At 41.3% G+C, this 72,089-nt stretch overlaps 2 protein-coding genes across 3 annotated transcripts; both read left to right on the top strand.

The window, feature by feature from the left end:
• The first annotated feature begins 17,586 nt into the window (after positions 1-17,586).
• Positions 17,587-43,454, top strand: LOC308673537 (aldehyde dehydrogenase family 3 member B1-like). The gene is made up of 11 exons (XM_081337282.1): positions 17,587-17,700; positions 22,491-23,121; positions 26,646-26,808; positions 27,177-27,287; positions 27,431-27,551; positions 27,680-27,765; positions 28,860-28,941; positions 36,276-36,662; positions 37,662-37,828; positions 41,466-41,565; positions 43,107-43,454. Exons 1-11 carry the CDS (start codon positions 17,691-17,693, stop codon positions 43,298-43,300), a joined length of 2,052 nt encoding a protein of 683 aa, XP_081193408.1. The 5' UTR covers positions 17,587-17,690; the 3' UTR covers positions 43,301-43,454.
• A 7,495-nt stretch (positions 43,455-50,949) lies between these two features.
• NDUFS8 (NADH:ubiquinone oxidoreductase core subunit S8) lies at positions 50,950-66,468 on the top strand. Of its 2 annotated transcripts, none has more exons than XM_081312510.1 (7): positions 50,950-51,140; positions 51,824-51,887; positions 53,761-53,823; positions 57,492-57,581; positions 59,956-60,128; positions 64,055-64,183; positions 64,272-66,468. In XM_081312510.1, exons 2-7 carry the CDS (start codon positions 51,848-51,850, stop codon positions 64,401-64,403), a joined length of 627 nt encoding a protein of 208 aa, XP_081168636.1. In that variant the 5' UTR covers positions 50,950-51,140; positions 51,824-51,847; the 3' UTR covers positions 64,404-66,468. The 2 variants fall into 2 exon arrangements, with proteins under 2 accessions (XP_081168636.1, XP_081168635.1); XM_081312509.1 differs by having other exon boundaries at positions 50,952-51,232.
• Positions 66,469-72,089: the final 5,621 nt, after the last annotated feature.

The following is a 72,089-nucleotide window of genomic DNA, read 5'->3' as shown; positions in this document are numbered from 1 at the left end:
CAGGACAAGTTTAACAACAACAACAACAACAACAACAACAACAACAACAACAACAACAACAACAACAACAACAATAATAATAATAATAATAATAATAATAATAATAATAATAATAATAATAATAATAAGTTGGAAGGGACCTTGGAGGTCATCTAGTCCAACCCCCTGCTAAGGCAGGAAACCCTATACCATTTCAGACAAAAGGCTGTCCAGTCTCTTCTTAAAAACTTCCAGTTTTGGAGCATTCACCACTTCTGGAGGCAGGTTGTTCCACTGGTTAATTGTTCTAACAATCAGGAAGTTTCTCCTTAGTTCTAGGTTGCTTCTCTCCTTGACTAGTTTCCATCCATTGCTTCTTGTCCTGCTTTCAGGCGCTTTGGAGAATAGCTTGACTTCCTCTTCTTTACAAAACAAAATGGTTCTTGTTTAGATTTCTTAGATTTTCAGTGTCTCCACTTTCAGAATTCTCTGGTTTTCTCTTTTCTTTCTAAACATGGGAAAGGTCTTGTAACTTCAGCAGCTGGTTGCCCAGTTGTGATGGTTAAAGCTATAACACCTTTGTTCTCTTTTTCGTATCCTTGTTTTGTAATAGTGTGCTCAGACATCTCTGTACATGTTCTGCTTTCTTTGTCGCACATTTTACTTTCTTCACATCAGTTGCTAAGGATTTTTCTTCTTTGGCCTCACCTGAAGCTTGTATTAATGCCAACTGAGACTTTAAGCTTTTCTGCTTCCACCTGCTTCAAACCTTTTTCTTTTTATTATGTTGCATCATCTGCAGCCAATTTTAAAGTCTCTTCCCCAGCTGCTTCTGCCACAGCTTTTTATTAGTTTTGTTCCCTTAAGAATCCTGTCTAGAGCAGGGCTTTTCAACCAGTGGTACGGGTACAACCTGTGGTACATTGGCACCTGGCAGGTGGTACATGACTATCCTAGTAAAGTGGTAGCGGGAGAGGGGAATGAGCTGAACCGGTGGCAGCACTGCACAAGTCTGAGCGAGAGATGGCTGGAGCTGTAGGACTGTCAGGGCTCAGCGGAAGCGCCAGGATCAGTGCCGCTTTCCAGCTGATCAGTGCTTCTTCAGGGCTGTCAGGGCTCAGTGGAAGCACCAGGATCAGCGCCAGGTTCCAGCTGGAGCTTGGCGCTGATCCTGGTGCTTCTGCTGAGCCCTGAAGAAGCACCAATCAGCTGGAAAGCAGCACTGATCCTGGTGCTTCTGCTGAGCCCTGAAGAAGCACCAATCAGCTGGAAAGCAGCACTGATCCTGGTGCTTCTGCTGAGCCCAGAAGAAGCGCTGATCAACTGGAATGTTGCAGCATCTCCAGGGTCTTGTGATTTACATTCAGTTGCTTGACAACTGATTCATATTTATGATGGTCACAGTTTCCCAGGATCATGTGAAGTGACCAAAACCTGCTACAACCACCCAGCAGACGGGAGGAATAAAAACCAAACATCCCCGCACCCCATCCCTGCTGCCAATCCTCAACAGAAATGCTCACAACAATGAAAATCTTGAACAGGAGGAAGAGCACTGCTGGGGGCAGGTGTTTTGCTCGGCTGTGGCTGGGGGGGGGCTCTTTTTTCAGTGCATTTGTAACTTTGAACAGTCACTAAGTGAACTTTTGTAAGTCGAGGACTACCTGTACTTTATCACTTTTTCCCTTTTTTTTGGGTCATCAAGTTTTTGACACCTTGCTAGGTGACTGGTGGTACTCGGATGTTGCCATATCCTAAAAGTGGTATGATGGGTGAAAAGGTTGAAAAGCCCTGGTCTAGAGCTTCAGCTATGCCCAACTCAAGCTTACCCTACCTCTCTCCATAATATAGCTTTATTCCAGCTATAGTCGTTGTCTTCAAATGAGCAACAGTTCCTTTTACCAGATCTATTAGTTGTTGAATTAGTTCTGTATTAACAAGAAAAAGTCTATATATCAGGACCTATGATATCCCTTCCTATCATAAATAGTATAAACTGATGTTCCAATAGGTTTGTTTCAGACCACATTCTCTTTCCTCTCTTCTCCACTAATTTTGAAAGATTTTTTGCCTCATAATTTTTCTACAGTTAAGTTGAGGAAATTGAGTTATTCTTAATAAACACAGGGGTTTCAAAGACTGTCGCAAAATTTTTATTTATAGCTTTAGTTTTTAGAAAATGTTTGGCCCCTTCAATGAGTAATGGAAATCATATCATCAAATCTAATGATATGCTATATTTTAAATTGTGTGACTTATTCTTGGAGCATAAATAAACAGAGAATATTATTACATATAATTTATGGACATCCTATTTCCCCCTACCGGTTTTAAATTTATAGCACCCAAGGAGTTGTCTGTGTCTACCATTATCAGAGGTTTTTTGTACCTATAACCCCAAGTTCTCTTAATTTATTATTTAATGCTTCACTGTTGTGATAAAATGATTACATCAAGCTATTATATCTTTGGTTTATTTGGTGGGAGTGTTTTTTTTAAACTAGCCACTAGTTTCCTAAAATTATAGCCTTCACATTATTCCTTGTTGTTATTGTTGTAGTAATTAGAACATTTGTTTGCTGCAGACACACACACACACGCACACACACACACACACACACTTCTTTACCTTAATTTTGCCAAATCTGAAATATAGCTTCTCAGTTCAATAGAATTGATTAACCATCTCCACTGTTCTGATTACTATATATGGTTCTCTATCTTTCATCTCTACTTTTTGTTCATGGGATAATTAAAAATAAAATCAGTCCAAATTTATGAATTCTATCTTGTTATGCACATTGTTTAATCTAATCTAATCTAATTTAAATAATTTATGATTCAATGATTTTTTTAACTGCGTACTCAATTTTAGGTAAAACGTTTCTGCTAGTAGATGCAAAGATCTGAAGCAATGTTTAAGGACATCATATGAAGTGTTTTGTTTTTTATAAAAACCATTATAGCTCTCAGCCAGATACGTTTAAATTACATTGGGGAAAGTTTCATCTTTTGTAGCCCTCAAAAGGGTGTGGAAAGTTTCCTAAGGCATATGTAAGATAAAGACATCAATTGTTTTAATTGAATCATGAAATACAACACAGCCTTTTAATTCTTTTTTAATCACTTAAATCCATCTGAAACTGCACCTTTTTGAAAAAGTAATAATATCCTCAACCTGTTTCATTCTCTTAAAATTTGTACTAAGCTCTTTGTAGGTTTCTTATTGTTTTGTGGTTCCTTTTTTAACAGTTTTTTTAAAGTTAATAACAGTCTGATGTTTTTCACACAGCTCCGTCCTATTGAATATTCTGTCACTCACACATATTTATTAAGGCTGTTTATTCATCCTCCAAAATATAGCAGCTGTTTCTCTTTGAGGCCCTATTCTTGTTTGCATCCAAACACAAGACAAACATGTCGTGTCGTTTTTGTACCATGTCTCCACGATGTTGCTTTCATCTCATCTTCCATTTACAGCTGAGGCAGCCTTAAGTTGTCTTTAACTTTTGTAGTGTTAAAGGCATGTTTTCTCCTGAAGCCTACCAACACTGGAAACTTCAAAGCATGATGTGCTACCCATGCTATTGGCAGTGCAATTCCAAATGATCAAACTTCTGCAGGGAACACGGTGTAACTCTCTCTCCAAGTTAGTCTACACAGATTGATAGAGCAATTTTGACAGATAGTTAAACTCTGTCATGAGAAAGGGACTTAATCACTTCTCTTTGGAAGAAAGTAAAGAAGATGCCTTGTCAAAAATATACAAGAACTGCTGTGTAGGCAATAGGCATTTTAGCCTTCCTAAGGAGTTGATTATTATTTCACCTTCAACCATGAAAACTAAGTTTCAGCTGCAATCTAGGAACACAGAGGAAAAATGTTAAGCAGAGAAAGACTAAAATATAAACCATTTCTTTCCCAGCATCCTTTCCTGAGATTGTGTTATTGCACAAAACCATGGTTTTAAACATGTATTGCAGTGCCACTGGGCAAGGGTGGAGGTTTTGTCCTGTGTTGCAAAACCAGCCTGAGAGGATGATGCAGATCTTTCCACATATACTAGCCATCCTCACTTCGGTGCTCCATAATGCTTGAAAAGGAAAAGAGAGCGAGGAATTAAGAGGTGGAAAACAAACTGTGGAGAGCAGCAGAGAGCATGGGCAAAGAAAGAAACACCATACTCTTGGAAATCAAATGGCTTTTTAACCATATACCTGTGCTTGTCTCCACTTTCCCATGCTTCATAGTAGGCCAAGGTCTAATTCCCCACCAAAGTTCTGTGTTGTGGACACAAAATATGGGAACACGTGAACATCACTATTCAACGTACAATCTAGTTTATGTTGGTAAATAAGCAACAGCAGGACAAAAGGAAATGCACACAACTCTGACAGACTGCGTTTGACTATCATCATAGAAAGATAATCCTCCATTCCTGCTAGCTTTCAAGCACATCAGAAGTACAAACGTAATTCCACATGTCTACTTTTGTTTTATTTATTTATTTTATTACATTTATATACCGCCCTTTCCCGAAGGACTCAGGGCGGTTTACAGGGTGATTAAAAACAAAAATACAAAAGTTAAAAACAGATTTAAAAAATTATATTCGTCCCTGCATAAGTAAAACCCCAGTTAGAATTAAAATTAAAACTAAAATTAAAATTCTCAGCCTGGGCCAGAGAGCTCGAAGAGCCAGGTCTTCAGGTCCTGGCGGAATGAACGGAGGTCGGGGGCAGTCCTAAGCTCCACTGGCAGCTGGTTCCAAAGGGCAGGTGCACCCACTGAGAAGGCCCTATCCCTGGGTGTCGTCCACCGGCAATCTCTTACCGGTGGCACCCTGAGAAGACCCTCCCTGTGGGAGCGCACTGGACGAAGGGAGCTTGATGCCGGCAGCAGGTGTTCCCTCAGATATCCCGGACCCAAGCCATTTAGGGCTTTATAGGTCATCACCAGCACCTTGAATCTCACCCGGAGGGCAACCGGGAGCCAATGCAGCTCGCGGAGTAGAGGTGTTACATGGGAGTATTGGGAAACCCCCATCACAACTCGCGCGGCTGCATTCTGCACCAGCTGAAGCCTCTGAGTGGTCCTCAAGGGCAGCCTCATGTAGAGAGCGTTGCAGTAGTCCAAACGGGAGGTCACGAGCGCATGAGTGACTGTGCGTAGGGCATCTCGGTCCAGATAGGGTCGCAACTGGCGCACCAGGCGAACCTGGGCAAAAGCCCCCCTGGTCACGGCTCCTATATGGTCTTCAAAATTGAGTCATGAATCCAGGAGGACGCCCAAGTTGCGAGCCCTATCAACGGGGGGGTAACACCTCACCCCCCATCGTTAGAGATAGAATAGTCTGGTTAACCCGAGATGCCGATATGCACAGCCACTCAGTCTTGGCGGGATTGAGACGAAGCCTGTTTCTCCCCATCCAGACCTGGACCGCCTCCAGGCAACGGGACATCACGGTGAGGGCATCGCTGGGTTGGTTCGGGGTGGAAAGAAAAAGTTGGGTATCATCAGCGTACTGATGATACCCCACCCCGAAACCACGAATGATCTCACCCAGCGGCTTCATATAGATGTTGAACAGGAGGGGCGAGAGAACCGACCCCTGAGGAACTCCACAAATGAGAGGCCTCGGGGCGGATCTCTGCCCTCCCGTCAACACCGACTGCGAACGGCCCAGGAGATAGGAGGAGAACCACCGTAAAACGGTGCCTCCCACTCCCAACCCCCTGAGACGCCGCAGTAGGATACCATGGTCGATGGTATCAAAAGCCGCTGAGAGATCTAATAGGACCAGGACAGAGGAACAACCCCTGTCCCGAGCCCGCCAGAGATCATTCACCAGCGCGACCAATGCCGTCTCCATGCTGTATCCGGGCCTGAAACCCGATTGGTACGGGTCCAGATAATCAGTTTCCTCCAGGAACAGAGGAAGCTGATGCGCCACCACACTCTCAACAACCTTCGCCAAAAAGCGAAGGTTGGAGACTGGACGATAGTTATTTAAAACAGCCGGGTCCAGGGCAGGCTTTTTGAGGAGGGGTCTCACCACCACCCCCTTCAAGGCGGCAGGGAAGATACCCTCTTTCAAAGAAGCAGTTATTACTGCCTGGAACCAGCCTCATGTCTCCTCCCGGGCCGCATAAACTACCCAGGAGGGGCACGGATCCAACAAACAGGTGGTGATGCTCAGCCTCCCCATGATCCTGTCCACATCATCAGGGGAAACAGGATCAAACTCAGTCCAGATAACATGCTCAAGACCGTCCGATTCCTCCACGTCAGACTCTGCCCAGTCAGAGTCCAGACCGGTCCGGATCTGAGCGATTTTGTCCGCCAGATGATGACTAAACTCCTCAGCTCATCCCCATAAGGGATCCTCCCTCACCTCCTGATTAAGGAGGGAGCGAGTTACCCTAAACAGGGCAGCCGAGCGATTATCTGCGGACACGATGAGGGCAGCGAAGTAGTTAGACTTCGCCATCCTTATCGCCGCAAGATAAGACCTTATAAAGGTTCTTAACTGCAATTGGTCAGATTTGGATCGGCTGGACCTCCAACCGCTCTCTAGGCCCCGTCTCCGACGCTTCATCTCCCAGAGCTCCGCAGAGAACCACGGAGCCCAACGGGATCTGCGCCGGGTCAGAGGTCGCAAGGGTACAACACAGTCAAGTGCCCCGGCGGCCGCCCTTTCCCAGGCATCCACCAGGGCATCAACTGGGCTGTGGGTAAGGGTGATGGGTATAGACCCAAGCGCCACCTGGAACCGTTCCGGGTCCATTAGGCGCCTGGGGCGGAACCACCTGGTCGGTTTTGGAGAGGCAGAGTTTGTCTTAATACACCTTACCAGTCTCTTACCATACTGAGATGTGTGCTTGAATTCTCCCTTAAACGCCAGCATTCTCACCTGATCTCCCCTTTATGGTGTTTCCAGTTTCGGATCCACTTTTACATATATTCCTATCCTTTTTCTGTAGTTTATATGCTGCTCCAGAGCTTGCCATATTGTCGGTGTCATCCAGATTGGCCTTCCTGTGGACAATGAAAAGGAGAGTACCATGCATAGCATGCCTGGTTAAGGAAGCAGAATCAGTTGGACAGTCTGTGTAATCTGGCTGCTAAGCAAGGCTGGGCTGCAGTATTCATCAGGATCTGAGAGTTGATGGCACTAGACCATCTACAAGCATGCTAGAGATATCTGAGATGCGCTAAGTTACCATAAACCCTTACGTGGTTTGGGCCAAGTGCTAAAGACTTGGAAGACTTGTGCACTGCACCTTCCCTGGTTGTAGAATCACAGTTCAGTCAGAAACTGCCAGCTGTTGTGAGTGTAGGTCTGCTGTGTTGCCCGACTTTATATTTAGACTTTTCAAGAAATAACATCCAGAAAAACGATTCTTTAGCAATCATAGATGAGATTCATTCATGAGTTAAATCAGAACTACTTGTCAAACATGCAATCCATCATACATCATAGGAAAAGCAAAAAAAAAGTCAGGAGGCCATTGATAATGAGATGAGTGAATATAACCTGTAGCATCTAAATGGATCACTACCTGGGTATAGTATATCTGTGTAAACCCCAGTTAGGGTCTTCATTCCTGAGATATTTTTCAGGGTCAGGCTACTTAGACCACATGCAATATGACCCAGTGCTTCCTGAAAGGGGTAGGGCATCCCACACCAAACAGGAGAAGGAACCCAAGCAGAAACATGGTCTGCACCTATTAATTCTCCCATGTGGGAAGCATGAGTGCCTTCCCTTGAATTATCATGCAAAAATATATATGGTACCTGGAAGCTTGCAGCATTCTGATCCCACAACCTTTCAAAATGTGTCTCTCTGTGTGTACATGTATCATTCCACCTGTTATCCTTGGAGATAATGTACACTCTCTTCAGAGATGGCTAATATATATTTTGCACAGCTCAGTTCCAGAGAAGGAGCCTGTAACCGTGTCTTCAATGCAGGAATGTGGCAGAGATTGCTTTTAATTACCTAAACCCCAAAAGTGCTGTGTCAGTGGAATATTGTCAAAGGCTGAGAAGGCCATTGTGTAATAGTTTGGGTGTTGCGTGCCTACTCACCAGTTCTGGCTGGTGGTTTTGCTTGATCATCTGTTCCTTCAGGTGAGGATGAAGGGAGTAGCCTTGCTCACTTGGCACTATATGGATTCATATTAGTGGTCCATGAGGCATTATACCTTAGCATAATAGTATACATGATGTGACAGAATACTCTACACAGGAGGTGGCCAGAGAAATGGACATTTGTCATTTGGGGCAGTGAACATGCCTGTGCAAACCATTGCCATGCTTTAGGGCACTGTGTGCTAAAAGACTAATAACTAGAGGAAATGCTCGCACGTTGCAAAAGAAAAAAAGTTTGCTGTGTCTGCAGCAGCGTCATGACAGTGTGATTCCTGCCTTTGCCCATAACAAAAACCTAGTCAGGCCTCGATGCGCAGACTCCTGTCTGACCTTTGAGTTGGGAACTGCATGAACTCACAACAGTGACAATCCTAGTTCTGTGAAAACTGATGTATTGAATATCTACTTTCCCAATGGACCATGTAAGAGAAACCAGGAATGAATTGTAATCTGCCATTAGGCTATCACATCTGCATAGTAGCAATGCACTTGTGTATTGGTTTTTATGAGGGTGTAATGAGCAACCTGAAATAGTATCAAGCTCTAGTAGCCTTCTACAGCCAAAAAGGCTAGATTTCCAAACTCATTTGTCAGATTTACTTACTGATTTATTTACTTCTGGAACATATATAGCCACTTAATATGCAATAATCTAGGTAGTTCACAAAGAAAAAAGTTATCTTAGAAAATAGGCCTGGTGCTTATTCAGCCAATACATTATGACAGAGCTTTTTTGATTATTTTTTTCACTGCCTGTTGATGCAGAGGAAATGTTGTCTCCTGCTTATCACATCTGAAAGAAATATGCATCTATTCTGCTTCTACATTGCAAAGCGCTGTTCTTGTTCCTATTATAGTCTGGATACTGGTGATGGAAACTTTGGGGTTGTTTTCCCAAAACTGTGTCCCACATCTGCAGGTAGCTCAAGTATAAGACTGACTGTACCATGTGCTGAATAGCTGTTTTCAACTGGCTGAGTGGCTCAGCTGGCTAAGATGCAATCCTGCCCATGTGATTCACTAACTTCCATGTTGCACATCCTACCACTATCACCGCTCTCTGTCCCATAGACTGCGTGATTTGCATTGTCCACTTCTATGCCTTATTGAATATATTGATAGCAAAAGCATATATATAATATACCTACACATTGAGGCTGGAGTTGCTAGCCAAAAACCACAGTAGGAAAAAAATCTTAAATTAATTTTTTACAACTAGGCAAATCTATTTATGTCATCGGCATAACTCTGCTACTCCTCCAAAGACTACTGTAGTCAGAGTACTGTACTGTATTTACTAACCGAATAATATTCAAGCCTAAGAGGCAGTCCAAAAGATATCTTGTTTTCTTTCCCAGAAGAATGGTCCATGCACTAGAAGATTTCATGATAGAGAAATTTTCCCATAGGTAATCTGATGTATGTTGCCTTTTCAATTGACATTTTACCAAATTGGGGAAAGCCAGATTTTACTTTAAAATTTCAAAGTCATCAGCATTAGTTTTCCTTCAGGGCCCTCTACTTCTGTTTTGCCATGATTAGGCCAGCCATTATGTCTCAGCTAAGCTTACTTGGTTGGGTTATTGTGAGGATAAGAGGAAGAAGAGGGAAAAAAGACTATTATTTAGTTGGAGAAAAGGCAGAATATAAATAGAATGATATAAATGACTATAGTGCATTAATTAGGGTCCAGAAATCTGGAAAGGAAGATTTTTCTTTATAGTATCCTGCTATCTGGGACCAGATATGTAGCAGAAAAGGTCATAGCTACAGGGAAGTGGATATTCCTAAAAGAGTATGACTGAAGACAGGATGTTGTTTATGGTTCTGATATTAAGTTCCTGGACTCATTCCTTACCATACATATCATAAGTCATACCTCATTATTTTGCACACTTCTTGTTCATACTGTATACCTATGTGGGAGAGTCACCAGATAAACCCTACTAATAAATGATGGGTACACATATCAGAGATAGTAAGAAGTAATGTTACTTTTTATGAAATTTCTACTAGCATCCCCAAATACTAACTGTGGACTCATATAAGGGGAAGGCACTCCTGACTAGCTCAATTTAATATCTCATGAAAGGCTGATTCTTCACCTACGAGAGCAAGATGTGATCCCACTGTTCCAATGTTATCAAAACAGAGGAAAGCCAGTGTTTACGTCACAGGAGAGCTTCCAATTATGCAAATGGAAGTCAGTGCTTTATTTGTGCTAGTATGGCTTGTAGACAATCTTGAGTGTTCCCAAGGGAAAGGCTCTTTCCATATAAACTGTGTGAAGATATGCAGTTAATTTTCTTAGGATCTGGGATACTCTGCTCTCCTCCCCCACTTTACTGTGTCCTGTCCACACCTGATGGTGTGATGGAGAAGAAAACCAAGGTAGCTTGGTTTCCCCCATACCCACAGAGTTCCATCTGCCCTGTTACTTTTATCTTCATCTCTCACCTTGGGATGTGTCCTCTCCTGCAAACGTGACCCTACCAGGAGCCTCCACTTTCATTAATATCATTCTCAGGGTCACTAGAGATCTTCTACCACATTTAGCCCTATCCCACAACCATGTAAAATACAAATATACAAATGCACATGCTTCAAAGAAAGAAAAGAAGTAATAGAAAACTACATTGAATGGATGCAAAGCATCCTTTTGTTAAAAGATTGTCAGTTTGTAATTTCTTTCCCACAAATTTTGCTATTTCTCTAATATCAAAAGAAGATTCAGATTTGACACAGTCCATTCTGGGCCTGGGCAGCAAACTGGCTGAATCCCACCACTGGCTCACTATCCCCACTACTATTCATACTAATGTTGGAAGTTCTCAATAGAAACATTAGACAAGATCCAGAAACTAAAGGAATGGAGATAAAAGATGAAAGTTACAAATTACAAGCATTTGCAGACGACTTGGTATTTATTCTAGAAGAACCATTGGATACAATATCCAAATTACTGAAAAAATAGAAGAATTTGGACAAATAGCAAGACTGAAAATAAACAGAAAAAACCAGTTATAGTTAAAAACTTGACCGATAAGCAAAAAACACAATTGTCAGAAAAAATAGACTTACAAAGAGTTAAGAAAGTGAAATATCTAGGAAAATACCTAACAGCAAGATGTACAATTATAAAAGAATATAATTATATAAAATTATTAAATTAAATAAAAACTGACTTGGAAAAATGGAAAAATCTACAATTATCAGTGCTAGGAAGAATAGTGATTATGAAAATGAATATTCTACCAAAACTTCTTTTTTTATTTCAAACAATACCTGTGTAGCGGGGCTGGCTGAAAGGCTTTGCAGGAGCCTGGCCAGGGAGAGGAAAGCTCTTGGACAGCTGCTGGTGGTTTTGGGTCAGAAGGAAAGAAAAAGGAGGAAAGAAAGGGGTTGGGGGTGGTTGTTGTTACTGGTTGTGGAGAGAGACCAGGTGAAGCTGAAGAGGGATTGGAGGTTTTAAACTGATCCCTTTCTATGAAGGAGGGGGGGAAGGAAAGAGTGAGAGTGAAAGGTGGAATTTTACTGCTTTCTTTCACAGGGGGGGGACATCCCAAGTGGAGGCAAGAGAGAGAGTGAGGAGAGAGAAAGTTGCTGGGGTTGCTAAATTCAGATTTTAACAATAAAGGACAGGGGTGAGGGGTTTGACACCGAGACCTGAGACTGTGAGCAACAACAGAAGAGGAGAGGCTGGTTGTTGCTGTTTTGGAGAGTAGTGGCCATCCAAACTTTGATTATTGCTACTTGTGCAAGTTTTAGACATTATGGGGAGTTGCCCTGAGGGATGAGCTGTTACTGCAGAATATTGATTACCTTTGTTTGTGTTCCTTTCGTTGCCTGGAGCTGGGGTTTTCCCCACCCTACTTGTTTCCAAACGGTCGCTGGGAAATCATTGACTATTGCTGCCATGCAATGCTTTTTTTGTAAAAGAAAAAGGTGCCAGAATTCACACATGTCATACAACCCACCTTGCCTACCCTACAAGGTTCCATCCAAAAAAGGTGCCGGAACTCCGTTCTGAGCGTTCTATGAGAAAAAAAAGCCCTGCTGCCATGACTGCCTAGGGCTGTTAAACACCACCACGTATTGACTATTGGGGCTAGGGGCTAGTCATCTTTGTTCCTGTAAGCCCCCTTTTGATGACAAGAGTCTGCCACCTCTTCACTTTGTGTGAGCTTCTGCTGGAAGAGACACTTTACTAACACCTTGTGCAGCTGCAGAGTGCAATGGAGGGGAGTGGGGCTAGGAGGGCCTGGGCTTTGGCGGCCTCTGAGGGGGTAATGCTACACCTGTAAAAATAGATTTTTTTGATGATTTGAATAGATCCATCTTGAAATTTATTTGGCAAGGAAAGAAAGCCAGATGTGTTGAAGGAAAAGTCTTCATCATGGTTCAGTCCAAGCTGGAAATAAACAAAATGGTGACTGCTTTAGAAAGAAGGTTGCAGTTTATTGGAGAGCCAGACAGAAAGATGGCTCTGGAAGAAAAGAGAGTGAGCACATGTAGGGAGTGGGTTTTTATACCTTCTTGAGCCTTTTGTTTGGAGTTGTTCCTGTGGCATGAACTTTGACCTGAGTGTGCCTTTCTGGTATTCTGATGGTGGTGGGCTAATCCTACTATGTCCCAAAAGTCATATCCTGCTTCCTTGGGGCTGTGAATGATGACTCTTAGATTTTTGGTGTGAAGGGTTATTGATTCTAGGGATCTTTCTTCCTAATCCCAGTTTCCTGACTCCAGTCTTTCTGACAAGATTAGCACATCTGCATTCTGCAGACTTTCTTTCTGTTTGTGACAGAGAGACTTGGGGCAGGGTTGGTTTCTGCTTTTAAAATCCTTTAGGAAAATATATTCTGCCTTTTAAATATTTCCAAAAATATTTCTTTCTCTGGGGGTAGGGGGGCTGACTTCCCAAACATGGCTAAAAGAATGGATAACTCTCAGAAATAAAAGGTTGTTATATTTAGAAGGACATGACTTACAACTTGGGTGGCACACATTTTTATGGTATCAAAAGAATAAAACTCATAGATATTTCCAAAATCACTACATAAGAAATGCATTATTATCTGTATGCGAAAAGATAAAACCTAAAATTTACATGAAAATCCCAGAATGGTTATCAACGATAGAAGCGTTTGCACATCCAAATTTAGTTAAATTTGAAAAAAAAACCATATAAGGATATTCTGAATACAGATGGGAAATTAAAATCTAAACAAGAGTTAGAAGACCAGGGCATTGATTTATCATGGTGGCCCTGACTGCAAATACAATCGAGGTACGACAAAGATGCTAAAGCATATGGTTTTTTATAAAGATCAGGTGTTGTTGACTTCTGATGAAAAAATGATTAAAAAATTGTATAATTTTCTATTGAATTTTAAAATGGAAGACGAATAAGTGAAAGAAACAATGATTATATGGGCAAAAAACTTGGATTCGTAGCTGGCTGACAGGCTGTACTCAGCATGTGGTCCTCAATGGAACTGCATCTACATGGAAGGAAGTGTGTAGTGGGGTGCCCCAGGGCTCTGTTCTGGGCCCAGTGCTCTTCAACATCTTCATCAACGATTTGGATGAGGGGATAGATGGGGAACTCATCAAATTTGCAGACGACACCAAGCTGGCAGGAATAGCCAATACTCCAGAAGATAGGCTTAAAATACAGGAGGATCTGGACAGACTCAAACACTGGGCGCTCTCTAACAAAATGAAATTCAATGGTGAAAAAAGTAAGGTTCTAAATTTAGGCAGGAAAAATCAAATGCACAGGTATAGTATAGGTGGTACCTTGCTCAATAGTAGTAACTGTGAGAGGGATCTCAGAGTCCTAGTAGACAATCACTTCAATATGAGCCAGCAGTGTGCTGCAGCTGCCAAAAAAGCCAACACAGTGCTAGGCTGCATTAAGAGAGGGATAGAATAAAGATCACGTGAAGTGTTAATACCACTTTACAATGCCTTGGTAAGGCCACATTTGGAATACTGCATCCAGTTTTGGTCACCATGATGTAAAAAAGATGTTGAGACTCTAGAAAGGGTGCAGAGAAGAGCAAAAAAGATGATTGGGGGACTGGAGGCTAAAACATATGGGGAATGGTTGCTGGAATTGGGTATGTGTAGTTTAACGAAGAGAAGGGTGAGGGGTGACATGATAGCAGTGTTCCAATATCTCAGGGGCCACCACAAAGAAGAGGGAGCCAAGCTTTTCTCCAAGGCACCTGAAAGCAGGACAAGAAGCAATGGATGGAAACTAGTCAAGGAGAGAAGCAACCTAGAACTAAGGTGAAACTTCCTGACAGTTAGAACAATTAACCAGTGGAACAACCTGCCTCCAGAAGTGGTGAATGCTCCAACACTGGAAGTTTTTAAGAAGAGACTTGACAGCCATTTGCCTGAAATGGTATAGGGTTTCCTGCCTGAGCAGGGGGTTGGACTAGATGACCTCCAAGGTCCCTTCCAACAACAACTTCTTCTTCTTCTTCTTCTTCTTCTTCTTCTTCTTCTTCTTCTTCTTCTTCTTCTTCTTCTTCTTCTTCTTCTTCTTCTTCTTATTATTATTATTATTATTATTATTATTATTATTATTATTATTATTATTATAGAAAATGTAGACTTTCAAACTTTTTTCATCAAAGATAAGTCCTTGGGACACTGAGCTGTAATTTTTAATTTCTTTCAAGCATGAGATTGGAATTTATATCCTGTATTCTATAGAAAAACTACCCGGGAATCTTATTTAAATAGGAAAAAAATGGTTCAGATCTATTAGGTAGAAAGAGTTGGGGTGGGACTTATGTCTGGCGGTCTGAGCATAATTTATTGTATGTGTGCAACACATATGTAGCTAATCACACACCAGGAATCATTTTCCTGTTTGCTATCTTTAAGAATCATTCACAGATGTTAGTTGATTATAGAGAAAAATAATGTGGTTCAGTCCTACAGTATATAATTAGTAGGTTTCACTTTGATATGCTTTTGTTGTGATGAACACACCATATGCAGTGGGAATCTGTGATCTTAACCATGTACTTCATATACACAGTGTAAATATTTATTACAATCAGTTATTTGTTTTTATGAGACTGAGCGTATTGATGACAAACCACTGCGAACCAACTCGTGTCTCCCAAAGAGGATAAAAATTATTTTAGTTAGATTACAGACTATTCCATAAGTTATTCTATCTAACTTATTTTAGTTAGATATAATTAGACCTTTTATCTAACCAAAAAGGTATATTGTAACAAATCAGACAAGCCCTAATGTTTTAAAAAATTATGTTGAACTTCTCCTAAGTTCAAACCTTGGACGTTGTCCAAATTGATGTGCAGAAGAATAATCCACAAACTCATTCTATGTTAACTTAAATTCTGTATCCTATTGAATTATTTTTGATAACGATGCATAGTCCCAGGGCTTAGTCTGTCATTCTTCTAAAGAAAAGATTATATATAAACTATGCTGCTTATTTAAAGATATTAAAACCAATGAGGTGAAGGTCTTGAAAGATTTAATTCTGTTTTATTAAGATCCAAGTCTTGCAGTCTACATGAACATATATCATCTTTCCACTGATCAGGTTTTTACAGTCCATTTACTATAAGAATAAAAATTTAATGGAAAAGACATATAAATTTAACCAATAAATAAATAATAATTCTGCATGTAGCCTATAGCAGAACAATGCCATTTGAATTGCCTAATTATCTGTTCTGTGGCAGAAACTCATGATGCTGCAATTTACGGCTGGTCTGCTTTGGTAATGTCATGGGCAGTCTAACAGCTTGTTGCTGAATGACTCATAAGGCAGACTCTTCTGGCTGCTCATGTAGCTGTCCCATAGTAAATGTGCCAAAGATTTTCCAGTGTAACCTGTTCCCTCCAGCACAGGATGCTCAATTAAGAGCTCTAGTCAAGGATAGGCACTCTAAAACGCTCTCATTATAGCCTGAAAGATGACATCTTCGTTTGATGTGATTATTTTCAGAGGTGCAAAGACATGTGGTTGGTTCCTGTGTTGTGTGCAGGATTATGATAAGAGCATGGTGTTTCAAGATTATGGCTCACTCGTTTCTGAAAAACAAAAAAACAAACCAAGGACTCCACATAAAGTAGTGGCCAAAATTGTGGAGACCTTTTGGGAAAAGTGTATTTTTGAGGTTTGATGGCTAATAACAGCACATTTTTGGAGTAGTACTATAAAATTATACATCAGTGGAAAGATAATTTAATCAAGAATGTAATGCAACAAAGTTTGTTCAATTATCTGTACTGCACTTTATGAAAGGTTATAGCCAAATAATCAGAAAAAGGAAGCACAACTTGCTTAGGTTGATATCAGGTAGCTTTCCTTCATCTGATTGTAGCCAATGAGCTTGAGTGTTTAGAGAGCCAATCAGGTGTCATCTTGTTTTGGCAATGAGCCAATCAGATCACAGTAGGATTCAGTTATTGATGTCATGTATGGAAGCTGAGAGGAGGACATTTGTCAGTGTGTTATGTGATCGCTATCAAGTTGGTTGGGTTTTTTCCCCCCTTTCCTTTAGTGAGCTTGTAAAATGTAATAAAATTAAAGTAATGATGCAAAGAGTTGACTGGTTGCCCAGAAAGTGATGTAAAATAGTATTACTAAGTGAACAAACCTACAGTTATAAAGAAATTAGAAGAAAAATTGGTGGAAACTTAACCAAAGGTGACATTTCTACTGTAGACCTCTCCCAAAAGGTTTCCACAATTTTGGCCACTGCTGTATGAAGAGGGAGTGTCTTCTCCAGAAGACCAGCCTTCCTGTGGCTGATGAAGGAGAAAAGTGGAATTTTGAGCATCCAAGTAAGCGCAAGGGAGGACGATTCCTGTGGCACTTTTGCACTGTTAGGGAGGTTACCTAGCCAACAGTGCAAAATATTTCATTTCTCAATGTTTTAAATAGGAAAAGTTTGCAATATTTTAAAATCATATATGGTAGGGGGTGGATGCTGTTTAGAATTCTACTTGCATTCATCAAGTAAGCTTGGCACAGAGAATCATTTGTTTCAGATCCTGGATGATGATGATGATGATGATATACTAAATTTATATGCTACCTGATTCCTAGCAACTCTTATACATTTAATTTTTTTTCTGTACTATTAGAATCTATTCCTACTGTATATTTCACCCCTCTCCCTCTCTCAGGTTCCCTGTTTCTCTTGTCTCTGCCCACATAGTTCCAAAAGACCAGCTCAGCCTTCACATGCTCCATATGGATTATCTCCACCCTTCCAGTCATATCCTTTGTACTGAATATATTCCCTTCCCATTCTTGTGGCTTTGCAGAGCCACACCCACAGCACCTTCAGCACCCAATGAATTACAAGAGGGCTTTGGTTAACAGCCAATCAGATGGAGTGCCAAGAAAACAAACCAACATAAGCATGCCAAGTAAAAACAGTTCTCCAGAAATAAACAGGGTGAAGAGGAAACTTCCACTCACCAGTTGCACCCAGAACCAGCCAGACAGAAAGAAGCAGAAGTAGAGGCTGAGGAATACAACTGCAACAATGGAAAGAGGTACTAAAGAAGCTTAGAGGCTGGAAGCAAATCCCATTTTTTCCTTCTAAGGCTGACTTGGCAATCTGATGCCTTACAGAAGTTTTGAATTTTCCTTTGAATTTTCTTTCCTGCACAGGCAACATGACCAGTTTCAAGAGAGAGGCATTTCAGCCTCAAATATCTGGAGGACACCAAGTTTTCCCACTCTGGTATAGGGGAGCCTATTCCCAGCTCAGTTATGGGGGCAGGGAGTTAAGGCAACATTGGTTGGATTCTCTTCTGAGATTTTATCATTCTGATCTCGGAGAACAAGCTGTGATGGTCCTCCATCTGTTGCTGAATCGTATTTCACAGAAGCCTCAGCTGGTATAGCAAACTGTGAGGGATGCTGGTCAGCAACTTCTGGAGTGTCAGAGATTCTCTGTCTTGTGATAAGCGGTTTAGATAAAAAGGAACTAGATACAATCAGAGCTTTGGGAGTCTGGTGTAGAAATCAGTCAGAGAAACTCATTGGCTAGGCCATTTGGATTCTGGTACTGGATTTGATCATTGACTATGCTAAACCCTTTATAAAAAAAACCTTTATATAAAAAAATGTGTGGATCATAATGAACTGTGGCAAGTTCTTAAAGAGGTGGGCGTACCAGACCATCTTATTTGTCTCTTGAGAAACCTATATGTGGGCCAAGAAGCAACAGTGAGAACTGGACACGGAACCACTGATTGGTTCAAAATTGGGAAAGGAGTCCAGCAAGGCTGTATACTGTCGCCCTGCCTATTTAACTTATATGCAGAGCACATCATGAGAAAGGCAGGATTAGAGGAATCAAAAGTTGGAATTAAGATTGCCGGGAGAAATATCAACAACCTAAGATATGCAGATGATACCACTCTAATGGCAGAAAGTGAAGAAGAACTAAAGAGCCTCTTGTTGTGAGTGAAGAAGGAGAGTGCAAAACTTGGGTTGAAACTTAACATTAAGAAAACCAAAATCATGGCATCCAGCCCTCTCAATTCCTGGCAAATAGATGGGGAAGAAATGGAGGTAGTGACAGCTTTTATTTTCCTGGGCTCCAAGATCACTGCAGATGGGGACTGTAGCCAAGAAATTAAAAGACGCTTGCTCCTGGGGAAGAAAGCCATGGCAAATCTAGACAGCACACTAAAAAGCAGAGACATCACCCTGTCAACAAAAGTGCGCATAGTCAAGGGTATGGTCTTCCCAGTTGCAATGTATGGCAGTGAAAGCTGGACCATAAGAAAGGCTGAGTGCCAAAGAATTGAGGCCTTTGAACTATGGTGCTGGAGAAGACTCCTGCGAGTCCCTTGGACTGCAAGGTGATCAAACCAGTCAGTCCTAGAGGAGATCAACCCTGACTGCACTTTAGAAGGCCAGATCCTGAAGCTAAAACTCAAATACTTTGGCCACCTAATGAGAAGGAAGGACTCACTGGAGAAGAGCCTCATGCTGGGAAAGATTGAGGGCAAAAGAAGAAGGGGACGACAGAGAATGAGGTGGCTGGATGGAGTCATTGAAGCAGTAGGCGTGAGCTTAAATGGACTCCAGAAGATGGTAGAGGACAGGAAGGCCTGGAGGAACGTTGTCTGTAGGGTCGTGATGAGTTGAACATGACTTCGCAGCTAACAACAACTGGATTTGAAAGATACGGGTTCCTGTCATGGGAACTTGTTGCTGTGCCTTCAGTCTTCCTATAACTCAGTTTCAGGTTTCTATCCATAAAATGCAAATAAGGGACATGTTATAAAGTACCTGTAAAAATGAATACTGTATGAATTCTGGTGCTAGGTTTGAAAAGCACGGGTCCCTGTAATGGGAACTGGTTGCTGTGCTTTCAGTCTTACTATATGTCACTTTCAGGTTACTATCTATAAAATGGAAATAACAGACGTTATAAAATAATTGTAAAAACGAATATTGCATGAAATATTTTGGGCTACATAAGAATATGTTATGACATCCAGTTATTGCTGCCAGGAATACTATGTAAAGCAGTGGCCTCCAAACATTTGGGTGCCAGCAGGGACCAGTTTTGTGGATGGCAATTTTTCCACGAACCAGAGGTGTGTGGTTTTATGCGCTGCCTGGATCCCGCATGTGTGCAGAAGGGGCTTTGCTTGCTTGCGTGGCCTGGTTCTTTGCAGGCTGCAGACAGGTGCTGGTCCATGGCTGGGGACCTCTGATGTAGAGGAAATATATTGACTCAAAAAGGAACTGTTCAAAGAAAAATCTTCATCAGCGTCCAGTCCAAGCCAGGAATAAACAAAGTGGAGACTGCTTTAGAAAGAAGGTTGTAGTTTATTGAAGAGCAGAGCCAGACAGAAATGTGGCTCTGGGAAAGCTGACCACATTTATTTATTTATTTATTTATTTATTTATTTATTTATTTATTTATTTATTTATTTATTTATTTATTTATTTATTTATTATTGGGACTTATATGCCGCCCTGTCTCCCGAAGGACTCAGGGCGGCTAACAACAATAAAATGCAACAATACAAAAGTTAAAAAGAATTAAATTAACAGCCCCAATAAAATTAAAATTAAAGTTAAAAAATTAAAAAACATTTTAAAATCCCTGTCGTCAGTCCAGGTCAGCCTGATGGAAAAGAAGTGTAGCTGGGAGTGGTGGGTTTTTATACCTTCTTGGGCTTTTGCGTTATAAAAAGCTGGAATATGTGGTGGTTGATATTTATTTGTTAACACAAAGCATGTTAAACATTTATCTTCATCATCTATCAGTTGATGCAAAGTCAATATCTCCACTTCCATCCAATTTTACTGTATCACTGTCTTTCTCTCAATTTTTAAAGTTGAGTTTCTCCATAAGGTCAATTTGGCATGGGAAAATATCTTTTTTTATTAGACATTTTATTCCATAACTTTCTAACTTACATAATTATTTCCAAAAATACCAGTTTTAGTATATTTAGATTCCAAAATTGGACTACATATGTATATTCCAAAGTTGCCCAAATCAGAAAATTAACACCACTTTACTTCCACTATTTAATATTTGACCATAGGTAAGCATGGTGATTTTATATACATAATAAAGAGGGGCTGAAATGATATGAAGGAATTTATTTTCAGAGGCTGCTCTGTATCTGTCTGATATGTGACTATCCAGATATAATTGCATTATTACATTGCTCAGACCCTACAATCATGAATCATGAATCATGAATCATGAATCTCTACATGGGGTTGCCCTTGAGGACTACTCGGAGGCTCCAGCTGGTGCAGAATGCAGCCGCGCGAGTGGTGGTGGGGGCTTCCCGATACTCCCATGTAACACCTCTACTCCGTGAGCTGCATTGGCTTCCGGTTGCCCTCCGGGTAAGATTCAAGGTGCTGGTTACGACCTATAAAGCCCTAAATGGCATGGGTCCAGGTTACTTACGGGAGCATCTGCTGCCGGCATCAACTTCCCTTCGTCCGGTGCGCTCCCACAGAGAGGGCCTCCTTAGGGTGCCGTTGGTCAAAGAGTGTCGACTGGCGGCCCCCAGGGGGAGGGCGTTCTCTGTGGGCGCGCCAGACCTTTGGAACCGTTTACCGGTGGAGCTCCGGACGGCTCCCGACCTTCGCTCCTTCCGATGTCACCTAAAAACATATTTATTTGAACAAGCCAGCCTGGTCTGATGGGCTTAGGGGTATTTTAACGTTTTGCATTAATTTATTGAATTGGGCTGTTGTATTTAATATTTTTTAATTTTTATATATTGTATTTTATTGTATTGCCCTGTACACCGCCCTGAGTCCTTCGGGAGAAGGGCGGTATAAAAATTAAATTAAATTAAATTAAATTAAATTTTAACTAATGATGATGAGAGTTGGTGATAAACCAATATTAGAGGGCCATAGATTCTTAATTCTTCTGACTGACACTATAATGGTATCTTCTGCAGGTCTGGCCTATCCATCTATTGGTTCAATGAGGATGAGCTTTTAGGTGCTTTACTGGTCTCACTGATGTTTCTTCCCAGTCATTTTCCCTTCTGACAATTAATATTACTTCTGATCTTGAATTTAACTGAGGAAAAATTAGCCCTAGAGAAATTTTCTAGGAGAATGTATTCACCAGAGAAGTTATTTATACAACCTATTATGAATACTTTGCACAATTTGCTATTTGAATCCGTAGCTGGTTTGATCTATGTACACAGTCACCAACACTTCTCACTTCAATACACAATGGGCTACACAAACAGCACAATGTACAATTTGAGAAAGAGACAGAGAGAGAATAGAGTATTCCATATAAATCATTCAATGTTAAAAGTGCAAATTTAAAAACAAAGTAAAAATAAAATTGTTCTAGTCCATGTTTTACAATGCCATGTTTCAATTTATGGGTAATAAATTTACAGGCAATTTATTAAACCATTCAAAAATGTGATTCTCTCTGTACACTAAAATGACATTGTGGATTCTACCATCTCATTTTACTACCTACCTGGTTGGTTCCCTTTGCATTCAAGAATATTCGTGATAATTTAAAACATTTGTGATTTTTATTAAATGGCAGGGAATACCCTGAAATGTGTCACAGCTTGTGACTATATCACCAAATCCTGTTCTGTTCAATATAAATATATAATAGATGTGAATCCATGGGCCTAGAATAGGACTAATAAATTAAGATCTTCCTGAAACTGACTTAGTAATTAGTATACAAATATTTTCCCTTTTACTAGAAATATTAAACATTAGCAGTTATATACAAAAAATGTGTAGGCATTAATAGCAACAAGACAGCACATCTGATTATTTTCTTCTCTTTTTCTAGCTGGAGAAATAGTGCAAAGTGTATTTCTAGGGCAGTGGGATGTAAGACAACGCAAACTTCAGGATCTACCCAGGCAGTCTGAAGACCAGCAAGGTGCTCCCTTCACTGAACACAAACTTCATGAAATTCCTCTTGAAGACGAACGCACAAAGGACACTGCGAATTCAGGGAGGCAGACTATTAGACCCCAGTGCAAACTCACGGAAATTACCAGCCAACAAGACAGAAGGCAGAGTAGCAGCCCAGGACAGCTCGTATCCAGGCAATTTCAAGGTCAGAGAGGTGCTACTTTGACTCAACACAAATTCCATGGCATCCCTTTCACAGATGAACGCCCACATTGCATTGTGAGTACAGGGCGGCAGACTACCGGAAGCCAATGCAGTCGTATGGAAAGTAGCAGCCAACAAGGCGGCATGCAGAGTGGCAGCTCAGGAGAGGACCGTATGAAGCAACAACAAAACCCAAACCCCCAAGATGCTTCCCGCCAAAATGGCTCTTCAGGGCAAGGTAGCAGAAAGCAAGAAAACAGACAACCAAGTGGGAACACACAGAGTTGCTCCTCAGGGAAATCCAATCAAAAGTCTCACAACCCCCAGGGCACTTCCTGCGCATCTCAAGACTCTGATAGGTAAGAGACCGGTGCAGAGGAAACATGGGTTATGTGAGATCTCCCCAGATTACTAGACTGTACTATTTTCTGTTGAGTTCAGTTTGTGATATTCTGTTGGTAAAAAAGAAGAATCAGAGTCTGATAAGTATAAGTAGTCCTCGACTTATGTCCACAATTGAGCCCAACATTTCTGTTGCTAAGTGAAACATTTGTTAAGCCCCATTTAACAACTTTTTCTTGCCACAGTTGTTAAGTGAATCAATGCATTTGTTAAGTTGGTAACATAGTTGTTAAGTGAACCTGGCTTCCCCATTGACTTTGTTTGTCAAAAGGTTGCAAAAGGTGATGACATGACTCTGGGACATAAATATGAGTGTTGCCAAGCATATGAATTTTGATCACATGACCACGGGGAGGCTATAACAGTTGTAAGTGTGAAAAATGGTCATGTCACTTTGTAACCTTGAGCGGTCACTAAGTGAACTGTTGTAAGTCAAGGACTACATATATATATATGGCATGAAAGGTGTCCCTAACCCCCGGGCCACAGCCCACTACTGAGTGGGTCTTGAGCTTTTCGGAACCGGGCCATGGAAGTGGCGGGTGAGTGTGTGCGCACACATCCCTACTCACATGCACTCCATTTGCCTGAGCAGTGGGCATGCAAATGGAGTTGCACATGTATGCTTGCCCACCACTTGTGCTGTACCATCCCCTCTTCCCCCATTGGTCCTTAAAGCCAAAAAGGTTGGGGAACTCTGATATACGGGGATGAATCAGAAGGATATTCACCTGGATCTAGGGATTTACTGAGACTTTAGAGAGAAGCTTCACCCATGCTAAGCTATAAACATTGCTTAAAGACACTTGTGACAGAATTTGCAAAACATGTTACATCAAAACACAAAAATCAAATTATGGATTTACATGATATACGAATTCAGAGAGAGCACTTAAAACTGTGTTCACAAGGGGACAACAAAGATGAAGAAAGACACATTATATACATTACAGAAGTATGTTAGATTTAGTATGTGGGATAATATAATCTCTTTTCTCCATATAAAAAAGGTATGTACTTGTAATAACAACATAATAGACAACAGTCAGTAGGTTTTCTCTTGCTTCTTTCCAATGTTGCTTATCTGTTCTTGGAAACATTGTCTATCCTTACTCTCTGCCTATTGTGTAAAACGCATAGAACATTTGTCAGGCAATTACAAATAAGCAAGATACCTGAGAAAATGAATGAAAAAAAACATACAAAACTATCCTGAATTTTAAAAAGTCATTGCAATTGCTGTGTATATGAACTATTCTCCTGCATGAACTTCCCCTGTTACAAAGCAACTGACTTTGTTCCCAAGCTTGGAAAATACAGGGTTACACATGGGACTCTAGCAAGGTTCGGGCATTTGAGTTGTAGTTGTTCCAGGAAAACTCTGCAAACATCTTGGCACCTTGTCACTACTCACCTGGATGATTTCAAAGGTATTTTGTATCACTTTGTAGCCAACATGACAAGCCAATGGGATTCAGTAGTTTAAAGTTTACTATAGGAACTCTTGTGGAAGTAATTATTTTGGTGTAGAAGTTGAGTTGCATAATGTGTGTCTGTTGGTTTCTATGTACTTTAATCTGCTGGTCCTTGGCCAAAATATTCTGCTTTTCTGCCACCCTTGTTTCTTTAACAAACAAATAACTTTGTTCAGGTGTTTAATATTCATACTGAGAAATCACAGTGTAAGATTATGAGGTTTTCCAAGCAAAATGCTATAGAGAACTTAAGTTGGTTTATAGGTAGGCAGTGGACTTATTATGGCAGGTCAAGCTTTAATTCAGAAAGGGATTTTATTTATTTATTTAGGTGACTTCACCCACCTTAAATAACTCTGGATGTTCACAAACAGCAATATAATGCAGTAACTATAAAATGTAAGGATGAAACAATAAAACTGTCAAGCAGAACCAAAATCCTGGCACCTTACCCTTTAGGATGCTTTGCGGTCAATTCCATTTACCCCAATTCCATTCTATCAATTTTATTCTGTCCACCCAAGTGGTTGGCTAAAAAAAACAGGTCTTAATGGCCTTAATGGTAATTTCAACAGGAAGTGACTTAGACTTCAGGATCCATGTATATAAATGAGCAGAAAGCATAAGTAGGCCAAATCTTTTCTTCCAGGCTCAGCATCTGTTGATAATTAAAAGAGAACATTGCACAAACTTGGAATTGGGTGAATGAATGATAACATTAAATCATCATATATATCATGTTACATCAACACTGCCCAAAAAACTAAAACATATAACACTGAAATCTTGTTTGAATAGGGGTGTTTTGCAAAGAACTTGCTTTAAAAATTGAACAGTAGCAGAAATTAAATTAAAATCTGGATCAAGCATCCTTTTCTTATCCCATCCTGTTTGTCCCATTTTGTTCAGTACATTTCTCCTCCAGGCAAATTATTCAGTTTTTATGGCAATGGTGATCAGGATCTGAGAGCCCAAGCTCACACTGAACACCTGAAAAATGGCAAGCTGAGATGAATTATTTGAAGTAACATTAAAGAATAAGGGCTGAAGGAGATCATGGAGAGCATCAAGTTTCAATCCCAATAATCTAAATGCTAAGGTCAGAATCTATTTCTACATGAAAGACAAAAACTGATTATTATCTGGATACGACCAACTGAGTTTGTAAGAAAACCATAAGAAAAGTATAGCAGCAACTATTCTTGCTTCTGGCCTAAGATCTTCTTTCTTCTTACTTCTATATTGGCCAAGTGTGGTTGGTCACACAAGGAATTTGTTTCTGGTGCATAAGCTGTCAGTGTATTTACAAGTAAGAGTAATAATCATGATCATATACAACATGAAAATACATTCATCATAAATCGTGAAATACAACACTTCATCATAAATCATGATGCAACACTTAGTGATAGAGTACTAGCTAAGCAAACAACATAAATCATACTAGGGTAAAAAACCCCAATATAAATTGTAAGATACAAGCAGTAAAGTTGTAGTCATAAGAAGGTAAGGATAGGTAATAGGAAAGATGAGGAGTATCATAGTAATACAGCTTTACTGAGTATTTTGACAGTGTTGTAGGAATTAGTTGTTAAGCAGAGTGAGGCGTGAGGAAAAAAACTGTCCTTATGTCTAGTCATTCTGGTGTGCAATGCCCTATAGCATCGTCTTGAGGGAAGAAATTGAAATGGTTTATGTCCAGGATGTGAGGGGTCTGTAGACATTCTTTAGAAAAAAAATGACACAAGTATGGGTCAAAAGAGAAAATATTATTTTGAGTCTTCTCTGAAGTAGAAGTCTTTGTATTTAGTTTTGGGAAGCCAAAACGTACTGAGTCATGGCAGAAATTCCCAAACACTGTTATTAAAGTAAAGAAAGGCAATATGGTTATCCATCCAGTTCTTACAGAGCATCCTGCCTTGTGGGATCAGAATTTACATAAATGATAAAAAGAATGGGACTTTCCCATAACTCTTTTGATTCTATGCGTGTTTGTTTTGCTCTAGTACAAACCCCTATGCTGGCCTAGTAGATTGCTTACGTGCTAGCTGGATGTCAGGAGTGACCCGTCCAAAGGAGTATCGGGTCACACAGCTGGAGGCCCTGTGTCACTTTCTGGAGGAAAGACAGGCTGATATACAGCGTGCCCTGTGTGAGGACCTACGCAAGGTGAGTGGGCCATCCATCTAGAGCACCTGACAGCTCAGAGGGGACTTGCAAATGAAGTGCTTGCTTGCCAGTTAATAAACATGGCACAGCTATTCTATTTTTTCTCTTTGTTGGATTTTCCATGAAAATAATTATGAAAAGGAAGCAATGTTTTCTGTATGTGCCATGAGAACTGAATTTAGCAAGGTGGCAAGCAGGCTGCGGAAAATCATTATGTAAACATAGTTGAGCAGTCAACAAATGATTAAGAGTACAGCCAAGTATTTTATTTCTTTACTATGAATGAGACACAGGTTTGCCCAGTGAAGAATTGCTTCACTCAGTATGGACATCACTGATGCATCTCATTTTGTCTTTCTTCTCCACAGCCCTGCTTTGAAACTGAGACCACTGAGGTTCTCTTAGTCAGAAATGAACTGGTCAATGCTCTTAACAACTTAAACTGTTGGATGAAGGATGAAAGCGTGAACAAGAACCTAGTAAGGAGAGAAGCTGAGTGGGAGGAGAACAAATGAAAAGGAATGTTTCTAGATTGGAGAGGGGTGAAAATCTAAAGAATATATTATCTCATTAAACTGAAGGTGGGCTTTCTATTTGAATTTTTTGTCTGGTTTTTCTGTAGCTGACACAGCTGGACTGCGCCTTCATTCGCAAAGAGCCATTTGGTGTGGTACTGATCATTGGAGCCTTTAACTTCCCTCTCCAGCTTACTTTGTTGCCCCTTGTGGGAGCCATTGCAGCTGGTGAGTGAGATGCTATTTCCTAATTCAGTTTCGACATTAGATCTTATGGGTGTTCTTCCAGGAGATGCAAGCAGGTGGTGGATATTAATCTGTTGCAACCCTCCTAAAGTATTCTCTTCCCATATTAGGGAATTGTGTGGTTCTCAAGCCTTCAGAGGTGAGCAGCTGCACTGAAAAGCTCCTTGCAGAAGCATTGCCTTGTTACCTGGATCCGGTGAGTTCCTCAACTGCCAGCTTATCTTGTTAAAAAATCAAAATGAAGCCTTTTCCTCTGCCTTTCTCTTAATTAATCATGAGAGGGCAATTCCTTGGGCCCGCTGAAGAAAAACTCTGGATCTGAACTAATCTCTGATTTTTAATCTGATTTTGGAAGCTGAGTTAGTTTATTTCTGCCCCTTTAGACTGTGGTGGTGATGGTAACCTTCTGAGGTTTACAATGCTTTTTCTATCCCAGACATGTCAAACATAAGGCCCGGGGGCCGGATCCGGCCCGCAAAGTGGTTTCATGTGGCCAGTGAAGCCATCCTGGAAACAGTGAGGGAACGGCCCCCACTGCCTTGGCCCTGGCCCAGAGACCCTCCTTCCACCAGAGACCCCCAGATCTGTCCCACTCCTGCCCAGGCCCCCATAGGCACCCTTGATGCCAACGATGTAGAGCTGGCCACGCCCACCCAGTAGGCCATATGCACTCTAGCCACGCCCACCCAGTAGGCCACACGCACCCTGGCCATACCCACCCGGCCCCCTGAGGGCAACCGCAATGCTGATGCGGCCCTCAATGAAATTGAGTTTGACACCTCTGTTCTAGCCCATTGGTTTCAACAAAGAAGGCTGTCAGCTCTGTCTTAGACAGCCACAGCAAAAGGGTGATGTACAGTTAACAGTTGGACAGGCAGTGTCAGTTTATTTTGGATATACGTAGGTTATATGCTTTCTGATTTTCTTAAAATCCAAGTACAGTGTAAAGGACTAAGTATATATTGTTACTTTAACAAAAGGCTGTTTGGGGTAAAGGAGGAATGAATTTAGGGGATTACTATGAAGGCAGGACAATTCCATTCCCAAGGTTAGACAGAAAAAAAAATCATAGGTTCGCTATTACCATATTCTTACTAAATAAAAAAATGATCACTTTAAAATTAAAACCTATTAAGGAAAATCCTAATTTCCTTTCAATTTAGTGCATCATTTCCTTACTCCAGATGGCTCCCAAGAGGCTTTTTACCTTGCAAAGTTTCAGGGGCAGAAAACACCTATATGATATGCAGGCAACTTGACTGAATATGAACTTCCTTTTTTATTTTACAGCAAACCTTTGCTGTGGTGACAGCTGGTCCTGAAGAAACAGGAAAATTACTGGAAAATAAGTTTGATTTTATCTTCTACACAGGTGATTTTCCCTTCTTGCATATTCTTTTCAGGTTATTCTTTTCAATAGTATTTTAAAAATATTATTAATGACTACACAAAAATCTATGTGGTAAGCCAATATTCAACTATGGAAACTGAAACGTTCTGTTTATTTATCGAAGATCATTATTTACAAAAAAACACCAAATATCTGTAGTAGAATTTATCTCTGTGTAGCTAATACAATACCTTTCTAGAACAGGGCTTTTCAACCTTTTCACCCATTGTACCACTTTTAGGATATGGCAACATCCGAGTACGAGCAATCGCTTAGCAAGGTGTCAAAAACTTGATGACCAAAAAAAAAAGGAAAAAAGGGATGAAGTACAGGTAGTCCTTGACTTACAACAGTTCGCTTAGTGACTTAGAAGACCAAATTGTATATATTGCTGCAATTTGCTATGTGTCTCAATTAAGTAACTTGACCATGTTTATCGCAATACAGCTGAGTTAGTGGCAAGTTAGGCCCAGGACAGTGATAGCAACCCTTGTGCGGTTGACATGTCAAGAATTTAGAAAATACCTAACTTGACACTGCTGGCATCACACACACACACACAAACAAACACACACACACACACACACACACACACACACACACACACACACAAATACACACCTTCCCCAAACAACAGAGAAACATTCTCTATTTCCCTCCCATCCAGGCCACCATGAATAGCAGTTCTTGATGGCAGTACTAAAGCTGGATGTGAAGTCGAGGCCTGGGCATGGACTTCATCCTAGAGCCACTGCTGCCGCTCTAAAAGGCAGCCTCGCATTGTTTCCCAAGGTTTGCGAAACTTGGGAAGCAGCACGATTGCTCTTGTGGCTCAGTGCTCTCCAGGATCTGCCATGCACCCCTTACCTTCAGATGATGTTCTCTTTTAGTTGACAGGCTCCTGTGGTCTACCTGAAGCTGCTCCAGTTCACAGGAGGCCTTTGTTCTTGAAGCAGCTTCAAAAAATATTCTTCCGCTGCCTCTGAAGGCTCCAAAACTTGCACTAAAGCAGGTCACATTCTCACACAATTTTTGGAGACTGCACAAGAGCATGGCCCTCCCTGGGGACACCTGGAGGCTGCTAAGAGCACATCCCCTTCTCACATGGCTTCTGCAGCCTCTGATAATTGCGTGACAACGGGGACGCTTTCAAGAATTGTTGTCAGGTGTTGGTGGAAGCTGGCCTGAGACAGTGGCATGTCACCTATGACATGCCTCATAGGTTCACCATCATTGGCCCAGGGAAACTGTTGCATGTGGTGTTTGTAACTTTGGCTATCAGCAGCTTCCAGATTGTAGATCTTGCCCACAAGTGAAGCAAAAGATGAGTTGTCACACTTTAAGTAAGAAAAAATGCTAATACAAAATTTCAGTCTTTTGGAAATAATAATATTCTCTGGCTTTTTCCCTCGCAGTGAAGATACTAAGATTTTTCTTTCCCTTTCATTCCCAGAACAGGGTAATAACAAGAACTGCACGTTTAATAGGAGTTTGGCAGGAGAGTTTGATGTAGAATTTTAATGGACTGTCTATATACATTCTGCATCTAAATTGACATTTTAAATAACTTGGATGAAGAGGTAGATGGAGTCATTATCAAATTTGCTGACGAAATAAAATTGGATGGAATATATATTCTAGGAGACAGAAACCAATAAGTTAGAAAAATGAACTGAAAATAAGGGGAAAATTGAGTTTTTTAGTCAGGAATCAAAATTCCTAACAAACAAAACAAATGCACGAGTTTGGAAACAGCCCTTGAAACAGAATCCTGATCACAAATGATCAGTAGTGTAATATGACTGTTAAAAACCAGTATATTTTATATAGTGGGCTAAGTCAATAGGCAAGGAGCAACAAAGCATCTCTTTATTGTCTCCAGAAAACAACTGCTCAGCTACAGGTAATGGCCGGTACTTATACACATAAGCCCTCTGGTGTTCCTCCAATTACCTGCCTGAATTCTCCCGCCCCAAATACAAATGTTCCCGCTGAAACTGTTGGGACTGACCGTTAAGCTAGCCTGAGGGCTAGTCTCGGCTTGGCAGGAAATGCCTACTTAGCTTCTCCACAATAGGCGAGGGTCCAAGACTTGCATAATTACATTCCAGTACATAACACCCTTCCCCCCTTATATGGCCATCATCCTCAGTCTATTCAGTACTTGTAGTCCTTGAGGTAGGCTGGGGGACCGTGTGACCTATTGGACCAGCACAATGCCAGGGAATCATCTGTCGCAGGGGATGTATGATCCTGCCCTGGTCCACCGGACTCACACTGCCTGTTCATGTTGCCCCCTGCCACCGATGCCTTTCCCGGCTCTTGCGCCTCTGTTTCATCGGAGGCGGCTGCAATAGAGAGGGGCAGACTTCCCAGCCTGTGTGTTTCCGTCTCTCCGGAGGGGGCCGCGGTAGATTGGGGCAGACTTGGGGGAATGTCGACCTCGGCATCTGCCCCCTGGGAGGTCTCTGTTTGCCAATGCCATAACTGGTCGATGTGGTATCTAACCACGCACTCATCCCCCAACATGACCTTGTACGACAAGGGCCCCTTTATTTTGGTCACCCTGGCCGCCACCCAAAGTGCCCTGCTCCCGTAGTTCCTGGCCCAGACCAAGTCACCCACCTGCAAGTTCCTGGGTGACTTTGGTTGAGCTGTCTCAGCTGCTGCTCTATCTGGGTGAAGTCGGTCAAGCTTTGTCATGAGGCGTCAGCCCCACCTCAGCTCCGCTGTACTGCGCCCTGTCATGGTGCAGGGGGTTGTGTGTTGACACAGGAGGAAATTCGCCAGGCATTAATTCCAGTCCCCCGTGGTTATCCGTTTGAGTGACTCCTTAGTCATCCTGACCATCCGTTCTACCTGGCTGTTGGAAGCGGGGTGGAACAGAGTGGACATTGCATGCCAGATCATGTTGGCACTTAGGAAAGCCTGAAACTCTCCTGCTGTGAATTGTGTGCGGTTGTCGGACACAATCACATCTGGCAGACCGTGCATGGTGAACAGTTAAGGCACCTCATGGGTGACTCTCGTCATTGTCATCGATCAGACCGGTACCACTTCCAGCCACTTTGAGTAGCTGTCCACTATGATAAGGAATACTTGCCCTTGGAATGGCCTTGCAAAGTCAATGTGCACACGAGACCATGAGATGTGTGTGGTCTCCCAGTGATGCACTGGCGCATGTGGCATCTCCGGTCAGGTTTCTTGGCACACCTGGCAACTCTTAACTCAGTCCTCAATGTTCTTGTCCAGGCCTGGCCACAAGTAGCTCCTGGAGCGCAGGCTGGGTGGGACAATGACCCTACTCCCTCACAGCAGGCAATTCTTGTGGGCTAATATTTCATCTTTCCTGCATGCATAGTACTGGAACTTGGGGCCTGGTTTGGTTTCTGGCCATCCCCTCAACACCCAGTTGAGAATGCAACTGAGTGTTCTGTCCGTGGCAGTTTCAGATGCTACATCCCCTGCATGTAAAGGGGTTTCTGGTAAGTCTTGGATTGCCAGGATACATGATGCCAGAGCTGGGTCCAGATCCGTCTGCGGTAGGGGCAGTCTGCTGAGCACACCGGCGTGACCCATTTCCCTCCCTGGCTTGTGGAGTAACCTGTATGAGTAAGCAGCCATGAAGATTGACTAGTGCAGCATCCGCAGGGACAGGATCTGTGGTGTCTGCTTGTCAGACATAAAAAGACCAAGCAGCGGTTTGTGATCCATGTAAACAGTGAAGGGTCAGCTGTATAAGAAGTCATGGAACTTCTTGATGCCTGTGACAATGGTGAGAGCTTCTTTGTCGATTTGAGCGTAGTTCCTCTCAGCTGCTGATAAGGTTCTGGAATAGTATGCAATGGGAGCCTCATGACCATCTGGTGTCTGATGGTTTAGCACTGTCCCAATGCCCTATGATGAAGTGTTGCAGGCTAACGTTACTGGGAGCTTCTTGTTGAAATGGACTAGCACTGAGCTTGAGGATAGCAATGACTTGCCTGCTTTAAATGCCCTATCGTGGGTGCTCAACCAGACCTAGGGTGCCTTTTTGTCCAATAGGCGGTGAAGTGGTTCTGCCAGCGCAGCCTTGTGTGGCAAGAACGAATGGTAGAAGTTCAGCAAGCCCAGGAATGCTTGCAACTGCCCCTTGGATTTGGGTCTGGAGGCTTGTTGAATCACCTTCAGTTTTGCCTCTGATGGGTGGATTCCGGCAGCATCAATCTGGAATCCCAGGAATTTGGTGGATTGCACGCCAATTTGGCACTTGTCCTTTTAAAACTTTAATCCTGCCTCCTGGAGACGTTGAAGAACGGCCCTAAGCCATTCTGCCAGGACTGCCGCTGATTCTCCTGCGACCAGGACATCGTCAAAGTATGGGCAGATGCCAGGTATATTTTTTAGTGTTCATTCCATGATATTTTGGAACAACCTGGGGGCTATGCTTAACCCAAACTGCAGGTGGTGCACCCATGAGTAACTATGATTTGTGCCTTGGTGGTAGTGTCGACTGGCAAATGTTGGTATGCCTGGGTGAGATCTAGCTTTGCAAAGACTTGACCTCCTTGCAGCAAGGCGAGTATGTGGCTTACCACCGGAACCGGTTAAGCCTGCTGTTGCAGTGCCTTATTTATGGTACATTTATAATTGGCACATATGTGCACGTCCCCATTGGGCTTGACTGAAATTACTATTGGAGTCTCCCACCAGCTGCTGTCCACGGGCTGGAGTACTCCTTGCTGTCCAGTTCCACATCTATCTTCGGCTTCAATGCAAAGGGAACTCTGCACGGTTTTAGTCGGATGGGCATTACCGTTTGCTCAAGGTTGAGGGAATTGGTGCCCCCTTGTACTGCCCCAGCTCCGAACTGAACACATCGGCATATTGCTGGCATACTCCGGCTAACTCATCTAAATTGGATTTGATGGACGCCGGTCATGCTGATGCCCAGGGCTTCGAACCAGTCCAGCCCTAGGAAGCTGGTGCGTTGTTCTTCCACCATTACTACGCTGAGGGGATCCTCAAATTCCTTGAAATTCACATGGACAATGGCCTCCCCCCTTATAGGGACTCTACAGTGCTGAAAGTCCATTAAGATCAAACTGGATGGTTTAAGCAGGACTACCGTCTGCTTTGCTTGCAGATGTGGTCAAATGTTTTGGAGGAGATAATGGACAGTGCTGATCCAGTATCTAGCTCCATGGGGCATGGGATGGCTTGCAGCCTTAGCTGTACCCTAACCTTTTGCTTGAGAACACATTTAGCTCCTGTGCTTTGGATCTGTGGTCTTCCCAAACAGTGTTTGATTTGGGTCTGCCCTGGGGACCATTTTCCTCTTGGCTGTTGTGTTGGGGTTTTCGTGTCCTGCTGCCGGTCTTGGCAGACCTTGGTGATGTGGCCCTGCTTTCTGCAGGCACGGCATACAGCTGTGCAGAATCTGTACTCCGCTTGTTCATACTGACCCCTGTAGCTTGCACATTTCTGTGATGGAGCTGCTAGTTCTGACGATTGTAGCCGTCGAGGTGGCTCTCGTCACAGCCAGTCGACCTCTTTGTCCTTGCTGGATTCCGCGGAGCCTTCGGCAGTCTCATGATTGACTGCTGCGGGGCTGGTGTGTGTTTTAGGTGGCTGGAGAGTCTTCATTGCTCCTTCGGCAGCCTCGTCTGCCATGGCTTCCTTCAGCGCATCTTGGAAGTTCAATTTTTCTGATGGTGAAGAGGCGTTGTTGCAGTTCTCTGTTCTGCAACCTACAAATGAGCCTGTCTTGGAGATGGATCTTCCAGGTCAGGCAACTCACAGTTGTGGGAAGCTTGTCAAAGGGCTGCCACAAACTCCGCTGCCAACTCCCCTGCCCTCTGGTCCCGTTGCTCGAATGCGTAATGCAAGGCGATGACTGATAACCTGTGTGTTAACCAAAGTGATCCTTGAGTCTTCTCTTTAGGTCAGCATAGGTGATTGTTTCTATGCTGGCCGGAGCTATTAGGTTTTCTGCAATATCAAATGTGTCTTGCCCACAGACACATAGCAACATTGCCACCTTCAACCAATCGTCCGTGATCTGGTTTGCACAGAGATAATTGTCCACCTGGGAGATGTATGTGCTCCACTGTTTGGGGCGGGTTATGTTGAACTCTTGGATTCTTCCCAATTTGGCCATTCTTGGGAGGTTGGGTGTGTGGGGTCTTGCCTGTGCCACTGTGGTTGGAGCTTTGCTGATCCTAGGAATCCTGGGGACAGATCCTCAGGTCTGTGGTGCCTCCAGTATGTTTTACTGGTAGACAGATGGGGAGCAGGGTCCCGCCAGGGTTTGTAGCCTGGTTTCTCACCGGTCTGTTGATCAGCACCATCCCATTTTCGTTGCCACTTTTATATAGTGGGTTGTCAATAGGCAAGGAACAACACAGCATCAAAGCATCTCTTTATTGTCTCCCGAAAACAAGTGCTCAACTACAGGTAATGGCCAGTAATTATACACATAAGCCCTCTGATGTTCCTCCAATTACCTGCCTGAATTCTCCCGCCCCAAATACAAATGTTCCCGCTGAAACTGTTGGGACTGACCATTAAGCTAGTCCCTGAGGGCTAGCCTCGGCTTGGCAGGAAATGCCTACTTAGCTTCTCCACAATAGCTGAGGGTCCATGGCTTGTTCCTTACATTCCAGTACATAACACTATACACAATATTAGTTTAAATCAGTCAAGTTACTAAAATGGGATTCAACTTTATTCTGCATTGGTCAGGCCATGTTTTGAGCACTGAGTCCAATTCTAGATACTATTGTTGAATATTTCAGATAACCTGGAATGGCTTCAGAGAATCCTTATCAGGGGATAGGAAAACAAGGTGTAGGCCTGAACTGGGAATGTTTAGCCTTAAGGAAAGAAAAGACTGGGGTTAGAGGGTAATATAATGGTACTCTTCAAGTACCAGAAAAGATGCCTGTAGAAAACCAAGACTTCTTAGTCACCCCAGAAGTTAGGACATGGAATAATAGTTTTAACAGTAAACATGAATACCTGGAGAGCTGGTACATCTGGACACCACCTGTTTTGAGTGCTTCTCTTTGGATCGCTGCACTTAGTGGGTTGGATTCAATGGATGATTTAGCCTGTTTTTCTCTGATACCTGCTTCAGCAGAGTTTCCTTGCTGATTATTATTAACATTTCATACATATTTTTAATTATTGTGTGTGGAGTTTTGCTGATCTGTATGGAAGAGTATTAAAGAAAAAAACAACACAGATTGTTTTTGCGCATAGAACTGAGCTTCCGATGCTGGATAGGAGTTATGCTGTATATCTTTTTTGACCCAAATTTTGCCATTTCTTTATAGGAAGCGTCCGTGTAGGAAAGATCATCATGACTGCTGCAGCAAAACAACTGACACCATTGGTTCTGGAGCTGGGCGGTAAAAGTCCCTGTTATGTAGATGAAAACTGCTGTTTCCCGAATGCAGCCAACCGAATTGTATGGGGAAAATTCCTCAATGCTGGACAGACATGCATTGCACCAGATTATGTGATCTGTACAGTTGAAACACAGGAAAGATTGATGCCTTACTTGCGCCAAGCTATCCGTGAATTCTTTGGAAATGATCCCAAGGGGTCAGCTGATTTTGGTCGCATGGTCAATGACAGGCATTTCCAGCGCGCCCGAGCTTTGCTGGAATGTGGCCGGGTGGCCATTGGTGGAGAGACCGATGAGTGTGAGCGTTATATTGGTGAGTATACAGCTTGGGGCTGGAGGAAGAATAAAAGGAAAGATTTGGAGTTTGGGAAAGGTAGAAAGACATTTCATGAACACTAACTAGTAAGCTTTTAGAGAAATTGATGTGTTCACTATGAGTCAAAATGACTTATTGTACAAAATCAATTGTTGTTTTTAACAATTAGTTAAATTAGTTAGTTAACAATTAGTTTTGTCCAACTCTTGGTAACATTATAGGCAAATGCTCTCCATGCTACCCTGTCAAGCACAGCTTCTAACTGTAGTATGTTCAACTTTGCATCAGATCTGATATTAAGCCAGTGTGTTCTTTGTTTCCTCCTCCTTCTTTGTCCACTAACCATTCCTAGTCTTCTCCAATGAATTTGCATGCATAACATGGCCAAAGTAAATCAGAGTCTTATGATTTTAGCTTCCAGTGATGTGTCTGCTTTTGTACAACTTAATCAAATAATCAAGCTTATTAAGAATACATGATTAGTAGATATAGTTTAGATCAACCTCCCAGGTTGATGCTTACCAGATGTGTTGGATTGTCATTGGGCAAACAGGCTTGGGATTTTGAAAGTTGAAGTCCAAGAAAGCTAACTTCAACAAACTAAGAGAGATTAGGAAAAACAAAATCTATGTATGGAAATACAGTGTTAAAAAGAGAGCAATTAACTAATGGAACAGCTTGCCTCCTGGAGCTGTGGATGCTTTATCACTGGAGGTTTTCAAGAAAAGATTGTGCATTCATTTGTACAGGATGGTATAAGGATCTTGCCTTGGGCAGGGGTTGGACGAGAAGATCTCAAAGGTCCCTTCCAGCCTTATGATTCTATGATCTGGCAAGTGTCAGACTGGGAAAGTGTTTTAGATAAAGCAAGAAGGCAGTCATGTTCTCCTGGGTTTGCATATTGGAACTGATATCCTGGGGAAAGCTAACGCTCTCCAAATAAAGGTATGGCATATAAATAGAACACGTCTTGATGTGATCTTTTGGCCATTACAGCTCCAACAGTGTTGGCAGATGTGAAAGAATGGGAGTCAATCATGCAAGAGGAAGTTCTTGGGCCCATCTTGCCAATATTCACCGTGAATGATATGGAGGAAGCCATACATTTCATCAATTGCAGAGAACGCCCACTAGCTGTATATGCCTTCTCCTGTGATTCAAAGGTATACTCTTTAAGCCACAGAATATTGTATTTGGAAGAGTTTGTATTATTTCCCATAACCCCACCCATGATGGCCAAATGAAAGGAAACTTGCACTATGTTCAAAATATGTTTGGTGGTGAGCTATGATGAACCAACATGGTAGCAGTTCTTTGTCCACTGCTAATATAGTTTGGAAGGTCTAGGCCAGGGGTAGGCAACGTTGGCTCTTTTATGACTTGTGGACTTCAACTCCCAGAATTCCTGAGCCAGCATGGTTGAAGTCCATGAATTATAAAAGAGCCAAAGTTGCCTACCCCTGGTGTAGGCCAACTCTCTGCAGCCAACTCTCTGTGGCCATCTTGCCGCGGCCAACTCATCACAGGAAGATTCACCACATGGATAAATGTTATCCACTACTTTTTCTTCTACTTTATTTCCATTTTTGTCAATGAAAATAATGTTGAAGAAACAGTGGTGGATAATATTTATTGTGTTGAATTATCCCATGTTGATTGTCCTATGGCGAGTTGTCCTGAAGCAAGATGGCTGCGGTGAGTTGCAGCATGCATGGCGAATTGGCTGCGGTGAGATAGCAGTGGTGAGATGGCCGCACCGAGTTGGCTGCAGTAAGATGGCTGCAGCAAGCTGACCACAGCAAGATGGCCATGACGAGTTGGCTGTGGCGAGTTGTCCCATTCCGTAGTTTGGATATAGAGGGAAAGCCCAATTCCAGTCTTATTTTACCAATAAGCTTATGTTAAAAATAATTGGCTCATCCACACGTTCATAATGCAAAGAAAACAATATTATAGTACTATTTTATGATTATGTCATCAAAGCATAGCCTCCCTCGCATCACCAGCCCACTGCTGAGGAGGTGGTTCTAAGTTGCTCTGGTGCGATAATGATGTTTTCCCTTCTATTGTGCCACAAGACCTTCTGTGCAGACATTCTGGGGCATCTGAAACCCTCTGGAGGTTGGCACTCTCCTGGATTCCAGTTGGCCCAGATGTCCCTTTCCTGTGTAACTGCTGACTTCTGTGCCTTGATGCTCATTTATGCTGTGGATGTGCAACCTATTATATTTTTGTTCTGAGTTTGAACTTGGGAATATTCATCTTGTAGATGTAGAAGATCAAATGTGGGTTTTCTAGATCAGTATTCCCATTGCCACCCAAAAATCAAGGTTTTGTACAACTTGCATGGCAGCTTCTTCCCTGCACTGTGCACAAGTGCTTACTTTCACTATGGCACTTTTCTTCTTTTAAATCATGTGATATTTTTAAAAAGTTTGATACTTAGAATGATTCTTTTCTTCTGACTAGAACTTTTCTAAATATTTTATGTGATTTCCAACTCCCAGAAGAAGAGGTGTGGCTAAATTAAAATACAACCATGTAACTATACTGAAAATCCAGTAGCCAAGGAGAACAAAATTAAGCAAATAATAAAGTGAGAGTTTGAACACTGACTACATCCCACCACATGTTCAGGAGAGCAACTAGTGGTTATACTGTGTGAGGACAGCTTTATTACTGGGCTTGTTTTTGAGGTGTTGTATATGTTATAGATTGTGGAGAGACATGTCATATACAAACATACCTTCCTCCCATCTCAAATGTCCTCTCCTAGAAGCCTTGCTAGGTTGATACATTCTGCCCTTCCTTCCAGGATTGGAGCTGTTTGATAATTACCTGTGGTCTTACTATTTTCCAAGGAGCTTTACTCCATCCTTGGTCTGGGAAAGAGAGAGGCTCCCACATGTATTGTCCTTTGGGCAAATAAATAGTGGGGAAAAATGAAATAATTTCTATAATTATCCTGTCCTTGTAGCATATAGCTATGTGACTAATTATTTCAGTCTATTCTTCTTTTGGAGACAGATCAATTTTGCAATCAAACTTTATTTTTCAAAACACTAGGATATATATCATCCAATTTACAAAATGCACACCATGCTCTTGACAGACCAAGATTTTGGTTGTCTGCTTAATTAGTAAGTTTGGGAGAAAGACAGTTTTAAAGTTCTGTATCAGATCCCAAGGAATTGGCAAAGAGAAAAATCAATATTCAACTCACTCTCAAATTATACAGAATGCCTTAACTTTCCAGAGAAATAGGAATAAGAAAGAACACGTTTTCTAATAAAGAGGGGAAAAAATAAAAGTTAGCACAATCTCTAATCATAGCAGTTACACATTCCTAATAATCTGAATCCTGAAGCAAAGTCCTCTGTTTCTCTGTCCCTGGACCTCCCCTAAATTCTTGAAGGTAATTTCAGCTATTTATCAGAGCTGGAGGGGAGATGGCATCCTCCATTATCCCCCCAAATTCAGGTACCAACATTTCTTGCTCTGTAACTTATAATTCTGCTGTTGGATTTTAAAAGAACAACTTTTCCCTTTACGTGGGAAAAGAGAAGTTGAGACAAATTCCTGAGCATACTGGCACTGCTCGACTTATGCCTGCAATAGAGCCCAAAATTTCCATTGCTAAGCAAGGCAGTTTTAAGTGAGTTTTGCCCCCATTTTACGACCTTGTTTGTCATAGTTGTTAATCAAATCTGTTATGTATGGGGATAATAAAATATAGCAGCAGCTCATTGTGACCATCAGGTGGCGCTGTACTGTATCTGGATTGGCTGGTAGCGCTCGGCGGGAAAACCCAAATAAGAGATTGGCTGTCAGTGCACCTGGCCAAGTATGTAAGGGGGTACAGGTAACCCCTTTGTTCGCTTTGGTACTGCTACCAATAAAGAGCTGCCATGCTGAGTCCTTTGTCTGTTGTCTGACCATGCGGCCAAGAACCCACTACACAATAAAATCACAGCAGTTGTCAAGTGAATCATGCATTCATTAAGTGAATCTGGCTTCTCCCATTGACTTTGCTTGTTGGAGGCCAACTAGTAAGACTACAAGTGGTAATCACATGACTTTGGGACAGTGCAACTGTCATAACACATGCCCATTGCCCAAATTTTGATACATGACTATGGAGAAGCTGCAACAGTTTTTAAATGTGAAAACCAGTCATGTTCCTTTTTTTAGTGCCGTTGTAACTTTGAATGGTCACTAAATGAATGGCTGTAATCGAGGACTACCTGTATTCTGCAAAGCCCTTGCTTGAGACAGGGCATGGATTATATTAACTGAACTTGTCATTTTTATTTCTATTCAACACTCTTGGCTCTGTATGAAAAGAGCACAGAAGTAGAAAACAGGATGGGTGAGTCTAAAAGGGTCATTGGCATTTTTGATCTCTTGACAATTTTACTAAGATTCATGGAGAATCTTTATTTTTGCCTTCCAATTGACTTTTAGGAAATGGCTAATTGACTACATCAGGGCCCTTCAAACCTGACCCTTTTATGACTTGTGGACTTCAACATGCCTGGCTGAGGAATTCTGGGAGTTGGTCCACAAGTCATAAAAGGGCCAAGTCTGAAGACCCCTGGACTACATCTACAACATCAGCCATTTTGTGAGTGTGTCTGTGGCACATTTTCAACATTCCAAGTATTTGTAGTGGCACAGAAGCTAAAGGCCCTTGTTTGTATCGTGTCCCATATTATTAAAGAGCTGGGACTTGATCAAACTCACGTTTGGAAGATTAAGAACGGGACTCTTAATATGCTTCTATTCTTTTTCTCTTTATAGGTTGTGAACCGGTTACTGGATTGTACTACCAGTGGTGGCTTTTGTGGTAATGATACCCTGTTGCAGGCATCATTGATTACCCTACCGTTTGGTGGCATTGGTATGATTAACTTTCTACGTTATCTTTATTTCTTACTTCCATTCTTATCCTTCCCTTTCAACCAGACAAGTTCTCCCTCTGGATGATGTTTTTCATCAGATTAAAGACAAAAATGTTAAAAGTCCATTTTAAACCATTTGCAGGTTAAGTCAAATTGCTCAAATAGTAAATATCCCTCTGTGCTATAAGCTAGGTGGTTGTCTATACACTACTAAAACTTGATTCATGTAACCTTTAACTGGGCAAAACAGCGCTCCATAGGACAAACTTTTTGACTCAAGGTATTTCAAACGGGCTAACTTACAGAATGTGTCCAAAATCTAGGACTCAGGACTCCAGTGAAATTGAAATTTGGCAAATTAAATAAAACCATTCTATGACATGAAATGATCATAAAACAGCTTAGGACATAATACAAAATGTCATAAAACACTTTTGGTGCTGATGTTTGATTGTGCTATAGTACAGCTCCAGCATGAGCTATTTTCAAGGCAGATACTTCTCTGAAATGTATCCCAGCTTTTTCCAGTAAAGGAAGTATATTAGAAGCTCTGCCACTGTTGAAGGCATTGAGGAATCCAGTAAGGAAATATCACTGAAAGGATGACCCAAGGGATGACAGATGATCTGATCTATAAAGAAAATGAGACAGCAGGAAATCTCCTGGTCTACATTATACTGGAAAGCAGCTGTCATAGGAGGAGGCTCATTATTTTAATTTTGTAAGTGGTGATAACAAGATAAAAAAATAATCAGCTCTGTTTCAATAGGGTCATACCTAACCTAAACACAGCTTCTTAACATGCTGTGTAAATCAACATTTGAGATGATAACCCGCCCCCCCCCCAAAAAAGCAATAATTTCATTTTATTGGGGATTGAGGCAGTTGCAGTTCACCAATCATGAAACACAGCAGACCAGGAAATTATTATCTAACCAAGCTTTGTTTGTCTATGTGGGATTTTCTTCTTTAATCTCTTCTTTAAGAGTAGTTGTTCAATATCCATTGAATATAAACCTTTTGTAGTAAGTACTATGAAGAAAGAGATTTTTAAAGGCAGCTATTCTAGTCTGAAAGGGACGCGGTGGCTCAGTGGGTTAGGACGCTGAGCTTGTCGATCAGATGGTCGGCAGTTTGGCGGGCCGAATCCTGAGTGCCGCGTAACAGAGTGAGCACCTGTTACTTGTCCCAGCTTCTGCCAACCTAGCAGTTCGAAAGCACGTAAAAATGCAAGTAGAAAAATAGGGACCACTACGGTGGGAAGGTAACAGTGCTCCGTACGCCTTTGGCGTCTAGTCATGCCGGCCACATGACCACGGAGACGTCCTCGGACAAGCGCTGGCTCTTCGGCTTTGAAATGGAGATGAGCACTGGCCCCTAGAGTTGGAAACGACTAGCACACATGTGCGGGGGAACCTTTACCTTTACCTTTATTCTAGTCTGATGAACAAGAATACATTCAAGGGCTGCTCAGGTTGTGTTGTCAACTGAAAGATGAGTCAGCAAGATTTGATCTGAATTTTTTTTTTTAATATTGCAGGGTGCAGTGGATTTGGCAAGTACCATGGCAAGTTTACCTTCGACACTTTTACTCACTTCCGTGGCTGTCTTTTGCGTTACATAGGCTTGGAAGCAATCAACAGAATACGCTACCCACCATACAGTGATAGTAATTTGAGAATGGCGGTCGCTAGTATGGAAGTCAGGCGTAGGGGCATGTGTACTTTGTTGTAAGGCATTGAATCACATCACCTGTGTTCTTAAGAAACGTCTTCCAACAATTTTGCTGTAGAGTTGAGAGTTTTTTCCCTTTCATCAGCTGGTCCTAGAATGTAGCCTCACCACCTTCAAAGATCCTTGAAAAGCACTCTTTTCTGACAAACTTTGTTTTTACCATCTTTGCTTGTTACATTTTTTCTTTATCCTGTACCACCTTCAATAAATTCAACATTTAGTAGTGGTTAGAAAACTTAGGGACCCTCCAATTCTCTTTGCACAGTTGTTGGATATACGACATGTTTTCAATTCCAGCAAGGACACATAAATTAACATTTATGTGTAAAGTTTCAACTTGCCTTTAACACATGAAGTTAATTTTGCTTAAAAATCTACAAGCCTCACATTCTTTGCTAAAAATGGACAAGTACAGCTCCTCTTTATAGCGGAGCAATCATTCTGATTAACATACAGTAGTGGCCAAAATTGTGGAAACCTTTTGGGAGAAGTGTACAGTAGAAATGCCACCTTTGGTTAAGTTTCCACCAATTTGTCTTCTAATTTCTTTATAACTGTAGCCTTGTTCACTTAGTAATACTATTTTACATCACTTTCTGGGCAACCAGTCAACTCTTTGCATTATTACTTGAATTTTATTACATTTTACAAGCTCACTAAATGAAAGAACACAAAAAAACCCCAACCAACTTAATAGCAATCACATAACACACTGACAAATGTCCTCCTCTCAGCTTCAATACATGACATCAATAACTGAATCCTACTGTGATCTGATTGGCTCATTGCCAAAACAAGATGACACCTGATTGGCTCTCTAAACACTCATGCTCATTGGCTACAATCAGATGAAGGAAAGCTACCTGATATCAACCTAAGCAAGTTGTGCTTCCTTTTTCTGGTTATTTAGCTACATCTTTTCATAGAATACAGTACAGATAATTGAACAAACTTTGTTGCATTACATTCTTGATTAAATTCTTTCTATTGATGTATAATTTTATGGTACTACTCCAAAAGAAGTGGTGTTATTAGGCATCAAATGTCAAAAATACACTTTTCCCAAAAGTTTTCCACAATTTTGGCCACTAATGTAGTTGTAGAGTAAGCGTAGCAGCATGGATGGTCTTTGTAAAATGATCAATTATTTCCTAGCAAATATTTAAACATTGGATTCATTAAACCAGAGGTCACCAACCTTTGTTGGTTGGCAGACTGGAGGAAAAGGGAGGGGGAAGCATTTTACATGAATGCATGCATGCACATGAGGCGTGAGCACATATGCGCCACAAACGGCGGCGCTAGCGCCCTTGTGATACTGGTCCTGTCCTTGTGTGGCACAACACCTTGCTTCCGCGTCCCATGGCATGGCGGCAGCCATTTTTGCACCTTGCAGCAAGGCAGAGACTCATTTTTATGCCCTGTGGTGCGACGGCAGTTTTTGCACCCCGCGGTATGGCGGTAGCCCATTTCCACACCCCACAGCGCAGTGGCATTCATTTTTGTGCATTGCAATATGGTGGTGGCCCATTTTTGCGTCCTGCAGCTCAGTGGAGCCCATTTTCACACCCCATGGTGTGGCGATGGCCCGTTTTTGCGCCCTGAGGCATTGTGGCAGCCCATTTTAGCGCATTGCTAGCACAAGTGAGGGGATGTGCGTGCATGTGCACACACACTGGCCAGTCTGTCTTGCAGCCCAGTGGCCAGTAGGCCACGGCCCACTACCGGGCTGCGGCCCACAGGTTGGGGACATGTTGAGATTTCATATAGCTTTGCATTTTCAGGCAAATGTTTTCCTTCTGTAATAAAGATCTTGAATCAAACCATGCAAATAGTTGACTAATTATTTAATAGTGATATTGACATAGTGAATTACCTAATATAATAAAATTAATAATAAAATTAATAAAAACCTAATAAAATTAGCCAAAAAATCATTCCTATACCAGGAGATTTTGATTGAAATGTAGATATCAGGAAACAGAGGCAACAAAGATTTAAAGAATAAATGCTCAGGTGAAGGTGTAAGGAATTTGCTACAATAAAAATAAAGAGTATCTTGATATTTTAAAGGGAGAGGCCAGTTTAGAGAATACATCTTGGAGTAAAATAAGGTAAAGGTAAAGGTTCCCTCGCACATGCCTGCTAGTTGTTTCCGACTCTAGGGGCTGGTGCTCATCTCCGTTTCAAAGCCGAAGAGCCAGCGCTTGTCCGAGGACGTCTCCGTGGTCATGTGGCCGGCATGACTAGATGCCAGAGGCGCACGGAACGCTGTTACCTTCCCACCGTAGTGGTCCCTATTTTTCTACTTGCATTTTTACATGCTTTCGAACTGCTAGGTTGGCAGAAGCTGGGACGAGTAACAGGCGCTCACTCTGCTACGCGGCACTCGGGATTTGACCCGCCAAACTGCCGACCTTCAGATCGACAAGCTCAGCGTCCTAACCCACTGAGCCACCGCGTCCCTCTGGAGTAAATCACAGTCAGGTAAACCTGTGTTTCTTGAATGGATACAAAGAGTTTTCAAGGAGTAACAAAATATTCTGTAACAATGATTACAGAATCATTAACAGTGTTTGACAATGATGCATCCTCTTTGAAATTTTCCAATCTTTAAATGTTTAAGCTGGGTAGAGTTCAACTCCTAGAATCCCTTAAGTCAGCATAATGATTGGGGAAATTCTGGGTGTTGAAATTCACTCAGCTTAAATTAAATTCTACAAGTACAGTATCTCCATCCAGAATGCATTCCCTTTGTTTTTGTTTTTTTGCAGCAACTATTCCCCTAAAACTAGAGGCATTTATACATTTATCAATACTGATGAACAGTTATTGAGAGATACATATTTAATTAGTTGATTTAATTAGTTGTCTATTACTGGAAGAAGAGAGAATGTATTGCATGGTGTAATAACCTATTTAGTTTGAAGAAGCTTACAAGTACCATGGAATTACTAATGGACAGTCATCACACTGTTTTTTAAGCACTTGATTGACATCATCAGAGCAAGGGCTGAATGATAAGGGAGTCAGTATATATGTATATGTATATGTATATGTATATGTATATGTATATGTGTATATATATATATATATATATATATATATATATATATATATATATATATATATATATATATATATATATATATATATATATATATATATATATATATATATATATATATACATACATATACATATATACTGACTCCCTTATCATTCAGCCCTTGCTCTGATGATGTCAATCAAGTGCTTAAAAAACAGTGTGATGATATATATATTAGTTAAGTGTTCTCCAATATGTTCACCAGGTTTTAATCTAGAGCCATGGAACTTGGACAAAAGCAAACATGTAGACTCAATTGACGTAGGCCGATAACATGCTTCTAATTGAGTCCAAATTTGTTGAGCAGTTGCATCTTGTGAAATCGTAAGCTGCAATTTAGTGTCCATTGACATCAATAATGTTGTGCAGGCTTTATTATTCAAGTCCCATATATCAGGAGTCCATGGCTGGTTAGGAGGATTAAATACCATGAAATGGGTACCTTCTCTGCGGAGCAAAAGTCCAGCTTCACTGACCCATGCCCTGTAATTTTGTCCTGACCGCTTCAATTTCGAGTCGCCAACCAGTGGTACAATAGAAGATGCCTGTTGAGGAACATGCATTTGAGGTACTGGCTGTGCAGGTTGTGCAATCCGGACTTGACCTGCAGGAGGCACCGGTGGCGCCTGTGCCAAGACTTGCGGAAGATGCATTGGAACTGCTGCTGGTACCGGTGCTGGCTGTGGCTGTACTTGAGCCGCAATTCCACCCTGGCCAGCAGGAGGTGCTGGCGCTTGAGCTGCTACATTAAGTTGGCCTGCAGTTAGCACTGGCCTTTGTATTTGAGAACCCAGTGGAGCTGTACTTGGGCTGAAGGCTGCTGTGCTCCATCTGGGACAGGAACCTGGATAGTAGCAGTATTAATAGGAGTTCTAGCGCCATCAGGGATCGGTGTTGCAGCTTGAAGCAATGATTGATGAAGAGACATCTGTGAAAATGCGTACTGCATTCTTTGTATTTTTTTCATGTAATAATAACTCATATAGTAATTTATCTTCACCAGCAGATGGTGTTATAACATTAGATTCAGGCATCACCGTAGCCTTGCGTGTCATTAGATCCTGCTCTACATCAAGTGACTGTGACGCAGGTGTTTTCTGTTCCCCTTCGTCTAACATAACACCCACTGGTGGGAGTGGCTTTGGCTTGGAAGAAGGCAATATGGCAGAATCTGGGATTTGAATAACAGCAGAGTCCCTCTCATGCTGCTTAATCATTGAGGCATATGCTTTTGCCTGTTGCAGCCCTTGTTCAAAAAACTCAATGTGATCAAAATAACTTTGCACAGCCTTCTCATGCGGAGTTTGTTCAGGGCTAGGAGGAGAATAATAAATTACATCCTTCCCTAGTGAAACTTTAGGTCTGGCACCGAGCCACTCATATTCAGCATGAGCCCCTTGAGTGTAAACTCTTCCTGGGGCGACTGCCTGAGAGCTTGTAACATCAGAAAACAGTGTGACCGACCTGAAATCATCTGCTGCAGCTTCTTCTCCAAGACGCGTGGCAGAAGCAAGTGGAGTCTGTAAACTTGAAGGAATACGCCTGGGTGAAGTGGCCTCCTCCTATTCGTCAGACTGATAATGAGCGTCCTTTTTGCCTTTCCTCCCGCTCTTCTTTTTCGGCATATTTCAGTAATTAAGCACAGCGTTCCTCAGTCGCTGACCTAACTAACTGACTCATAGCCTATAAGTTTATCAGCATCAAAAAAACAACCATCCTCTGCTACCATGTCAGGGAGTAAATCAAAAACTCCCTATCGGAGGGTGATAAACCGTGGTTCATTTGATGCATGATGAACATCAGGTAAAAATAAAGAAACCCGAAGCATATATTCTACTATAGCATCTTTTAATTACAAAGAAACTTATAAAAACAAAGGAAGACTCATGACTACATGTCTATCTCACCAGACAGCACAAAGAGAAGGAAAGAAGTAAACTTTTTGTCTGGACATGCACACATCATAGTAGATCCAGACATGAAACCAAAACATGGCTGGACATGTGACAATCACCTTGGTTACAATGATAAGAGTACAATACAGCTGGCAGAAAAACAGAGTCAAACGTGCTGAGCTGACAAAACAGAAAAAACACAGTGACATGGGTGGGGTGGGTGTTTGGTTTTTTATTCCCCCCATCTGCTGGGTGGTTGCAGCAGGTTTTGGTTACTTCACATGACCCTGGGACACTGTGACCATCATAAATATGAATCAGTTGCCAAGCATCTTAATGTAAATCACAAGACCCTGGAGATGCTGCAACATTCCAGCTGATTGGTGCTTCTTCTGGGCTCAGAAGCGCCAGGATCAGTGCAGAGCTCAAGCTGGAGCCTGGTGCTGATCCTGGCACTTCCACTGAGCCCTGATATCCCTGCAGCTCCAGCCATCTCTCGCTCAGGATTGTGCGGTGCTGCCACCGGTTCAGCTCATTCCCTTCCCCCGCTACTTTTCTAGGATGGTCGCGTACCACCTGCCAGGTGCCAATGTACCACTTTTGCCCAGGTTAGCCTGGTGCGCCAGTTGCGACCCTACCTGGACCGAGATGCCCTACGCACAGTCATTCATGCGCTCGTGACCTCCCGGTTAGACTACTGCAATGCTCTCTACATGGGGCTGCCCTTGAGGACCACTCGGAGGCTTCAGCTGGTGCAGAATGCAGCTGCGCGATTTGTGATGGGGGTTTCCCGATACTCCCATGTAACACCTCTACTCCGCGAGCTGCATTGGCTTCCGGTTGCCCTCCGGGTGAGATTCAAGGTGCTGGTGATGACCTATAAAGCCCTAAATGGCTTTGGTCCGGGATATTTGAGGGAACACCTGCTGCCAGCATCAACTTCCCTTCGTCCTGTACGCTCCCACAGGGAGGGCCTTCTCAGGGTGCCGATGGTAAAAGATTGCCGACGGATAACACCCAGGGGGAGGGCCTTCTCTGTGGGTGCGCCTGCCCTTTGGAACCAGCTGCCTCTGGAGCTTAGGACTGCCCCCGACCTTCGCTCATTTCGCCGGGACCTGAAGACCTGGCTCTTTGAGCTTTCCGGCCCAGGCTGAGAGTTTTAATTGGGGTTTTTATATTTCTACTTCAGGGACTGAATTTAATCATTTTAAATTGTTTTTAATTTTTGTATTGATCTTTTAAACACCTTGTAAACCGCCCTGAGTCCTACGGGAAAAGGGTGGTATATAAATCTAATAAAATCTAAATCTAAATCTACCCCTACCACTGGTTGAAAAGCCCTGCTTTAGGGTGACTCACAAAATGATTATGAGCAATGACATAACACACCAAAGTTTTTCACTGGAACACTGTAAAAATTATCATGTGCCAGTAATGAAAAATTGCTGAGAATGTAGAATTGAAAAAGTAGTAATACGTTCACAAACAAATGGCGAAAAAAAGGAGAACAAACATATCAGGACAAGATTGAGCAGTCCATCTGCATCTGAAAGACAAAGGTCACATTTTTGAAGACAGTGAAGTTCATATTCTGGACAGAGAGGACCACTAGTTTGAAAGAGGGTCAAAGAGGCCATTGTATTAAAATTGAGGAACCCTTTCTCAGCAAAGGGTGAGAGATATGACACCACCCATCGCCTATCAACACAGTCCTTTGAGCAGTCCCAAGAAGGTTCCAAATCCATTTGCATTCTGATTCAGATGACCCTGAGGTTATAGATAACCCCCAAGTGTCCTCTGCGATTCAGAATGCTAACGACCAAATGACTGCAAAGAATATAAATCCTTCCATTCCTCACCATTCAGCCAGAAGCTGAAGCTTGGATGAGAAGCAAAACGTTTTCAAGGAAAAACCAAGAAAGTCCAACTGCCTTTTAAAACATACCTTTGGGACAACCATGACTTGAATGATCGAGAATCTCCATAGACACATAACACTGCAAAAGGCCCTACATTTGCTTTGGTAGGAATGAAGTGTACAAATTTCACCCTGTGAGGGATAAAGTGAGCCAAATCTATTATTTCGCAGAACTTAAGCAGCGCAAACCAATATAAATATTGGGATGGGGGTAAAAAACGATCCAGACAATATGAATATGGGGTATCCTGCGAACTAGGGTGCCGGTGACAACTACAAATAAGTGGTTTACTAAGCGTAACTAAACTGAGCAACCTAAGCATTATGAAAGATTACCACTTATCGAACCAACATTCTACGAATTTTCCCGATAAGTTACATCTACCAATCAACGCAGGATCGTGGATCAATGATACAATGATTCAGCCAATCAATGACTTAGTCTCAGTTCCAACTGGCGGCACTTAACCTTTTCCCCGCCCCCAAATATTGGGAGGTTTCCGAGCGTTCTACCAAAGCTCGAAGGACGTCCTGCCTCTCGCGGGTCATTTTCAACCAATGGTGTTTCAGCCAAGTAGTGATTGGTCCTAGTTATTCTTGCCGCTTCTCGGCGGCACTGAGCAGAACGGTGGTTTCCATCACTGCTTTTGCGGGTAAGTTCTTGACTTTTTTTTTGTCCTACTTGGCTTTCCGTGGGACCAGGAAATTCTTGCGCTGAGAGAAGTGTCGGGGTGGGGTGGGGGAGACGCGTAGTAGCGTCGGACTCTGGGACCTTCAAGAGTGGCCCGAGGACGTAGAAATGCGCATGCGTTACTTAGGCTGGTGCTAGCGCAAGCTCCTGGCGAGATTTTCAGGCCCAAGAAAGTAACCACGAAGCGATTTGCGCATGCGTGCCATTGTTGTCTGGCGTTCGATGGAGTAAGTCTTCCGAAGAGTTGGAAGGGGCGATTGTTTTCTGCGGAGTCTCGTGACTTTGAAGCTCTCTGCGCTGATTCCTTTGTTCTCTGAATGTAAGCAGCGGCTTGCGCACAACATTGTCCATGTTTCCAGCGTGGTTGGGTGGCCCAGGGCCTGTGACTGGGGATTCAGAATAGTTTCTGATATGATTTCCATGTTTGCAGCTCTTTGTATTTTCAAAACAAGCGTGTCCTGTTTGGGTATTTTTGGTGCACGTTCCCACACGACCACCCTCAGCCCAGCAGCTGAGAAAACCGCAATCAATAAAATCCTACTTATCGAACCAAACTTGACAAGCTGTCTCAGACACACTTTCACAGAGCAACGTCAAGATTTAAATCCAAGGACTGCATTATTCGTGGATAAATGGGCACGGGTTATAGACGAGTAAATGCTCTGTCTTGTGAACTTGAAATGTTGTCTCACAAGACTTTTAAGTTATTTTTAATTGAATGTATTTAGTTTCTATCCTTTCTTTCCCCCTATGTATTTATTTAGCACCTACCTCATCTGAGTTTTGCAGAACCTGCAAGTATATTCGGTATTTAGGGCACTTTATGATGTTATGGATTTCTATAATAACCAGTGAACCTGGTTACTTTTAAGTATTTTTAAACTTCATTTTTTTCTTGCTACTTTTATAGAGAAGGCCTAGACTCAGACTGAAAATGCATGTCCTCTGGATGGTGCGTCAGGTTTCCCAGACAGGTAAGTAGTGTTGCAAAGTTTCTTCAGGATGAAAACTTCAGAAGATGCAGTTTATGCTGAACATGCTTTGTAGATTGCAGTAAGAAGCTACATGCAACTTAATTGATTGCATTTATTTTTGTTAAAAGCTAACTGGGAATTATAGTGGCAATCTCTTGTAAGATAAATTGGAAGAATGATTCTGACTGGCCCAAAGCCACTAGGTGAAAGCCATAGTCCAGTAGATACTTGATCGTGGATCCACTAGTTCAACTACACTGTTTTTTACCTAGAAACTCACAAAACCTTAATTATACTTATTCATGTAATTAACTGCATTTTCCAGTTAATTAGATCTCTGAGACCAATCACTCAATAAACTGCAGTCTTGATGTGAAGATAGTTGAATTCCATCACATACATAGTGGGAATTTTCTAGTTATTTCATGATTGGTGAGTTTCTTTCAATTATATTACATCTTGGGGATGGAGCTTCCTATATGTTTCTTATCTTAACGATGGAAACCATGCCACTGTTTGGAGGCAGGATATTTCATGATGAAAATTATTAAAGCAGGGGTGTCAAATTGCTGGCCCATGGGCCGGTTTCACCATACCAAAGCTGTGCCCACCCCATTGCCGGCAATGCAAAAAGAGCCGTGACACGTCACGTGATGTAGCGAGTATGACATCTGTGTATTTGGATCTGAGTCAGCAATAGCAATTTCATCCAGTAAGATGAACTGTTCTCCCTTGAATTTTTCTCCTAAATAATGATTAATCAGTATCTAACAAAGTAAAAATATTTATTCAGGTGCTATTGCTGACTTTAACTTTGTATCATCCTTGTGGAATTAAATAGAAGTCTTCAAATAGGTGATAAGAATAGATTGTTGTTGGATTTTGAACAGTTTCTTTGAAATTTTTATCTCTTGAAATAACTGATTAGATCACTTTTTACTGACATCTAAGTGCCAGTCACAGAGAAAGTGCTGTGTAATTGTGTATGTTTGCATATATTGTAAAAGTCATTGTTGATGAAGTGGGAATTTAGTTCATATTTTTCCCCACATCAACCTTAGAATAGTTTCTCTGTCATGTGCTTTTGCTTATTTTATGACATTCACTTTGTCACAAAAATTAATTTTGTACTTTAATTTTAAAATACATAAGAATTCAGATATTATAGCTATGCCCTGTATTTACAGGAGGAATATAAAGGGGACATAAAGATGCTGATGTCAAGTATAGGCATGACATAGCTGTATTCTTGCATTGGGCTAAGTTGTAATATAGTTTCTTTGATTTTGATGTAACTTCTGAACACAGCTATTGTGAATTGTAAATCATTGTTTATAACCTACTGCAATGTGTAAAACTGATCAGTTATGGCTTGTTCTGTGAATCACACTGATTTAATTGGTGCTTAGCATGATATTAGTCATTTGTCATTTATCTTAGTGCCTAATAAGTTGCCTCTAAACACAAGACACTCAAGATTCTTCAAAGAGTCTAGTGGTCTAATTGTATTATGCTTGTTTCAAGATGATCCTCGTCATAATACAGGTAGAAATACAAATACAACTGAGCCCAAAGTTGTCATTGTCGAAATGACTTAAGAAGGTCACTGAATGGTTGCAAGCCAAGGACCACCTGTATTAGCTGCGATTTGATTGACGAGCGGGATGAAAATAATTTTTTGCTTGGTAATAGCCAGCTTACTCAACATTTCTTCTGCTATTTCTTGTTGCTTATGGCTGCCAGACTATATGGATGCTCTAGAACGAGTTTGCTCAAAATTTTAAAAACGCAATATCAAAAGGAACCTAGGTTTGAAAGTTCCTGCTTTGGGGCTTTGGGGATGAATGTTTCTATTTTTGTTGTTACTCTTCAGGGATCCCGATGTCCCTGAATATTACCCGACATCTCAGCAGCACAACCTCCAGAGCTTCTTATAGTAAGTGCATTGTCTGCTTCTCAAAACTCTTAGTAGGGGGTCACTGGAAACTAGCATTTACTAACACAAGATAATTGGATACATTTGGAAGTCATGTTCTATAGATGCTACTACCTTCCTCTTGGGGAACATAGAATTTAATTTGGACAGTTTTTCTCGGTGAGATGTAGTGGCCCAGAAAATTATGCTCTGCTGGTGCAACTTGTAAAGTCATTATTCGTAAGATAATTCATGGATTCTGCTGGGAATAGGACAGGTAAGGAAACAGTTACCGGTGTCCTTGAACATGGACAATGTTCTTTGCAAGATTTTTGCCCCCCCGAAGAACATTGAGACCTATCCTTCTGTTTGTGCAGTTTCCATAGTAAATCTTTTATTAGCGTGGTCATCTTTGTATAATGATTTATTTTATATGTATTTACTGTATAAATTTCATTACAGAAGTTTTTCTACAGGGTAAAAACAATTTGAATTTTAAGTGAAAGATAAAGGAGAAAGTTAATATAAAATTAAAAAAAAATTAGAAAAAAGGGAAAATTTTTTATTTATTTATTTTATTTTAATCCCATTTATATCCCGCCCTTCTCCAAAGACTCAGGGCGGCTTACAATCTAAGCACAAATCAATGTGCTTAGCAATACCCTTCATTCTATGTATATGCCTGCTTATTATTATTTTATTTATTTTATTTTAATTTTAATTCCATTTATATCCCGCCCTTCTCCGAAGACTCAGGGCGGCTTACAAGCTTAGCAGTATTAGGGCTTTCGGGGGCCCCCCAAGCGGCATTATTACAAAGTCAGCTTATTGCCCCCAACAATCTGGGTCCTCATTTTACCTACCTTGGAAGGATGGAAGGCTGAGTCAACCTTGAGCCTGGTGGGATGCGAACCTGCACTAATTGCAGGCAGCTGGTGTTACTTAAAGAGGCATTAGCCCACTGCTCCACCAAGCCCAATAATAAAAAGCAATAAACAAGTGGCTTCTGGTCTTAATAGCAGTATATGTACATTTATATTTTACCCTCTCTAAGGTAACATCAAAGGTTCCTTTTGATGTTCTTCCAAAAAATTGTAATTAAATGGTCTTTCTTATTTGAAATAATACATATAATAATAATAATAATAGAGGGAGAAGTGTTTGACGATTCAAAAGTACTAACATGGAAGGTTTTTTTATTTTATTTTATTTTTTTTATTTTAATTCCATTTATATCCCGCCCTTCTCCGAAGACTCAGGGCAGCTTACAAGCTTAGCAGTAGCCTTCATTCTATGTATATGCCTGCTTATTAGGGCTTTCACACACACCCCAAGCGGCATTATTACAAAGTCAGCATAATTGCCCCCAACAATCTGGGTCCTCATTTTACCTACCTCGGAAGGATGGAAGGCTGAGTCCACCTTGAGCCTGGTGGGATGCGAACCTGCACTTATTGCAGGCAGCTGGTGTTACTTAAGGAGGCATTAGCCCGCTGCTCCACCAAGGTTAGTTGGCAAAGGAAAAAAGCCAGAGTAAGGCTGAAAGAAACTAGGGCAGTGGTGGCTAACCTATGGGACGCATGCCAGAGGCGGCACTCAGAGCCCTCTGTTGGCATGCCTGCTACCGCCGCCCAGAGCAGGAGCCCCACCCAGCACAAAGGAGGCGAAGCGGCCAACTAGCAAGCTCGAGTAGAGGTGGTAGAGTAGAGGTCACCAACCATTGTCGATTGGTGGACTGGAAGAAAAGGGAGGGGGAAGCATTTTACATGCATGCATGTGTGCACAGGGCCGCGAGCATGCACGCACTGCAAATGGGGTGGGGCTAGTGCCTGCGTGATACTAGCCCTGCCCTGTTCTTGCGTGGTGCAGCACCTTGTATCTGCACCCCGCGGCACTGCGGCGGCTATTTTTGCGCCCCTAGTTTTTGCATGCCATAGGCGGCACTCCGAGGTGGCTCCCCCCCCAGAGGGCATCACAGTGCAGCCCTGGCACTTTGCAATAAATAAGTGGGTTTTGGGTTGCGGTTTGGGCACTCGGTTCTAAAAGGTTCGCCATCACTGAACTAGGGTTTTGATTTATTAGAGGTGATTTTATACTACTGTAGAGGGTTGAATTTGGTGGAAATAGATAATTTTTAGAAAATAAAGTAACATAATTGAATAGGTAAGATGTGTAATAAGATTAATAGACTTTTGATTTAAAATGGTGAAAAATAGATAACTTTTAGAAAATAGAATAAGATTATATCCAAATAGATAAGAGGTGTATTTAGAATATTAGATTTTGTTATAAAAAGGGAAAAATGTAGAAGTTGAGATAAGAGAAACTCTGGTCACCTAAAGCTTGGAAATTATAATATACCAAACGTTAAGTTTAATGTTGAGGGGAAATTAAAGCCTTGGAAAAAAGCAATATCAGGACATTGCTTGTATATAAGAATTGAAAGCAAACACAATTAAGATATGTATAAGCTAAAAATTATCGATAAATGTAACAAAGATGGTTTTACTTAGTTGATAACAATAAGAATTATATTAGCTCAATATGAGATGGTAGATATTAAAGGAAAAAGGAAATATCTGATGTTGTAACTTGAGATTTGTGCTAAATATTTATGTATGTAATTGAATTATTGATTACCCAGTCGTCACGTTGTTTTTTAAATGTTTAATTGTAAACTTAGAAAAAAATTATATATATATATATATATATATATATATATATATATATATATATATATATATATATATATATATATATATATATATATATATATATATATATATATATATATATATATATATATATATATATATATATATATATATATATATATATATATATATGGTTCCTTTTTTCTATAATCTACCCTTTCTCATCATCAGATCCATAAATTATCACTTCATTTTTGTGGAGGTATTACCTGTGGAGGTATTATGGCATCTTTCCATTTTTGTATGTTTCTCAGCATTGTTCATATATAAAAATAATCTTTTTTTCTAATAGTCCATTAATCCCAACGAAAAATAGTTCTGGTTTCAGTTGAATTTTAATCTTTAAAATTCTTTGTATCGGTATATGTATTTGAATCCAAAATTTACTGTTTTTTTTTACAAGTCCATGAAGCATGAAAAAAACAAACCAACCTCTTTGTGTATGTCCACAATTCTAACATAAATTTGAAGTACCTTTATACATTCTGGATAATTTTTCTGGAGTCATATGCCAACAAACATGCTCTTATAGGCTATGACATTATGTGAATTTCAATCCTTCTAACCACATGTTTTCCTACTGTTCCAACAGTATGTTATGTCCAAAATTCTCCAGCTATTTTATCATACATTCACTTGTTTGTCCTACATTTAACATTTCAGCAAGAGTTGAAGAGTTTGGCAATTACATGTTCATCTGTGCATTTCAGTTTCAAATTCTGTCTTCTGTTACTCAGTTCCAAATGTCCTGTTGTCTACCTTCAATCTTTCTCTTAATTGTGCACACAAAAACCATTAAAAGCTAAATCCACCTGCAATCAGCTGCTCGCTTTGTTTCGTCTTACATTCTCCATGTTCTTGTTTTAATACTTCTTGCTAGGTTAGCCATGTCTCTTTATTGTTTCTTTCCTATAAAATGCTTCTGTGATGTCTTTGAGGCTTCTGAATGGCAACAATTCCCTCGTTTTGCTGCAGAGTATGTGAATGCAAAGGAGGAGCCAACAGACTGGAAATCGGTCACTGATAAAGCTGCACAGACCCTCTTGTGGACAGAACTTATTCGAGGTGAGAAATAATGAGAAAAGTGATGGCTATTATTTTTGAGCATTAAGCGAAATGACATAAAATGGTTTACCCAAAGGAAGTTACTTGTTCTGTCCTATTATGCTTCCTCTTGTCCTTGCAGCCTAATAGTTGGATATATAATTTACTGTCTTTTTCTAGGCCAGGGGTAGCCAACCTTGGCTCTTTTATAACTCGTGGACTTCAACTCCCAGAATTCCTGAGCAAGCACAGCTGGCTCAGAAATTTTGGGAGTTTCAGTCCACGAGTCATAAAAGAGCCAAGGTTGCCTACCCCTGGCCTAGGCCATACCTGCTGACCTGGGAATTCTGAGAAATCCACACATCTTAAAGTTGCTGAGGTTGAGAAACAGTGTTCTGATGTGTGGATTGTTGTTGTTTTAAATTGATTATCTGGACCCGTACCAATCGGGTTTCAGGCCTGGGCACAGCACGGAGACGGCATTGGTCGCGCTGGTGAATGATCTCTGGCGGGCTCAGGACAGGGGTTGTTCCTCTGTCCTAGTCCTATTAGATCTCTCAGCGGCTTTTGATACCATCGACCATGGTATCCTACTGCGGCGTCTCGGAGTTGGGAGTGGGAGGCACCGTTTTACAGTGGTTCTCCTATCTCCTGGGCCGCTCGCAGTTGGTGTTGACGGGAGGGCAGAGATCCGCCCCGAGGCCTCGTTTGTGGAATTCCTCAGGGGTCGGTTCTCCCCTCCTGTTCAACATTTATATGAAGCCGCTGGGCGAGATCATTCGTTGTTTCGGGGTGGGGTATCATCAGTATGCTGATGATACCCAACTTTTTTTCTCCACCCCGAACCAACCCAGTGATGCCCTCGTCGTGATGTCCCGTTGTCTGGAGGCGGTCCGGGTCTGGATGGGGAGAAACAGGCTTCGTCTCAATCCCGCCAAGACTGAGTGGCTGTGCATATCGGCATCTCGGGTTAACCAGACTATTCCATCTTTAACGATGGGGGGTGAGGTGTTACCCCCCATTAATAGGGCTCGCAACTTGGGCGTCCTCCTGGATTCACGGCTCAGTTTTGAAGATCACATAGGAGCCGTGACCAGGGGGCCTTTTGCCCAGGTTCGCCTGGTGCGCCAGTTGCGACCCTACCTGGACTGAGATGCCCTACGCACAGTCACTCATGCGCTCGTGACCTCCTGTTTAGACTACTGCAACTCTCTCTACATGGGGCTGCCCTTGAGGACCACTCGGAGGCTTCAGCTGGTGCAGAATGCGGCCGCGCGAGTTGTGATGGGGGTTCCCCGATACTCCCATGTAACACCTCTACTCCACGAGCTGCATTGGCTTCCGGTTGCCCTCCGGGTGAGATTCAAGGTGCTGGTGATGACCTATAAAGCCCTAAATGGCTTGGGTCCGGGATATCTGAGGGAACTCCTGCTGCCGGCATCAAGTTCCCTTCGTCCTGTGCGCTCCCACAGGGAGGGCCTTCTCAGGGTGCCGCCGGTAAAACATTGCCGGCGGATAACACCCAGGGGGAGGGCCTTCTCTGTGGGTGCGCCTGCCCTCTGGAACCAGCTGCCTGTGGAGCTTAGGACTGCCCCCGACCTTCGTTCATTTTGCCGGGACCTGAAGACCTGGCTCTTCGAGCTTTCCGGCCCAGGCTGAGAATTTTAATTGGGGTTTTTATATTTCTTCAGGGATTTAATTTAATCTTTTTAAATTGTTTTTAATTTTTGTATTGTTGTTTTAAGTACCCTGTAAACCACCCTGAGTCCTACGGGAAAGGGCGGTATATAAATTCAATAAAATTCAAATTCAACTTCAAATTGGAATGGGCATTTGAAGACAGACTCCTAGTAGATAGGAAATATCTGTATTCTATAAAACTACAGCATGAGGAGGATCCTTGCATTTTAGTCTAACCCTCTCTTTCATGTAGGAATCCAAATTAAAGCAGACATGACAAATCCCTGTCTAGCTTCCCTATCCAGTGATGAGGGAGGCCTCCGTTTCTGAGGGCAGCTGGCTCTACATTGAACCTACTGTTAAGATTTTTTCTACCATTCAATTGGAATTTCCTTTTCCTGTAAATTTAACCCATTTGGTCATCTGTATTTTTGAACAAGGGGGAACAGATCTTCACCCTACTTACTTTGAAGTGGGATATATATACTTGCCTGCTCTTCTGGCGCACACACACACACACACACACACACACACACTCTGAATTTCATAATTTGGCATCCTGGTGTTCTTAAATAAATTGGATTCCAGTTCACATTTGTCTTATGTGGTATGACTGAGAGTATGAAATTGCAGTTCCAGCCCTCCGAGGGCACCAATTTTGCTCTGCTCTGGCTTACTTAAACCAATGGTATAAATTTGTTCCATTTGAAATTAGGTTTAGCTACGACCATGAGTTATGTATTTCGAGAGCCTGCCACTATCAACTATCCTTTTGAGAAAGGCCCATTGAGTCCCCGATTCCGTGGAGAGCATGCCCTGCGCAGATACCCATCTGGAGAGGAGCGTTGCATTGCTTGCAAGCTGTGTGAAGCTGTATGCCCCGCTCAGGTGAGGCTTCTTTTTTCAACTTTTTCTTCTTTTCCCACATGTGCTGCTTTAATAAACTTTTTCAAAAATATTGCAAAATTCGGTGCAAAAAAGCATTTGATTCCTAGCTACTACAGATGAAAATTGTGAGCGGAGTTAAGGAGCTGTCATAGGATGGGCCTAGTGGCTACTCTATGGCTGCATCTTCTTTTTTCGTTTGTGTGATGGAAGATATTTTCCTTGCAGCAGGAAGGAACTAGATGAAGCTCTGGGTAGCTTCCTAAAGCCTGTGCTCTAATATTTTCCAGCCTGGTAGGTGATTTAATTTCCCTTCTGGAAGTACATTCCCAGATGTCCAAGATAGATTAGGTAAGTTGCAAGGAATTCAGTGAAGTCTGGATGTGACAATATATATGTGAATATGTCTCTCGATTGCAGAATTCCATTCACAACCTGTTAATAATGAGAACTGAAACAGTGCTTTTTATTATTTTTTGTATATATTTTATTAATGTTTTTAGGGTTAGGATAAGGGTTGGGTTTTTTAAAATAACATTCTTAATATTTAGCAAAAAGCGTATTGTCTGGGTTCATGTATTTAAAAAACAATAAATAAGAGTTAATTTCTATATTGTCATAATATGTTAGTTAATCGCTCAGTAGTCTTTTTCTTACTAGTATATATTCAATGTTACATAGTACATTTCATGTTCCTTTCTCTCTCACTCGCTTTTCTAGCCATTGGTAAAAATTGTCCCATGTTCTAAACTACACTGAGTCTTCTTTTTCTTTTATCTTTAATGCCAATCTGTCCATTTCTGCACAGTCTAATATTTTCTTAATTAGTTGTTCTTACGTTGGTAAGTTTTCATTTTTCCAATATAGGGCAAATACAATTCTTGCTGCAGTTAATACATGTAAAATTAAGTATATACAATCTTTCTCATAGTTTCCTTCTATTATGCCTAACAGAAACAATTTTGGCTTGAAATCTTTATGTTTTTTAATCATTTTTTCCAACCATATATGTATTTTTGACCAAACACTTAGCTTTAGGGCATGTCCACCAGATATGATAATACGTACCTGATTTTTGTTTACATTTCCAACACTTATTTGATGTATTGAACATTTTCGGTAATCTCACCAGCGTAAGATGCCATCTGTAAAACATTTTGTATAAGTTTTCCTTGTAAGCCACCGCTTTCGTTAATTTAGCATTTCTTTCGCATAATCTTTGCCAGTTTTCTAATTCTATATTATGTCCAAAGTTCTTTGCCCATGTTATCATTGCTTCTTTTACTTGTTTCCTCTTCCATCTTTAGGTTTAGCAAATATTTATAGAGTTTCTTAATCAATTTTTTATCTGTTTTTAGCAGTATCTGGTCAAATTCTGTCTGTTCTTTATAAAATCCCATTGTTTTAGCATCTTTTTCATATCTCGTTTGAATTTGCAAATATAGCCACCATGATAGTTCAATACCTTGTTCTTGTAAATCTTGTCTGTCTTTCAATTTCCCTTCATTGTCTAAAATATCTTTATAGGTCACAACTTTCTCGTAATTGATTAAGTTTGGGTAAGCAGATGCTTCCATTGTTGAAAGCCACCAGGTATTTTAATATACATTTTTGCTTTTATTTTTTCCCATTCTAAAAGAAGTGCATTTCTTATAAAGTGGTTCTGAAAATATCTATGTATTATATTCTTCTCATACTACAGAAAGGCATGCCATCCAAGTTGTAGGTCATGCCCCTCTAGGTATAATAGTCTCATCTCTAAGCATTATCCACTCTTTTAGCCATGTTAATATAGTTGCTTGGTAGTATAGTGTCCAGTCCGACAACAGTCCAAGTCCTCCATTTTCTTTCGCTTCTTGTAACATTTTCAGTTTAATTCTAGCTTTTTTCCCTTGCCAGATAAATTTCAGTATTGTTGTATTTAGTTTATCAGAAATGGTTTTTCCCAATCTTATAGATATCATTTGAAATAAAAAGAGTATTTTTGGTAAGATATTCATTTTCACTGTTGCTATTCTCCCCAGCATTAAAAGTTGTAAGTTTTTCCACTTTTTCAGATCCAATTTTATTTGTTTTAACAATCTTACATAGTTGTCTTCTTTTATTGTTGCACATCTTGCTGTTAAGTAAATTCCCAAATATTTTTTTAACTATCTGAAGGTTTGGTTTTTTTGCTAGTGGATTTTTTTGTTTTTCTATTAAGTTTTTAGTTAGCACTTTTCTGTTTGTTTTCAACACTGCTTCTTCTCCAAATTGTTCTATTTTCTCTATAAGCTTAATGCTTTTTTGAAGCAGTTGTTCTAATATGAAAACCAAGTCATCTGCAAATGCTTGTAGTTTGTATTTTTCATCTTTTATCTCCAGCCTTTTAATTTCTATATCTTGCCTAATATTTCTATTCAGTACTTCCAGTGTTAATAATAGTGGAGATCTTGTGCCTTTTTTAATGTCAAAGTTTTCTGTAAAGTCTCCATTTACAATTATTTTAGCTGTTTGTTTATGATAAATTGTTTTGATTACATTTGTAAAATTTTCTCCAAAATTCATTTCCTCTAGTTTAGGCATGTCAAACTGCCATCCCGTGAGCTGGATGCGTCATGCCAAAACCACACCCACCCCATTGCTGACAATGGGGGGAAAGTCCCAATACGTTGCGCGACATCATGTGACATTGCAAGTTTGACATGCCTGTTCTAGTTGCTGGAACATAAATTGCCAGTTTACGTTGTTGAACGCTTTCTGTGCATCTAGAAATATTAAAGCCATTTGTTTCCCTGGATGAATTTCATACTACTCTAAAACATCTAGAATCATTCTTAAATTATTTTTTATCTGTCTTTTAGGTAGAAAACCATTTTGGTCTGTATGTATAAATTCAGTCAGAAATTTCTTTAATCTTTCTGCTATTATTAAAGCAAAAATTTTGCAGTCTACATTTAATAATGATATTGGCCTGTAATTTTTTGTGTCAAGTCAGAGTCTTCTTTGGGTATTAAGGTAATGTTAGCTTCAGTCCATGTATTTGGTATTTTAGCCTCCAAAAATATTTCATTACATTTCTTTCAATACTGGGCTTAGTATATCTTGAAATGATTTGTAGAGCTCCGCAGGTAATCCATCTGGGCCCAGGGACTTATCATTTTTTTGCTTTTTTATGGCCTCTGTTATCACTGATATTTTCCGATTTAATATACTTTGAATATTCTCTGGAATTTTTGTTAAGTCTGCTTTTTTTAGGAACTGCTGTATTTTTTCTGTTGAAATTTCCTCTGCTTTATAAAGTATCTCATAAAAGTCTTTAATAATTTAATTCTAGAACTGTATGCATGTGCAAAGAAATCAGATAGTGATATAATTTGGGCTAAGCCCCTGCATTAATAAAAAGGACTGCATTTAAAAAAACAGTTTTTTATTAATGTAGGGGCTTAGCCCAAATTATATCATTATCTGATTTCTTTGCATATGCAAACAGTTCTAGAGTGAATGCTAAAACCAGGGATTTTCCTCTACTGCTAAGGGAACATTATTTAGGAATGTATGTTCCATCTAATGCTAAAATTCTGTTGGCTATAGTGAAAGCACTTTTGTCTTCAAGAATCCCTTCTCTCCTGTGGTATTATCCTTGTCTAGTTTTCTTAAGTGTTGCATGTCTTTGACTCAGGTCCTTCATTCCAAATGAATTTATTATATCATGGATAAATTTCATCTTGGATTGTCTAGACTTCTAAAACTGGATTTTGGAATGTCAGTAGGCTAAAGCAGGATTTGATCATTTCTGTGGGTTGGGCTTGCAACAAGCCAGGAGAGGGAGTAGGAGGCCTCTGGGAGGCAACATCCTCCTGCCTGACATCCCACTGCTAGGATGTTTACAGCTAATTTTTGAATAATCTCAGGGTGCTCTCCTGACTCAGAATCCTTTTCCTCAACAGGCAATCACTATTGAGGCAGAGACTCGACTTGACGGTAGCCGCAGAACCACTCGCTACGACATTGATATGACCAAATGTATCTACTGTGGATTTTGCCAGGAAGCCTGTCCTGTTGATGCCATTGTGGAGGTGAATGGGATAGTGGATGGGTTATTTTGTTAACTAAGATGTCAGTCTGGATTTGATCTTACTACGTCTCTTTGCTCTGTCTCTGCAGGGCCCCAATTTTGAGTACTCCACTGAGACACACGAAGAGCTCCTATACAACAAAGAGAAGCTGCTCAACAATGGAGACAAGTGGGAAGCTGAGATTTCTGCTAATATCGAAGCTGATTATTTATATCGATGATAGAACATTTCCCTCAACCTTCACATATTTTATCAGCATGCTCAGCCAGAGTTAAACCTATAATAAAAGGGCATGCACTCACTCTTTGTTTTCCTGTGTTTTGAAGAAAAGTAGAATTTCCAGGCAGCCTTTGTTGATAATGTAGCATACATCATCCTATTTGCAGTTGGAAAGGTTGGGTGGGATTGAAAAGCAAGACTATCTTCTTTTTAATGCACGACCTCTGATCTTTGACTTCATGGGATAACTTTTAATTGTGGAAAGAAGTGGTTAAGGAGAGAGACAGAGAGACATCTGACAGCACATTCTGTTGTTTTATATCCTCTCCGCTCAACAAACATCTGGAAAAGAATGCCGCAGAACTGATATCACTTCTTTTAAGAAGTCAGTTTGAATAATCGGCAAATCCCATTATGATACTCTTAACATAGTATTTGGAAACCTCCATCAGATTGGAAACATGCTAGCTCATATGGGGAAAAGTAGGCAAAATGTTTCTGTATTCAACATGCTATTAATATGAAGATTAAAATAGGTATAGCTCTCACCCTATGATTACTAATTTTCCAATAGATGCCATTGTGAGAAGCCTTTGCCAAACAGCCTTAAATAGAATGGAAGGGACTGCTTTAATACAAAGAAAAATCACATTTGTAAAATTATTGGTATTCGGCAGTGGAGATTTTGTTGGGCTTGGCTATATGCTTGCTCCAACCTGTAAAGGAGTGAGGTAACTTTCATGTACCTCAGCTCTGTAGCACTGCATCTGTTAACACGGTTGTGTTGGCTGTGCCTACAAAAGACTCAGTGCTCAAACTGTTAATATTCAATATGTAACAATTTAATTACTTCATTAGTGAGGGGCATAACGCATGATGTCATATGACCAAGCCAACTTATGACTGAAGTTCCAACAGTCCCAGTTGATATCATTGGGCAAATCCTGTAAGAATTATTAGAATCTGTCACAAGAGCCTCTTGTTCAATGCCACTGTAATTTCAAATGGTCACTGAAGGAATGGACATTAAATAAGGACTACCTGTAATACTGGTTCAAAGAAAGTACACATTCCAGTGTATTTTTTAAAAAGTAAACTTTTTTATCAATAAGGCTATGATACATTTACAGTCCTGATTTCCAGCTTGTATAAAGTTTTTAAGTCATTTATATTTTCTGCAGAAATTGCATTATCTCCTGAATTGGAAATCTGTTAAAATCTTCCCCCCATGCCCAAATTTAATTTTTTCAACATTTATTTTTGTAGTGTGTATAACATATACAGCACTATACACTAGAAATAGTTACAGAGAGTTATTAAGATATGTATACAGCAAAGATTTAAAAGTCAGGATATGAATGGAGAAGAGTGAATTGTCCCATTTAACATTGTTTCTGTGTGCTAGCAAAGAGAAGTGTTTTTGCTAGCTGTTGTTATATAACATCCCCTGCTTAAAATATTTTAGTGCAAATGAATTGTATAATGAAATCTTCTGAAATAGGATCAGACATGGAGTAAAGGAAATCAAATGATGTTTAATGCCTGGAAAAAATGTAACTTGTGGCGAATCAGCTTTCACAAGCAAATAGATATTGTATATCTTTGGTATGGTTGTACTTGTTTAAATGTGGTATTAACTGGCTTGGATTTGTACTTTACTACCACATTGTTTTTAAACTAGAAAAATATTGGAAAAGTCTATCCACTTGAAGATGATATGGGATAAATGAACCAACGACAAAACAATTTATAAAGTTCCTCTGTATCCCAAGGCAAAGATGTAGAGACTTTTATTAAGATATTTATAATCTTTTCTGGTTTCTGAAGAGGATCTAGGAAGTAACACTAAAAAACAATAAACTTCTGCAAAACTTAGATATTTCTTACGGGGCTGCTTTGCATGTTAAGTACTTCAGCGTACAGTGTGTGTGAAACTAATGCTATACATGATAGATGCTGAAAGTTCTACCCACATGAATAGTTTGTTGTAGTATGTGAAATAGCTTGGAAGTATCAATGCTTGCTTTCAGTTTCTTTTTGCTGCAAGTGTAGCTCCCCATTTTTCTATTTTTCCTCAAAATTATGTAGCTAGTATTCATCTGCTGATATAGAACATATAGCAATTTATTTTTTTCTCCTGTTTAAATGCCTGTAAAGTAGAAACATTTGATGAAATAATGAAGAGATGGAGAGATGCATGCAAAGTGCAGATCTTTTACTGACTTATAGCTATGATTGTAGTTATAGTTTCTTTTCCTCACGGATGAACCATCCTGAAACAACTACAGTAGATAACTTCATATATCACACATAAAAATTGTTTACTTTGGTTGTTGCAAGTTGCAAAAAGAGATAAAAGTGCAGAAAAATCTGGTGTTTACAAGTAAAAGGCTGTGACCTCGCATTTGTTATGGTTGGCCACATGGCATGGCTAAAATGTTGTGTAGAAACCAGTATGGTGCTGGCAAGCCCTGTAATTCAGCCCCATGCCATTTTTCCTGCAGATTTTATAATGGCATTCTTGGTAAATATGTTGTTCTGGCACCCATCATCAAAAAGTTACTCTGATAATCAGGGCCTGTGAAATAAATAACTACCGTACATCTCAGCATTTTAATAATGCCTTCACACTTTTTGATGATGCTACTGTGCCTCTGTGGCAGCGGCTCCCAACCTTTTCTATACCCCTCACCCCTAGAACACTTCTGATATATTCTCGCATCCCTTTTAAAAGTTCGAAATAACGGCAATGAATTATGCATGTACACTACTTTTGAATACCCAATTTTTTGCACTTCCTGGAATATCATGTCGCACCCCCGGGGGTGCAAGCATCCCTGGTTGGGAAACCCTGCTCTTTGATACACAGTGAGTAAACAAAGGAAAAGTCGAGAGCTTACTCATCCCTTGTAAGAGGTGCTCAATCAATTGGGGAGGGGGAGTTTCATGCATCTGTGGTTGCGCAGAGATATTAAGGTACAGAAGAAAGCAAAAGATTTAGATTTCCTTTAGTTCTTCTGCCTCCTCTTAGAAGCAGATTCAGTCTGCTCTCCGAGGTCGCACTCTGTTCCCCACAACTCGCTGGAAGTGTCTGAGCTGTCTGTTCGCAGAGCAATTGGCGGCCTGGGAGACAAAGATACACAGGTTCTGTTCTGACAGCATCAAAAAGAGTTTAGCCCAGACAGGTCAAACACAAGGCCCGGGGGCCAGATGCGGCCCGCAAAGCCATCCTGGAAACAGTGAGGGAACGGCCCCCACTGCCTTGGCCCTGGCCCAGAGACCCTCCTTCTGCCAGAGACCCTCAGATCTGTCCCACTCCTGCCCAGGCCCCCATAGGCACCCTTGATGCGAACAATGTAGAGCTGGTCACACCCACCCAGTAGGCCACGCCCACCCTGGCCATACCCACCCGGCCCCTTGAGGGCAAACACAATGCTGATGCAGCCCTCAATGAAATTGAGTTTGACACCCCGGTTTAGCCACTCTGTTTTTGCCTTCAATTATTGCAAGATCCAGCTAATTTTTAAGCGCCTCAGGCGCACAACTCCATGGCTGCGGTGGCCACCTGCTTGCCGGGAGATGAGCGTGGTTGAATTAGTGGTTGTTGTGGGGCGTGGGGCGAACGAAGAGCCACTTAATGATACCGGCTTCTGCCAGAAGTGATCTTTTGGCTCCGGCGTGTCTTGGGGAATTAGATCAGAGGAGATCCGCCACTGTGTCTCCCATTTCCAGTCTTTCCTGGAGATGCGGAAGTTAGGGCTTTCTTTGACAGCTGGACTCTCGCCCTCGCGCCTTTTCTGGACTGTAGAAAAATGTTTCCGGTTTGGACTACAGAATGGCCACTCATTTTTGATGCCGGGCTGTGTGCATGTGGCATCTTTGGAAAGTTGGGACAGCTCACGAGCGAGATAAAAGATCCCCCCTTTCCCACTTTCTTGTAACTAAAACGATCTTTGCCGCCTTCAGCAATCTGTGATGTTCTCCAGAAACATTTGATTTTAGCTGTCGGATGCTGACCCAGCTAGTCCTGCAGTTTGGGGATTATGGGAATGGAAATGCAAGACACCTGGAGAATAATACAGAATCACCTTCTCTATTTCAAGTAAACTCTGGATGACCCAGGAAAGTAATTAATAACAGCATGCTTCTAGATCAGGGGTACGCAACCTTGGCTCTTTTATGACTTGTGGACTTCAACTCCCAGAATTCCTGAGCCAGCCATGCTTGCTCAGGAATTCTGGGAGTTGAAGTCCACGAGTCATAAAAGAGCCAAGGTTGCCTACCCCGTTCTAGATCAACTTGGTTCAGTTGCAACTGTTCAGGCCAAACACAAAAATTCCCCCACTGTTGTAACTGCTTCACTATCCATAAGAGAAGCAATGTTATTTGTTAATTTATACAAAATAAAGCTATATTAGCACTCCATTTTGAGATGTGAACTATATTTTGAGCTATATTAGCACTCCATTCTGATGACTTCCTCAGGAGCCCCCTTAATGAAAAAAAAATTGCTGCTCTTTCTGTGTTTGGCTCATTAGAGATTCTTTCACTTCCACATTTGTCTAATAAAAACTTCTGATTTATTTTAAGGGTCTTATATTTTGAGGAGGGACCAACAAAATACTTCTGCAGGATGTGGTTAGGTGTTTGGCTGCATTGTTATCTTCTATTTGGCTTCTTTGCATGGGATATTGCTAAACTTTAAAGGCAAAGTCTTCACTAAATCCTGATGATGTCCTCAGCATGTCTGTGTAACTTTTTGGGAAGCAATACAGAAATGGGTTGTGATTCCATCCTATCAGGTGTTGTTGTGATTCAGGGCCAGCCTGTGGGTTCGGCAGTTGGGTCGGACGACTCAGTGGAGGAGGGGGGTGTTGAAGACCTTGCTGAGGGGGTTGAAGATCTTGCTGATGATAGCCCTCAGGCAGGCCCCTCCCACTTGGTGACCATGGAGACCCAGCTGTGTGAGCCTGACAGTGTGGATGAAGATGACCCACAGCTGGCCCTGTTCAAGGACGCCCGACGCAGGAGGCAGTCAAGTAGGAGTAAACAGAGGAAGGCAATGGGGCTCCTCGGAAGGAGGCAGAGAGAAGCCACGCCCTGAACTCTTTATAAAGGGAATGTGTGGGGAGGGCTGGTTTGCTGAAAGCAACCGCTCAGATAGTGTTTCAAAGCTCCTGTATCTTGGTTCGTGTCTTGTTTGTTTTTGTAGTAATAAATTTGGCAGACGTAATTCCAGCCTCTTGCCGTTTGTAAAGGGGTTGCCTTTTCTGCAGGGCCGGTAGCAGGCTGGTACAGAACAGGTGTTCTGAGATTCTCAGGCGGTCTCATTGATTAGATTTAGCTGTTAGAATAGAATAGAATAGAATAGAATAGAAATAGAAATAGAATAGAATAGAATAGAATAGAATAGAATAGAATAGAATAGAATAGAATAGAATAGAATAGAATAGAATAGAATAGAATAGAATAGAATAGAATAGAATAGAATAGAATAAAGCTGGAAGGGACCTTGGAGGTCTTCTAGTCCAGGCCCCTGCTGAAGTAGGAGAACCTATACCATTTCAGACAGGTGAATGTGTAGTCTCTTCTTAAAAATCTCCAGTGATGGAGCGCCCATGATTTCTGGAGGCAAGCTGTTCCTCTGGTTGATTGTCCTCAATGTCAGGAAGTTTCTCCTAAATTCCAGGTTGCTTCTCTCTTTGATCAGTTTCCAACCATTGTTTCTTGTCCTTCCCTCTGGTGCTTTGGTGAACAACCTGGCCCCCTCTGTCTTGTGGCAGCACTGCTATCATGTCTCCTTTATTTCCTCTTTTCTTTAGACTAGCCAAACCCAAGTCCCACAGCCGTTCTTTATGTTTTAGTCTCCAGGCCTTTGATCATCTTAATTGCTCTTCTCTGAATTATTTCCTAAGTCTCAACATCTTTTTTGTAATATGGTGATCAAAATTGGCTGCAGTATTCCAGGTGTGGTCTTACTAGGGTTTTATAAAGCAATATTAATACTTCATGTGATCTTGATTCTATGCCTCTGTTTATACAATTCAGGATTGTATTAGCTTTTTTGGTTGCTGCACACTGCTGGCTCATAGTCAAGTGATCGTCCACTAGGACTGGGTCCCCAACCCTTGGTCCATGGACCAGTACTGGTCCACAGCATGCTAGCAACCAGTCCGCACAAACAAGGAAAGCCCCACCCACAGGATGCAGGCAGCACACAAAACCACGGCCCCTCGGGTCAGTGGAAAAAAACTCCACATAACCAGTCTCTGGTGCCCAAAACGTTGGGGACCTCTGCACTAGGACTCCAAGGTCCCTTTCACAGTTACTGTTTTTAAGCCAGGTCTCGCCCAATCTGTATTTGTAACTTTGGTTTTTTCTGCCTAAATGTAAGACTTTGCTTTTCTCCACATTGAAACTCATTTTGTTGGATAAGGCCCATTGTTCAAGTTTGTCAAGATCTTTTTGGATCCTGAGTTTGTCTTCTGGGGTGTTGGCTACTCCTGCTAGTTTGGTGTCTGCGAATTTGATGAGTTCCCCTTCAATTCCCTCATCTAAGTCATTTATGAATATTTTGAGAATATTTTCTTGCCTATGTGATAACTGGAAGGAAGATGATTTTCTGCATTAAAGAGATGAGTGGATTTACTTAGGATGTATTTACTCTCCATTAGCTTGATTTGGCCAACAACAGAAGCCCAAAGTAGCCAAACAGGCTGAGATCCTGTCTGACTTCAACCTTTTCATTTTTGTCTTTGTCTTTATGATGCAAACTCATAAAACACGTCCTTAAGTAGCACCCTCAATCATTGGGGTTGTTTTTGAAAACACAAAGTAGGTTGTGCAGTGTTTGAAAGGGTTTCTTGCAAAACAGATCAAAGGGGGGGAAAAGAGTCATATTCACATAGCAGTAGCCAGCCAATGAATGATTCTGAAGTCAGGGTAGTTCTCCCAGTAGGTTCATGCTTGTGGTAGACTTTCAGTCTTACTATGATACTTTGAAAGAGTGATAGTATCTGGTCTTCTTGTGTGTATCTTTTGCTGGAGAAAATGGCTGGTGATGGCCTATAGCAGGGATATAAAATTCGCAACATCACGTGACGTGTTACGATGTATCACAACTTTTTTTTCCATTGCCAGCAATGTGGTTGGGTGCGCATTTGGCATGATGCATCTGGCCTGCGGGCCGGCAATTTGACACAATTTGACACCCTGGCCAGTAATTTAGAATATTAGATTTTTGGCAGATGGGTTATGTTGCAGTCATGCTTTGCTGATTTCATTCATTAATTCATTGCCCTAATTATAACCCACTTGCTTCCAGGCAAACTAGACTTTAGGTTTTGGGTGTGATTCCTGCAGCTGTTGTCAGGATGCTGTGGTTTCCCCAAATTTGTAGGCTCCTCTTTGTTATTTCTTTGTCCCCATAGCAAGCCATCTTCTTTATACTGAGGTTGCTTTCTCATTGCAGAGGGGAAACACTGGTCCCTGAGGATAAAATTAAAAGAAATATATATTTGTTCTTCATTGATTATTGTGCCTTGGGTTTCCTTTCCTCCTTCCCTCTCCCAGCCTTCTCCCCAAAATGGAAAATGTCCTTTCCCCCTACTCCCATGCCTTAGGTCACTGCAACTATTGAATATTGATGCAGTCCTCATGCCAGCCAGAATCCACAGCCCTTTGGTTG

The sequence above is a fragment of the Vipera berus genome, assembly GCF_964194415.1.
Source record: "Vipera berus genome assembly, chromosome: 1".
Classification (NCBI taxonomy): Eukaryota; Metazoa; Chordata; class Lepidosauria; order Squamata; family Viperidae; genus Vipera; species Vipera berus.
Note: the sequence above shows the minus strand (reverse complement) of the source record. Positions and strands in the feature narration are given on the sequence as shown.

Coding starts and splice junctions, on each gene's coding strand:
- LOC308673537 (XM_081337282.1), top strand. Junction 23,122..26,645: donor GCATCTCAAGACTCTGATAG/GTAAGAGACCGG, acceptor GTTTTGCTCTAG/TACAAACCCCTATGCTGGCC. Junction 27,288..27,430: donor AAAGCGTGAACAAGAACCTA/GTAAGGAGAGAA, acceptor GTTTTTCTGTAG/CTGACACAGCTGGACTGCGC.
- NDUFS8 (XM_081312510.1), top strand. CDS start 51,848: ATGCATGTCCTCTGGATGGTGCGTCAGGTTTCCCAGACAG. Junction 57,582..59,955: donor GTGGACAGAACTTATTCGAG/GTGAGAAATAAT, acceptor ATTTGAAATTAG/GTTTAGCTACGACCATGAGT. Junction 64,184..64,271: donor CTGTTGATGCCATTGTGGAG/GTGAATGGGATA, acceptor CTGTCTCTGCAG/GGCCCCAATTTTGAGTACTC.